At 33.1% G+C, this 72,089-nt stretch overlaps 2 protein-coding genes and 1 non-coding gene across 4 annotated transcripts; 2 read left to right on the top strand and 1 right to left on the bottom strand.

Annotated features, from left to right (window-relative positions):
* The first annotated feature begins 37,592 nt into the window (after positions 1-37,592).
* On the top strand, positions 37,593-39,141 carry LOC107922311 (putative clathrin assembly protein At1g25240). The gene has a single exon (XM_016852293.2). It carries the CDS (start codon positions 37,835-37,837, stop codon positions 39,005-39,007), a length of 1,173 nt encoding a protein of 390 aa, XP_016707782.1. The 5' UTR covers positions 37,593-37,834; the 3' UTR covers positions 39,008-39,141.
* Positions 39,142-39,252: 111 nt separating this feature from the next.
* On the bottom strand, positions 39,253-41,460 carry LOC107922313 (protein BASIC PENTACYSTEINE2). 2 transcript variants are annotated; one of them, XM_016852294.2, is made up of 2 exons: positions 41,230-41,460; positions 39,253-40,308 (listed from the first exon to the last, which is right to left on the bottom strand). In XM_016852294.2, exon 2 carries the CDS (start codon positions 40,302-40,304, stop codon positions 39,456-39,458), a length of 849 nt encoding a protein of 282 aa, XP_016707783.1. In that variant the 5' UTR covers positions 40,305-40,308; positions 41,230-41,460; the 3' UTR covers positions 39,253-39,455. The 2 variants fall into 2 exon arrangements, with proteins under 2 accessions (XP_016707783.1, XP_016707784.1); XM_016852295.2 differs by lacking the exon at positions 41,230-41,460 and adding an exon at positions 40,645-41,212.
* A 29,416-nt stretch (positions 41,461-70,876) lies between these two features.
* On the top strand, positions 70,877-70,983 carry LOC121214139 (small nucleolar RNA R71). The gene has a single exon (XR_005909725.1). It is a non-coding gene; the product is annotated as a small nucleolar RNA R71 (small nucleolar RNA).
* Positions 70,984-72,089: the final 1,106 nt, after the last annotated feature.

Consider the following 72,089-nt stretch of genomic DNA (forward strand, 5'->3'; position numbering starts at 1 on the left):
TGAATACATGATAAAACATGTCTATTGTTTTTACATGATACTATTACAAGCATATCATACATCACTGCATGGGGTGGGATGATTGTAAGGAGGAAGTATTGACAGCTTAATAATTTGGAACACTAGTGGTTCATCCACAAATTACTAACAGCTTTTTTCTGGAAATAAGTTGTGCATCCACAACAAGTGGCAATTTATTTACAAATATTTTTATTTGAAAATACTGGTGGTTCCTCCACAATTTTTTGTACTAATAGTTTATTTGCAAGTATTGGTGGTTCATCCACAAACTAGAGTGTATTGGTTGGAAGAGTTTTGAGAAACTCTTACTATGAAGTGTAGCGAAGTATGGGTAGGATTTTGCATTGACATTTACATGCATGCTCAAAATAACGGCCGGTTTATGCTTTGATATATGATTGTGATTGTTCTAAAAACTATTTGTTGTATGCTTGATTACTATTTTGCACTGGTTTACTTGTGATAGGACTCACACTGAGCTTCTTAATCTCAATCCCCCTTTATTTTCTATCTTTACAGATAACCCTCCAAGTTAAGACTTGGATTCGGCATCCTGAATGTCTCGGCTCGGTGTGTTATTTATTTATTTATTAAAGTATCTTAGATTTATTATTCGTTATTCAAAGATTGTGTTGTTTTATTTTTAACTGTTGCATGGAACATAGGTTTTTGGGATTTATATAACATGTATGGCATTTAATTTGAATTTAGGATATTAAAACATGAATTTAGAATTAATCATGCATAAAATAATTATGATTTTTCTTAATTGAAAATCACTTTTCCGCTACTAGATTATAAATAAAATTTGAGTAATAAATACATTGGAAATTAACTAAGTTTTCAAAAATAGTCATTATTACAAGGAAAATGATAAACTTAATCAGTTTTTGCTAACTCGTGAGTTTTTTTCTGGAAATAGAGTTAGTTTTCTTCTAAGTTAAACAAGCGTTTTAAAATTACAGTTTTATAAACGTTGTTAGCTTACTAGGCCATTTCGTTGGCCAATGCAATCTTCCGAATTTGGGCCTAACGTCTAGGCCGAGTTGGGGAAGTTACAAATGATATTTTATTTTTAATTTAATTGAATATTAATTTTAAATATTTTTTACTTAATTAAAAATGTCACATGTCATAATCAATACCATAAAATGGAATATTAAATTGATAAAAAAAACTAATAGAATCAAATAAAAAAATTATTTTAAAATCGTTAATTTGAATTGGATTTAAGTTTGTTTAAATATTTACCTTTGTTATTATCTATACTATTTTTAAGCTCTTAACTGAGTTGGTGTCACCCTCAACTGGGTCACCAACTCGGTCAGGAAATTATGAAAATGTCTTTTTGTAATTAAAAAAAAGGTTTCATTATTCAAGGGTATTTTAATCTTTTAAATTTAACAAAAATAAATTAAAATATGCATATAATGGGATTTGAATATGCATCAATTGGATTATTCAAACTTTATATTTACCAATTGACCAAAGCTTCATTTTATGTATTATAAACATTTTTGTTTTAATATACACAATTTATTATCTTCATCAGTTATGTTTATATATTAATAATGGTGTTTATTGAATTGGTGTCACAAGTCAGCTTGACATTAACTCATAATTGATGACAAAATCATAATAAATAACTGTAGTGCATTTAGCATTGTTTATCTCATATATTTACGTGTTTAAATTTTATTTTACTCATAATTTAATCTAATTTTTTTATTTTAATATCATACATATTTCATGCGTTATTTTGATTAATTAGTTTCAAACTATATGTTTCATTGTTTATTGTATGTTACTTTTAAAGAGGCACATGTTTTAAATATGTGTTTTCACATGCATATATACATGTGATAAGATTTCTAGTAATTTATAAAACGCGTTCTATTATTATTTACTAGTGTTGGGGATTGACCCGATTAAGCAACAAACAAGTAAAAAATAGAGAACAAATTGAGAAATTAAACACACAAATTTAACGTAGAAAAACCTCTCCAAAGAGGATAAAAAAACAATGAGTAAAGGTAATTTTACCATAATGGCAAAAGAATGAAGAGTACAAAGATGGAGATAAAAACTAAACCCTGAAACCCCGAAAAAACAAAGAACCCTCAAAATGTAAATACAAAATTCTCCAAATATGTTATGAATTCTAATCTCTAATAGGTGTTTTTTCTAAAATTGTAAAAAAAACCCTATTTATGGCTAAATTCATAGGTCAAATAATAATAAAATAATCTAGACTAATTAGAGTTTGATTGAAACAAATAAACAGAGTTTAATTGGAAGATTATTTCTCAAATTTGACTGAAATAGGAATCCTACTCAACAAATTTGCCAAAGCCTGCGACGGACTTATCTTGAACTATGCAACGAATTAACTGAGTCGAATATGTGTTTAGAAATTGGAAGACTTCTAGCCTTCAACTTGTACATTGCCAATCAAAACTAACCCAAGTCTAATTTTCACGAACACAATGCCCTAACTTTTCAAGACCTGTATCCAAAAGAGAACCTCTCTTCAGAAATGATCATACATTTTTCCCTCCTATGACTAAGTTGTCTTCGCTCCAAACGAGTTGACTTCGACTCCGTAACGGACGAGGGACGTTCGATTTCACCGGTCACTGTAGAACCTTCCAGAATATAAAGACTGTTGGTTCTTTTATCTTTTAACAAAACGAGAGCCCCATAAGACACTTTAATGTCGCTCGACTCGATGTTGATTCTGCAACCTTTCAAGTCTAAAATACTCAATGAGACAAGATTCTTTTGTAAATCAAGTATATACCTGACATCTAAAAGTGTCCTAATCGTCCTATCGTGTATCCTAATTTTAACAGTACCAATACCAATTACCTTACTGGATGAATCGTTTCTCATGCATACAACTCCACCTTTAACCAAATTGTATATGGAGAACCATTCTCTATTAGGACATATGTGGAAAGAACATCCCGAATCTAGGATCCACTTGGACGTAAGCTCGGAGCTTTTTCTCGTTGACACTAACAAGAAATCATCACCGTTTTCATCTGCCAAATTAGCACCAGTTACGTCTTCCCCGTTACTCTCAACATGTATTTTATTTTATAATTTATAACAATATGCTTTGATGTGACCTAACTTCTTATAATAGCGACACCTTTTGTCTCGCTTTTTTGATACTACCAAAATAGAAGCTTGCCTATCTGCCTTGTTATCCGAACCAAACTCATTGTCGAATTTGTCTTTACTCAACAAATAACCCTTCACATCCTTATATGAGAGTTTGTCTCTGCCATAAATTAGGGTCTCCTTAAAAGACTTGTATGAAAGGAGTAAAGAACACAATAATAGCATAGCCTGATCTTCATCGTCAATTTGAACCTCAACATTATTTAAATCATTTAAAAGTGTAATGAATTGACTGATGTAATCTCTAAGAAGCTCACATTCGTTCATGTGAAACGTAAATACATGGTGTTTAAACACTAAACGATTAGCCAGTGACTTAGTCACATAAAGAGTTTCTAACCTTTTTCACAATGCGGATGAGATCTTCTCCATCGATACCTTTTGCAATACCCTATTCACGAGACACAATTGGATTGCAGACAATGCCTTTTCATTAAGCTCTTCCCATTCTGACTGATCTAGATTCTCAAGATTTTTCCCAGTAACGACCTTTTTCAGGCCGGTCTCAACTAAAATTACCATCATCTGAACTTGCCACAGATTAAAATTTATGACACCTTCAAACTTCACAATGTCAAACATTGTACATTGTTGTTGTCATATCTGAACGGGCTGATCTACAAAAATTAAACTAGCTCTGACACCACTTGTTGGGGATCGACCCGGTTGATCAACGAACAAGTAAAAAATAGATGAAGAAATTGAGAAATTGAACACACAAATTTAACGTAGAAAAACCTCTCCAAAGAGGATGAAAAAATCACGGATAAAGATAATTTTACTATAATGGAAAAAAACGAAGAGTACAAAGATGGAAATAAAAACTAAACCTCGAAACCCGAAAAATAAAGAACCTTCAAAACGTAAACACAAATTTCTCCAAAAGTGTTATGAGTTCTAATCTCTAATGGGTGTTTTTTCTAAGGTTGTAAAAGAGCCTATTTATAGGCTAAATTCATAGGTCAAATAATAATAAAATAATCTAGACTAATCAGAATTTGATTAAAACAAATAAATAAAGTTTAACTGAAAGATTATTTCTCATATTTGACTGAAATACGAGTCATACTCAACAACTAATTTTCTTAATCGTGTGTATAAATTAAAATATATGAAATTACTTATTCAAAAATATTATGAAAAATGAAACATTTTACTTAGAATTTTATTTTTAATAAAATTCTTAATAATAAAAAATGTTTCATTTGTTATTTTGAATATATAATTTTTAATCAGATATATTATTAAAATGGTTATAAAAATTAAACATAAATTTGTGAATTCATAATAATGATAAAGAATTCAAATTTAGTATTGTAACATGAAATAACTAAAGAGTTAATAATGTAATCAACCAATGTGACGATATCATTATTCTATGAGTTGCATTTCTGAACTGTAATTTGTTACAATTTATATTATTATTTATAATGTTAAATATTAGTAAAAAAATGAAAATCAGTTGAGTCCTTATAAAAAAATACATTAAATTCAGCTTTTAATGACAAAACAAAATAATTGACCCTTTTTATTAATAGATATTATCAGTTGACATACTTGAAGGAAGACACTAAAAATTGCCACATGGCAATAAGTTATCATGGGTAAACAATAAAAATTTTTTTTAAATAATTAAAATGTGCATCTAAAATGAATCAAGATAACCATTTATTTAGAATCATTTTAACGATGCAAAATAAAGAAATATTAAAAGTTGTAATATATATGAAACTTAAAAGATTCATACTTTTGATCTGCAAATAAAGAAGGAAAAATTGTGGCATAATATGCACATTGCATTTAAGAGCACAGGGGTAATATAAACATCAATTTCATCCGCAACCTTTCTCTTCCCTTTATCATTAACCGGCAAAATAGAACATAACTTCAATATAAATAGTATAATCAATTCCATTTATGCTTAATGTGACAATTGCCCACTATAATTTAGGTTAAAGTTCAATTTGCCACTATACTTTATCTTCTTTTATATTTGTCATTATAATATATGTGTCAATTGCCCACTATAATTTAGGTTAAATTCAATTTACCACTATACTTTATCTTCCTTTATATTTGTCATTATAATTTTGAGTTGAAGATAAATTTACCATTATATTGTAACTTTATCTTGAATTTTACTATTTTACTTTTGTTTAATTGAATTGTCACTAAATTTCGATTTTAATTTTAAAATGTTTTGAAGAAATATAATAAAAATAATATTATAATTTATATTTAATACTTATAAATAATTAAAAAAATAAAGTTAATATATTTTTTATTTTTCAAGTTTTTTATTTTATTAAATAGTTTTTTATGTTAATTTATTATATTTTAATATTTTATAAATTAATATTAATATTTGAAATAATATACTATTGTTAATTTTTATTCTCAAAAAATCAAAATCAACATTAATAAGTAAATTTATTTAAAAATCAAGATTAATGGAAAATTTCAGTAAAATTCAATAAAAATTGTGTGATAAATTTAATCATATTTAATAGGCCTGCCCGAAATATGGGAGAGTTCGGGTAAAAATATAGGCTTGAAATATGGGTTTGGGTAAAAAACGAGGCCCGTTTAGAAAACGGGCCGGGCCTCGGGCACCATTTTTTGGCCTGGGCCCGGCCCGGCCTGAATATATAATAAATATATTTTTTAATTTTTTAATTTTAAAATACTTTTTTTTTACTTTTTTATTTGTAAAATAAATTTTTGGTGTTTATTAAAAAAATGGGTCGAGCTAGGCCGGGCTCGGGCTTAGGAATTTTTTCCCGAGCCGGGCCTAGACAAAATTTTAGGCCCATATTTCGGGCCAGGTTTGGGTCTAGAACGGGGGCCGAAATTTTTTTATGGGCCCGGCCTAGCCCATGATTACCTCTAGTAACATGTCATGTAATGAAAAAGATTGGTGGGTATAAGTAAATAAGTCAACGGCATCATTGATACAAAGACAGTTAAATTAGGAATCAAACCAATATTATATTTATCACTTCTTATTTCAATTTATTTCAGTTTTATCATATTTTTTATTATTTTAAATCTATTAAATTCTCAAATTTATTTATTTTAATACGTAAATAGACTTGTTCATGGGTCGGACTACCCGTACATGCTTGAAGGCTCGTCCAAAATTTGGGAGGGTTTGAACAAATATATTAAACCCAAAAAATGGGTTTGAGAAAAAATATATATTATGTAATTTAGAACACATTAAAAAAATAAACATATACTAAATATATAATACTATTTTAATAAGATTTTTTTACCTAAATAATTAAAAAAAATTAAATACTGAAATAGGTTGTCAGTTGGATTATATACGAAAATGATATTTTTTTTGGGTCATGCTTATCTGACAAGCACAACCACTTTTTTATATTAAGATATTATTTTTATTTTTTAATTATTATTTTATTGGTGGCGCCTTTCTCATAGGCGCCACTGCTTGTATTTTTTTTCCGGATCAGTATATGACCCGTGTAGAGATACAAAAATGGTATGAGGGTAGGTGGCGCCTATCTGGTAGGTGCGACTGGTGGAGCCTATCTAACAAGCGTAACTAGTAAAGTCTATCTGATAGGCGCGATGGGGGCTTAATTTTTCCCTTATATATACTTCCCCGAAAATCAAATGAGCAGAAGACACAAAATTTAGCAGAATAGAAGTAAGAAGATAGGGAGAAGAAAGAAAGAAAGGAAAACAAAAAGAATGATAAGGTATTTTAGTTTATTTCTTTTTAAATAGAATGTAGAGTTTTGTTAGTAATTTTATTATTTGAAAGTTATTTTGTTAGGTTATTAATTTTGTTAGCTTCTGAATGAAAATTTTTGCATTAAAAATTTTATGTAATTTTTTGTTATTCGAAACTGTTTTGAGAATTTTAAATTTTTTAACAGATTTAGTATTGAAGATGGAGAATCAGTTTTTCGTTTGTATTTATTTCGATGGATAAATTTTGACAACAACCGTGGGATGTATATTTGAATGTCGCAAACAAGTAGCAATGAGGTTTAATAGAAATATCTCGTTTAATGATATGAAGGAAAAAAATTAGTGAAAAAATTTATAGACGTTGTGGGAAAAGGATCTCGAAACTTTTCTACAAGTTTCCAGTTTCGACGGATCCCATAAAATTCACCAAAATAGAATTTGTAGATGATGAAGACGTGGAGACAATGGTCGCTCTTTATTGTGGGACTCAGAGCAACCAAAATGCACCGATTCAGTTATTTGCTAAGTTAGCTGGTGTGGAGCCAACTGAAGATCCCACTCCATTAGGTGAAGAAGATTGGAGCTCAAGAGCCGTGTATGATGGTTCTGATATCGTACGTTGATAGTCAATCAACTATATACGGGATCGACATTGATCTTAATGTTGCACTCGAGACTGATGTGGTTGGTGATGATGTATACCATAATAGTGATCCTTCTGATCACGAGGTCGATAGTGATAGTAATCCCGACGTGGACGAGGTCCCAAATGATATTGACGACGAAGGCATGAATGACGATGGAAACGTTAACGCATCTTCAGTCAGGAACCAGATTTTTCGTATTGTGATACACCATAATCTTATGCACATATGACTCGGATAGACCCCGATGCGACACACACGACCGAGTTTTCGGAGTATCCTAAAATACTACCTGCTCACTGGTTAGTCGTATATTCCGATCCTGAGAAGTTGTTCGTGGTCCAGAGATTCGAAAGTAAGGAAGAGTGCATATTTGCTATTAAGCGGTATAGCATGAATAGATTAGTGGAATACAAAGCCGCTGTGTCTATACCGACATTATATATTAGGGATGTTAGAGGTCGGCGAAAGGCTGCAATTGGCGGATACGAGCTGCATTTATCCAGAAATCGCAGATGTGGGAGATACGAAAATTTATTGGGCCTCACACATGCACTTCAACACGTATGATAGAAGATCATCGAAAACTTGATTCCAAAACTATCTGTACGTGCATCATGCCAATGGTGAAAGACATGCCGACCATTAAAGTTTCGGTACTGATTGTCGAAATGCAGGCACGATTCCAGCATCAAGTATCATACTAGAATGCATGGATAGCTAAACAAATGGAAATAGAGCAATTGTACAGAGATTTTGATGCATCGTACAATGAGTTATAGGGATGGATAGCTGCTATGCGAGAGTACGTGTCGGGGAATGTCATTGAGTTGCAGACACGACCTTATTACGACCCAGATGACCAACTACAACCAGGAAAAAGAATTTTTCAACGGATGTTCTGGACATTTGATCTATGCGTGCATACATTTCCTCACTGCAAGCCATTTATGCAAGTAGATGAGACATGACTATACGGTAAATATACATAGATCCTACTTCTTACGATTGCTCGAGATGGGAACAAAAATGTGCTCCCGATTGCATTTTCCATCGTAGATAAAGAGAACATGGAGTCATGGGAATTCTTCCTTACAAACTTGCGAAGGTATGTTATTAGTAATGAATTTGCATTATCTCCAATAGAGGGAAAGGATTAATTTCCGCCATTAGGCGTTCCGGTGTGCTATGAAGATCCATTTACTGCATCCAGTACATCGCGACTAACTTCCACCGAAGTTATAAAAATGCAGACTAGCGGAGACAAGTTGTGAGAATAGGTAAAGAATAACCTTATCCTTTCAATATATAACCTATTGTTTTAGGGCGATACTGTAACTTATATTTTTTTAATACATACGTAGCGAACGAGCTAGAGCCACACTTTTTTTGGTAAAGGATAACTCGACTTGAAAGTGACATGGAAGGTCGGACGAACACATCTTTCCGACAATGGTTGGATACCATGAAACCGTGGCAATGGGCTCACAGTTTTGACGAGGGCTTTTGTTATGGTCAAATGACCACAAACTTGGTGGAGGGGATCAACGCTGTATTGTTAAAAATACGACATCTTCCGATTTCATCTGTCTTATTGACTACATTTTATAGGTTGGCTACCTTGATGCCAAGAATGGGTCTGTAACAAGTCAACCAGATGAAGGTGGGACACGTGTTTGTCGAAGATGTCAGGGATACAATGGTTGCAAACTATCGGATGGCGAGGTCGATGAATGTAAAAGTATATTCACAATGTACTGAAACATTTCGAGTTACAGAGACCATCGGTTGTCGACCTGGTTTACCACCTAGGTCCTACGGAGTTGATCTCTGAAACAATGGTGTGATTGTAGAAGGTTCCAAACACTTCATTATCCCTGTGCACATGGGTGACAACTTGTGCTAAAGTCTTGCTTAATGTAGAATAATTTATAGATGAAGTGTACACCCTCGAGCGCACGTTGCGTGTATGGGAGAACGAGTTCCCCATGCTTCCTGACCTATCTACATGGGAGGTTCTTCCGATGACCTTCGGGCTTGTCCCAGACAAAAGGTTGCGTAGGAACCCGAAAGGTCGTCCGCAATTATCGAGAATCCATAACGAAATGGACATTAGGGAGAAATTCGACGGGAAACTGTGTGGCGTATGCAGATTGTAACACCCCTAACCCTTATCCTTCTGTCTCTCTACATTTTTCTGTTATATACCTCTTCCAATTTCTAAGCACGATCTGACAAAATGACAAATTCTTAGCTTTTTATGCCCCCAATTATCTTTTTTATTTCATCATTTAGTCCTTCCTCAAACCGAATACACATTTCTTCTTCGGTTGGTACAATTTCTCGAGCATATTTGCTGAGGTATACAAATTCTCTCTCGTATTCAGCTACTGACCGATTTCCTTGTCGCAAGTCAAGAAACTCCCTCTTCTTTTTATCCAAATATCTCTTGCCAACATATTTCTTTTTAAATTTACTCTGGAAGAATTCTCAAGTGATTTTTTATTTCGGCACCATTGTCGCTATAGTCATCCACCAATTATATGCTTCCTCTTTCAGTAAGGAAATAGCACATCTCAAATAATCATCTAAGGAACGAACCATTTCTTCAAAAACTCTTATTGTGTTCTGAAGCCAGTACTCAACTTTGATAGGATCATCATCTGACTTACCTCAGAATTCTTCAGTCCTACATTTTCTAAGTTTTTCGATCAGAGTACGTTTACTGGATTCAATCACCGGAGGAGTTGGAGATGCTACCGGAGGCACTTCGGACGGTGCAATAGGGGGATGAGGTTGTTGAGCCTGATTTCTTTATTGTATAAATTCATTAAACCATTGATTCTAAAACTCAAAGAATATATTTTAAGTTCTTGTTCTTGAACCAGAGAAATTTGGACATTAATACTTGTTTCGTGCTCAAATGTGTGTACTCTACTATTGACCTCATCATGTTCAGCATGTTCAGATCTATCTGACATCTTTACAATCTATAAGAAAAACAAGAGTTAAATTGGATCATACACATCACACTATCACAGATTTATATGGCATATATTTCTAGACACTTTACACATTACTTGTAACACCCCATAACCCTAAATTGTCGCCGGGATAGGGTTACGAGGCATTACCGAACATCTCAGACAATTTACAAATAATTCTTAAATAAATAACAAACATATATAATGTAATCATAAATTCATATAAATTCTTACTAATTGACTTCATTCATTTTTTTTCAAAAAGAAATTCAATATAACCCCTTTATAAATATTGAACCTTCCCTGCAAATTTCAAATCGCAACCAAATCAATTCCAGTAATTCAACCAATGCATTTATATACTCAAATATACTTAAATCATACTAGACATATTGACTTAACAACTTAATTAATAAAAACCCTATTATCATTTCTAATTAACTCATAAAACTATTCAAGCCCTTTCTATTCAATACCAATGCCATAAACAATTTATATCATTTTACTAATTTAATCATCAAAACACCAAATACCTTTCTTTACAACAAAATTATATAACATGCCAAAATAACCATTATAATCCCTATGTACATGTCATTTTCACTTAAAAGAATAAAACATCACCAAAATCTTTAAGCCGGATTCGGGATTGTTCTAGATGCTGAACTGAGACTCTGAACTCCTTTCAACCTGCGCACGGAAACAACCGTACGCTGAGTATTTTATACTCAATGGTTTTACCATAATTCAAATTATAATAGCAATAAAGAATTATAATTACCAAGCATGTAACTATCCAATTTCTGAAATATTAATTAATTCTTAAACTTTCATTAATTAACAATAACAATACAATTTTTAGCTATTCTTCAATTTCAATCACATATCACATGTAACAATTTCAATCACTACATGAACATTAAGTTTATGCCTTTCATTTTCAATCTCAATTTCAATTCACAATTTTAAATTTTCTCATATTCAATACTACAATTGATCAAATTCATTTGATTTTCTCATTTCAATTATTCACCCTATTAACAATCTGGACTTTGACGGATATATGGATTCCAACCCAAACACATCAGTATGGCACATTGTGCCTAAAACAATACATAGTACCTGATCAGTATACGACATCTAAGTGCTTGAAACGACACACGAGGTGTCTGATACGGCACACGAGGTGCCTAAAATACGACACATAAAGTGCCCGATATACGACACATAAAATGCCTGATCGGTAAAGCTGATAAATCCCGTACTCTTCCAAATCCTATGGTATGCCAACTATATCCGACTCAGCCCGACTAGTTAATAGGGTATTCCAATTCTCAATTAAAACTCAATTCAGTCATAATTTCTCACATTTTCAATTGAATCATTTTCCACTTTTCAATCAATTTTAAATTCACATATTCCTAATTCAATACACTTTCTCAATTCAATATGCATTTCAATTATTCACATATAATCACAATTCAATTTTCACTTTTATCTCAAGAATTCATTTTCGATATCAATTATACTTTTCCATTCACTAATCAAAACACAATTCAATACTAACACATACTTTTCTCATTCAATTTAATTTTCCAAATTCAATTCATTATCATAATTCAATTCCAAATTTATTTTTCCAGTTTCAAGTCGATATTCATTTCATTTCTCTTTATATATCCATTATTCAATTGAATTTCTTCCAACTTAAAAATAGTACTTACCTTATTATTTGCTTACCATACACATAATTTAAATTTAACATTAAATAATAAATAATTTGAATTATAGTAATACAAACTCGAATTTGCTCGATTATTCCTCAATAATCTTCTCATTTCCTTTGTGTGCTGATGCCTCGAGTTCCTTATTAGCTACAAAAATAATAATAATTTACACTATTAATTACAAAATTAATTTATAATAATAATAATAGAATTTCTATCTAATTTATACTTTAATTCCAAATTGGTCTTAATTAAATTTACTTACTTTTCTATCTCAATTCATACCTTATTTGTACTCAATTTCCTACCAAATTCAACTTAACTATCTAATGTTCATGAATAAACCCTAATTTCAAAATTCTTTCAATTTAATCTTTTTAACACAAAACTTATAGCTTACTTTACAATTTAACCCTTTTTATCAATTCTAACTAGAAATTCTATCAATCAAACCCCTAATTTAACAATTTGTTCAACATAAATCATATTAAAAAATCTAAGAACTTTTAAAATTTTAACTTAAATTCAACAAAACTTTGTTTTAAGACCTCTAAAACATCAAAATTAAAAGAAAAGGACTTGATTGACTTACCAAATTAAAGCTTAAAGCTTCAAACCCTAGTTTTTCCCTTTTCTTTTCTTTCCCCTTTCCTTTCTTTCTTTTTCGTCTGTTCTCTATTTCTTTTTACCTATTCTGTTTCTATTTCTCCTTTTCTATCTTTTCTATCTTTTATTTAATTAGTTTAATATAATAACAATAAAATAATAATATAATATTATTTACTTAAAGGATAAGTAAATATGTAATAATTACTAATATATGTATTTCATTTTTCCACATTTCATCATATGCACCATACATTTGTCAACTTTTTTTTGTTTATTTAAAATATAATAATATAATATAATATATTTTATAATAAAATAATATATTAATATATTTAAAACATAAAAATCTAATATTTTTTTTCATACTTCTGCTGCCTCATTTCATGTTAATGGCTTAATTGCCTTTTTGTCCCTTTTTATTTTCTATTAATCTATAATTCAACTTTTACCCCTAATTCAATTTAGTCATTTTTCCTTATTTCTTTCAATTAAACTAAATTCATCTAATTAAAACTTAATTAGACATATTACTAGACTCATAATTACTTTTAATAATTATTTACAGACTCGGTTTACTAAGACGGAGGCCCGATATTGCACTTTTTTAATGCCCGTGAATTTTCGGTCATTACATTACTATCATTCAGAGAATCGACTAAACTGAAGCTCTGATACCAATAAATGTAACACCCCTAACCCTTATCTTCACCGGAACAGGGTTATGGAGCATTACCGAACTTTACAAATTAAGTACGAACATTTCCCAACATTTGTTACACATATTAAGAATCAATCATATAACACTCATATTGTCCCTTAGATGGACCCTCGAGGCCCAATATTCACCTTAGAAGTGAATCGGGACTAAACCGGGTACTTAGGGAATTTTTTCCAAAATCTCAAAAATTTTCTTAGAAGCAGGGGACACACGACCGTGTGGCCGATTGTGTGGAGGAGACACGCCTGTGTCTTAGGTTGTGTGGGCATTGATATGAGGCACACGGCCATGTCCCAGCGCGTGCCCTTACCCGTGTAACCCTCTAAATTGGGTCACACGGCCAACCACACGCTCGTGTGCTAAGTCGTGTGTAAAAACCTCGGTATTTTGTTTTGAAATTCAAGGTGCAGAGGACACACGACTAGACTACACGCCTATATGCCAGGCTGTGTGTCACACACGGCTGAGATACACGCCCGTGTCTCTGCCCGTGTGGACGAAAATAGGTTATTTTAAGGCCACTTTTCTCACCCATTTTGACACTAACCTGCACTCAACATTCACATGCACCGATATATCCCAACCAAGTAATCAATACAAGCTAAAACATGTTCTCAACATGACATAACATCACAAATATTTCATTTACTTTACCTACCTATTTAACTCATTTTATTGATTTATCAAATTCTACTACTAATTACATATATACAAACATTTAAGATTCACAATCACGATTCAAATTATATCATTGCCAATTCAACCCTAGACATGCCATATAAACCAAAATGTACATTACAAAAACTACCGGATTAAACTAGATAGTGTAGCTTGATGTGTTGATTCGATCTTCCGACTGCACATTAATCTACAAGAACATTAAACAACACGAGTAAGCTTAATCAAGCTTAGTAAGCTCAATAGGTTAAACATTGATCTCACCGAACTTAATAAAATATAATAAATTAAATTGTAAATAAATCATAGATTTTTTCCTACCAAATACAATATAATCAATAAACACACTTCCTTCAGATCAATATCAATAATAATCTATAAATCTTTCAATTCAATCACATAAGTCTCTTACCATTTCTTACTGAATCGAAGAACAATTTATGGATATGAGTACATCGTTCTTTTTATGCCATAGTCCAACTATGGTCTTACACATGCATTGCCATGGCCCTGCCATGGTCTTCCATTTGTAGTGCCATAACCCAGTTATGGTCTTATCATCAGAATGCCATAGCCTAGATATGGTCTTACATTTGTAGTGCCATAACCCAGTTATGGTCTTATCATCAGAATGTCATAGCTCAGCTATGGTCTTACACATGTATTTATACTGCCATAGTCCAACCATAGTCTTGCGTTCAAGGTGCCATAACCCAGTTATGGTCTTTTCATTAAAATTTCATAGCCCAGCTATGATCTTACATTTAAACATTACCATGGTCCAACCATGGTCTTATCCGTCAATTCATTCTTTTTCACAGAACGATCGTACTCAATCCTGCGTTCTACTCGTTTTAAACATTCAGTTCAATTTTCATACTTTTACAACAATATTAATTTCAACAACAAAATATGAATAACTATATTATATCATTCCTAAATTAACAAATAATCATGAAATTTTAACCATATGAACTTACCTAGGTTGGATTGTAAAATTGGTAGTGGTTCAGAGACTACTCGGCTAATTTCTATTTTTCTTGTTGATCTACGAGCTCTTGATCTAGAATGTAAAATTTTTAATTCATTAGCATATATTTCAATTTCAGTCCACTTCACAATTTATACCCTTCAAATTTTGAAATTACACAATTACCCCAACTTTTACAATTTTTACAATTTAGTCCCTCACCAATTAAATCAACAAATGAGCTAATTTTTCTCAATTAAAACTTTATCTAAATATTATAAGCTATTACACAAAATTTAATAAATAGACTTTGATACCAAACCCTAAGGTTTAATCTTTTCACAATTTGGTCCTAAAATCAATTTCTATTGAAATTACTTGATAAAATCTTCATATAACAAAATTAAAACTTCAAATTCATGTTAATTCATCATAAACATCCAACAATCATCAATGTTAACTTTAAAAATTACCCATAGAATCAAAAACTAATGAATTAGATTGTTGGACTTAATTGTAAAAGTCTTAAAAACACAAAAATTACAAGAAAAGAGAAAGAATTGAACTCACATGATGCAAAAATATGAAAAACCAGCTTAAAGGACCTTCAATGGCATTTTTGGACTGAAAATTAGAAAAAGAATAGCCTAGAAAAGTTTAGAATTCAATTTCTTTAAGTTAATTTCACAAAATTTACAATTTTTCGCTTTAATCGCATGATTTTTGTTTTCTTTTTTGCTTATACCACCTCATGCCTTTATTTTAGGCATAATTTCTCCTTAAGTCCTCATTTGTTCATTAATTAAGCCATTTAATCACTATTTCTTTAATTAGAAAGTTTTACACCTTTTTCAATTTAGTTCTTTTTAGTTAATTAACTATCGAAACATTAAAATTTTCTAACGATACTTTAATACTACTTTAATGACACTCCGTAAATATTTATAAAAATATTTACAGCTTGTTTTATAAAATTGAGGTCTCGATACCTCGTTTTCAAAACCAATTAATCTAACAAATATTTCTAAAGCATAATTCAAAAATTCATAAGCCTTCTTAAATTCACAATCGACTCATAAATACTATATAATAAAATTTATGAGATCACTTTTCAGATTTAGTGGTCTTGAGCCACTGTTTTCGATACCACTGAAAATTAGGCTGTTACACAGATTAGCCGGTCATAATCGGAGTAAATTCCTACTCCGAAACTATCATATTGAACAATCGTCGCGATCGGGTAGAAATTGAGATGTTGTTCATTACATGTTGAGAGGATTGAATCTAAAATTTGTCTACAATTTGTTGCAGTTAATCTAATTTGAATTACAAAGTTAGTCTAAAGTTTATTTATTTAAATTGCAAAAAAAAAAACATAATATTGATTGTTGACACTATTTGTTTGGTTGAAAACGGGGTCGACTTGGATTTTGAAAATGAAAACGAAAAAAGGGTGTCAACAGCTTGGCGACTCCACTGGGGACCTAAAATAAGAGAGTCAAGCCACGTGTTGATTATTTCTTGTCTTTTTGTCGAAAGTTTAAAATTAATTTAAATTTACGATCCTCTCATTGCATTTTCTTTGTTGTGAGTTATATTTTTCATCATGTTCTGTATTTTATTTTTATATCTCCGCACATTGCATGGCATGACTGTTGGTCATACCCTTTTAGGTGGGAGTGAGAAACTACGCCTTTGTGAGGTTTTCACCTCCGCATGGGATAGTGAATCACTTCCGGGATACATCCGTACCTATGTCTTCGTGAGATTTTCATCTCCGCATGGCCATAGGGAAATGTATTCCCCTAAACTGAACTCAGTCCGTATGAGCCTATAATGGGTGAGGATCGAGATATCTACTGGTTCGGGTACCTTGACTTTAGAACCAAACCTTATATAGTGGACTTAGGAACTTAACCTAGGTAGAGCCACTCCAAATCCCTAGTGGTTACCCGACTAGGTACTTTTGTTTTCCTTGTTTATTTCTATTTTGTACTAACTCATCTTGTTTGGTTTTGATTATGATTACATTGCATTTGCATATTAGGAAAGAGATATTGATTCAAGTCCGATTACTAAATTAGAAAGCTTGTCATGGAATATGAATTCCTTAATAAAGTGAAAAATAATACGACTGTCTGAATATATTCTAAGAAACTCAAGAAGGATGATGAAAGAGTTCGTGACCTTTACTTCGTGGCCTAAGGATTCAAGACGATTGTCCAAGAGCCTTTGACATTCCAACTCCCTTAAAGAAGCTGACGACCTTATGAAGATGGACAGATGATGGATCGCGACCAATATCAAGAAAAGGAGCTAGTAGTGGCATCTTTTGGAAATTGGCGAGATTATCTCAAACTTGCGGATGAAGAAAAAGATCGATGTTGCCTCTTGAAATATAAGGGCGAGGCCGTACATGTATCTGCTTTATGTAAAGGAATTTGCTTTCTAGAAAATTTTCCTAAATGTAATTGAATTAGAATCAATGTCTCTTTAGGCATTTATTTCATGCATCTACATATCATCATATGCATTAAATTTTTAAAAAGGGAGTCTAATTAATTTGAAATTATGACAGAATTACCCTGGAAACTAACCAAAATTCACTAACCGTTTATCACTACGGTACCCGTCGCAAAACAAAAGCCATGGATCAAAGATTCGAGAGACTCGAACAACTCCAAAAGGAGATGCAAGAACAAATGCAAGAGCGGTTAGAGAAGATTCAACAAGATATGAGGAACAAAATGATAGAGTCCCAAAAAAGCATGATGGCTGAATTGACGCAGTTGTTGAAAGGGGGAAACAACAAAGGAAAAAACCCCGTGGTTAATGCAGAAGAAGAAAATAATGATAACCCTCTCTATCCCCCAAGTTTCACTCCTCCTCATACGCAAACCCAAGCTGAGGTGCAACCACGCAGATCATCTGTTACTATCAGGCCTCAGCAGTTTCAGATTGGCGCCTCAATGCCAGTAAATTTCCAAATTGGAATAGGTTCTCATCTCGGAGAAGCCCCTACCAATCCCATAGTACCTGATTTTGACGAAATGATGGGAAAAGAAAAACAAAAGAAGAACTGCCGAGCCGATTGGAGGAAAGATGTAAATGGCTCGAAGAGAAATTCAAAGCCATGGAAAGTAACGAGAATTATCATGGGATCGACGCAAAAGACTTGAGCTTAGTCCCGAATTTGGTACTTTCCTACAAATTTAAAATGTCGGAATTTGAGAAATACAATGGGACTAGTTGCCCAGAAACTCATATTACCATGTTCTGCAGACGTATGACTGGGCACATTAACAACGACCAATTGCTTATACATTGCTTCCAAGATAGCCTCATAGGGGCAGCATCTAGGTGGTACAATCAATTGAGTCGTGCCAAAATCGGATCATGGAGGGACTTAGCACAAACATTTATAAAGCAATACAGCCATGTAGCCGATATGGTCCCTGATAGAATTACCCTCCAAAATATGGAGAAGAAGCCTAATGAAAGTTTTAGGCAGTATGCACAGAGGTGGGGGGAGGTTGCAGTCCAGGTTCAGCCACCCTTCTCAGAGAAAGAGACGACAACGCTCTTCATCAATACGCTGAAGGCCCCGTTCATTACGCATATGTTAGGAAGCGCAACAACAAGCTTTTCTGACATAGTTATGAATGGTGAAATGATTGAGAATGCTATAAGAGCCGGAAAAATTGAGGCGGAAGAGGGTGATAAGAGGTCAACCCCAAGGAGAAGAGAAAATGAGGTGAACAACATAGGTTACTCAAGGTCAGTAAGTCATCCAGGTAAAGGGGTTGCTAGTCAACAAGGTTCATCAAGACAAGAATCTTATGTGAAACAAGGCACTGAGAACCTCCAGTTCACGCCAATTCCGATGTCGTATAAGGAGCTGTATCAAAGCTTATTCAACGCGCGCATTGCTGCCCCTCTCTATACAAAGCCTCCACAGCCTCCGTACCCCAGATGGCATGACGCAAATGCACAATGCGAATATCATGCAGGAAATACGGGGCATTCCATAGAAAACTGCATTGCCTTTAAAAAACTAATTGAAAGGCTGATCAGTATGGGCGTCGTTAAATTTGATGATTCTTCCAGTGCGGCGAATCCATTACCCAATCATAATTGATAAATGGAATGAATGCAATGCACAAGCAACTGAAGAAGGGACCTTGTTAAATATTCGCCCTTACAAACGTGGAAGCGTTCTAAGCAATTCGACTGCGGAAGAAAACCCTATAGTCTCTAGAGCTTTTTAAAGTAATGTTCAGAACATTTTTGGTGTTCTTAGCCTAGAAATGATAGAAATTCCTTTGTGAAATAGGCTTATGTCTGAACGTTATTATTTTAATGAAATACAGCTTTACGATTATTTTTGAGCCGATATTTTCATTCTTTACGAATAATTCTATATTCTTTCATTCTTTTGGATTTTCTTTCAAACCATAATTCATTCATAATCATATTGTAAATAATCATTCATAAATTTATACATTCTTTTGTATATTCCTCGGTGCTTATTATGGGTCCTCAGATATCAATGACGTGAATGACTGTGCTACAGACCCAGATTTTCCTTTTGAGCAAGGCATTTGTTCAGAGGGATCTCAGGACTTTGAAAATGACAAAGATTGTAGCTTACCTCCGGACTTATTGAGGATGGTTGAGCAGGAGGATAGACAGATCCTACCTCATAATGAATCATTAAGAATTCTGAGCTTGGTAAAGATTAGAATTGACTTGTCCTCAAAAATGAAGCAAGACCTTGTTCAAAGAGGTCTTTGTAGGATCATACTAGGATATGTCGGGTTAAGCACTGATAATGAAATCTGCACAACCGTACGATGTCAAAACTTGTATGAATGATACAATTCTTTATCAGGGCAATACCGTTCTCGTCGATTCAGCATAGCTTTGCCCGTTTGAAGTCGAGTTTCTATCCATTCAAGATGTTGTTGGATTTTATCCCGATGGAAGAGGAAGATCAAAAGTTTTCAGTTGTAGTTTCACCCCAAAAGGCTCTATAAAGGAGATCTGATATTAGAGAAGATCCTTTGAAAGGGATAACAAGGACTTGCCTAATCCCAAGAGTTCAGATCCGATTCGAAAAAAGGAAAAGGAAAAGAGAGAAAAAAATCAAAATCAAAATAAAAAAAAAAGAAAAAATAAAAAGAGAAATCAATCAAAGTCAAAATAAAAATATGAAAAGCAAAGAAAATAAAAGAAGAGGCCAAGGCGAAAACCCAAAAAGGGCGTTTTGTGACCAAATGTGGTTTTGAGTTGAAAACACGAAAAGGGCGACTCAAATTTTGAGCAAAATGGGGCATGGACATCACTATTATCGAAGACTTCTAATGGGCATTGCTTCACTATTGAGATCATTAATTACTTCATCAAATGGATAGAGGATACTGCACGCGTCAATGTCATCATATGCCGATATAGAATTCCAGAGAGGATGGTATTGGAAAATGCATTGAATTGGAATGACAACACGATAGCTGAGGGCTGTAATCAGTTCAAAATCAGGCACCACGGTTTGTCACTGTATTGCAAGACAATGAAGTTCAAAAAAAGGAGTGATGAAAAATGAAAATGAAAATGAAAAATGAAAAGTAAAATGGAGAGGCTAAGGGGAAAACCCACAAAGGGCGCCTTAGGCCAAAGGGGATTTGAGTTGAAAACCCGAAAAGGGAGGCTCAAATACTGATCAAAATGGGGCATGAGGTGATATAAGCTGCTCAAGTTTTGATCATATTGGGGCATGTGGTGATCTTGCTATGCCTGAATCAATAGGAAAGGATAGGAGACATCTTGGGGGCATCGACAGAACACTGTAGATCTCAACACATGTCCAACTCAAAAGGGCTTCAGAAAGTTTGTATAGAGAAGTTCAAGCTGCGATATCTGAGGCACCCAATTATCATATTATTTGTTGTTCTTGGAATATTTTTTCTTTCTTTCCAAGATATACATTCCCAATTCATTCCTTTGTCGTCCTTCTTTACTATTTTCGATAATTTGTTCTTTCGAGCTATGCTCAGAACCAACTTTATTCTTATCCATTTTTATGACCATTTTTGTAAGCATGTTGCATTGGAATAATGATTAATGGACTAATAAAACTTTCACAAAGAAAGTTTTATATGTTACTCTGAAAAGTTTCTAAATAATATAGGAGCCTGAAACAGGACTATTATTTAGAACACTCCAATTTTAAAGGTTGGAAATCTGAGAAGGAAAAGTCTGAATTTAGACTTTCTCTTTGAATTTCGTTGTCGAATGCATTGGTTGAACAAAATGATAAGATAACGAGTTAATGACAAAGCTTAAATGAACAAGCAAGCAATGATCATCAGGCAATAGGAAGAGGTTACCTCGGAGAAGAGAGCCTTCATTTGCACATAAGTCTTTGGTACGACACCTTGGGAATGGTGTAAGGAACTAGAACGACTCGGATCCTGTATCCTTGAATTGTGATAAGGAATAATTGAGGATAGACCACATATTTCTACGATTGGATTACAGTGGGAGAATGATGGTACAAATTTTGTGTCCTAGTGGATTTCACAGTGGGGGCAATCTGACTAAAGTGATTCTTTGAAGAAGTCGGTCAAGTGAGAAGACGTTGTAGCACGTCAGTCACAAGGCCTTAATAAACTTCGAGTAATGACAACCTCGGTGGGATCGTTCTCGAAAAAATAAAATTTTGCATTCATGCAAACACCATTCACACATGTCCAGTTAGGAGCATTTGATTCATTTTGATCATTCCATCGTAATCTTTAGGCATAATTAGGTTCATTATACATGTCATGTTTCCTAGAGAACAGATCAGTGAAGATCGAAAACAAAGCCTTGCCTCCATCGGTTGCAGTGGAGCTGGTTAAAGATAGCAGATCTTGCCTTCCTGCGTTAACAGCGAAGCAGACCAAAAACAAAGCATTGCCTCCATCGGTTGCAGTGGAGCTGGTTAAAGATAACAGATCTTGCCTTCCTGCGTTAACAGCGAAGTAGATCGAAAACAAAGCCTTGCCTCCATCGGTTGCAATGGAGCTGGTTAAAGATAGCAGATCTTGCCTTCCTACGTTAATAGTGAAGTAGACAAAAAAAAAAGCCTTACCTCCATCAGTTGCAGTGGAGCTGGTTAAAGATAACAGATCTTGCCTTCTTGCGTTAACACCAAAGTAGATCAAAAACAAAGCCTTGTCTCCATCGGTTGCAGTGGAGCTGGTTAAAGATAACAGATCTTGCCTTCCTGCGTTAACAGCGAAGCAGATCGAAAACAAAGCCTTGCCTCCATCGGTTGCAGTGGAGCTGGTTAAAGATAGCAGATCTTGCCTTCCTGCGTTAACAGCGAAGCAGATCGAAAACAAAGCCTTGCCTCCATCAGTTGCAGTGGAGCTGGTTAAAGATAGCAGATCTTGCCTTCCTAAGTACTAGCGGAGCAGATCGAAGACGGCGAATCTCGCTTCCCCGATATTGCAATTAAAAGAGTGAAGCCACAACGGTGAATCTTACTTCTCTGGAAGTGTAGTGAAATAGATTAAAGCTATGACGGCGAATCTTGTTTCCCTGACATTACAGTTAAATAAACGAAAGCTACTAATCCTATCTCCCTAAAGTTGCAGTAGAGCGGATTAAAAAAAACACACAGATCTTATCTCCCTAAGCAGTAGTGGAGCAGACAGAAGAAACCAATCCTATCTTCCTAAAGTTGCAGTGGAGCGGATTATAACCACAGATCTTATATCTCTAAAGTTACAGTAGAGCAGATCGCATTAAGTCTTATCTCCCTAAGTAGTAGTGGAGCAGACAAAAAAAAAACACAAACATTGTCCCCCTGAAGTTGCTGCGAAGAAGATTGAAGCTAGAAGTCAGATCTTTCTAAAGATCAGTGCAGTGGAGAGGATTGAAGCTACTTGAAGAGATGAAGCATCAAAACAAGTCAAGAATTGATGAGACCGGGCAAATTGGTCTTTTTTCGTCTTTGCTCTGTATCGTTACACGACAACGAGCAAAGAGGGGCAGCTGTACAGACCCATTTGCCCGGGCCCAACAAAATAAATAGAAGCCCAAACTCAAACAAAACAAAATAACAATTACAGCAAGCCCAATTACAGAAACAAAGCCCGGTGGCCCAAAACCTTAAAAAATTTTTTGGAATGGCCAGAACCCCTAGGGTTTCTGGCGCCCCTCGCGCTGAAGGCGCACACCACGCCCGAAGTCTGCCACCTCCAGCCGGCCTTTCACCAAAACGGCAAGTTGACCTTGCCATGTACCTGCAAACAGAATGAAAAAGAGAATAAAAGTGGAAGAGCAACAGGGATAATGGCAGAAACGAAAGTAAAAGAATAGGAGAAAAGTAGCAATGTAATCGGCTATAAGAGCCAAATCAAACAAATGTAAATGGGGGGATCTTTGTAACAAAAATAGATATTAGCAAAAAGAATAAAAAACAAGAAAATTTGAGAGGTGATTTTCTCTCATTTCTGTTTAGATTTTTAACTCTATTTTCGTTTTTCTTTTCTCTTCTTTTTGTATGTTTTACATAGTAAAAATAAAAGAAAAAGAAAAGCCTTACCTGCGTCGCGTCGGAGGAAGAGGAGACGAACGGTTCTCCTCGTTCTTCAGGTTTTAGGCTCGTTTTTCCTACGATTTGGCCTTAGGTTCACGTCCTAGAGACGTTCGGCTTCAAAACAGGACCAAAAAGATCCCATTTTGAGCCATCGACCGTCGCACGTGGCGGCACCACAGTGGGAACTCGCCGGAGATGTAGGCCGGAATCGGAGCTTGAGAGAGGGAAGAAGAGAGAGTTTTCTCTCTGTTTTTTAAACAAAAATGATGAAACTGCTTTTTCTTAGCCTTTTTTAATATTTATATTAAACACAAAATGGCGCCGTTTTAGTCCACCATGACCCGCGCGTGACTCGACCCGCTCCAGGAGGATCCGCGCGTTTCTGTAAAGTGGGATATTTGCGCCCTTAGTCCTTCCCCTTTCGCGAACTACTGCAATTCGGTTCTTTTCTGTTTTTTCCTTTTCTTTTAATTTGACCCCATATTTTGCACTTGTCTCAATCTGGTCCTTGCAAAATGATGTGAATAAGGAATGGGGATATTTCACGATAGGTCCCTCCTTCTTGACGCGCATTTCACCTTAGTCCTTTGTTATGATTTTTTATTTCATTTTAAAATCTGTAATTTAATTTTGTTTTAATTTCAGTTTGGTTCAGGGTCTGTTATATTATTATTATTATTATTGCTACTTATCATATTATTATATAATAGCTTAAATATACATACACGTATACCTTTTTCTTTATAATTTATTTAATATATAAATACTTTTTATCTATGTATATCTATATACTTTTTTCTTACTTTTTCTTACGAATATATGTATACATATTCATATTCATATATATATATATATTTTGTATATTGAAATATAGTTTCCTTTATATATTTTTTTTTATCTTATTTTAATTTTATATATCTCGTATGTACATATTTATCTACATATCTTTTTTAATATTTATATGTATTTATGCATCTTATTTATATGTTACGGTTTATTATTTCGCATGTTATCGATTTGTTCTTTTTATTTATTTTATTTTAGTTGTTATTGTCCGTATTATTTTTATACTTTCGTATTCGTTATGATATTGCCATGCATATCAACAATGTAATTAGTTTTCACATTCTTTACAATAACTTCGTGTTTTATTTTACTCGATATAACAAAATTTGTTTTAAAAATGGCATTTCGTGTTTAGATTCGAGAAGATCGTACCCTAACTTACTGGGTTTCGGTTTTCACAATATCTAAATACACAAATCTTTTCAAACTCAAAGTTTTAAACAATCTCGAGAATTAAGAAAAGATCGTGTCCTAACTTACTGGTCGTGATCCTTTTTTTTATCCAAGATAGTTAAATATCTTTTGAACAAGCATTTTCATTCGCGTATTGGGAATTCGAGACATTGTATCCTAACTTACTGGATACGATTCTCTTTCTCGAATAACGTGAAACATGCCATTTTCCTGAAAATTTTCAACGTTTTAATACAAGGATCGTATTTTTAAAATTCTCCAAAGTTCTCAATTTTCAACATTAAGACATTAAGTAATCAACCAGGTACCAATTTGAGCGTATCGATGGTGCTAATCCTTCCTCGTGCGTAACCGACTCCCGAACCCGTTTTTCTGAATTTCGTGGACCAAACTTGTTGTTTTAATAAAATCAAACCGTTCATTAAAAATAACCACTTTTTGAGGTGATCCAATCACACCTCATAAAAAAAGATTGGTGGCGACTCCCTTTTTTTTCGTTTTCATTTTCAAAATCCAAGTCGACCCCGTTTTCAACCAAAAAAATGGTGTCAACATTGATAATTAAAATGGTAAAAAAATTATTACATAAATACAAAGTTGACTATTTAAATTGCAAAAAAAAAAACTCATAAGATTGATAAATAAAATGACAAAAAATTCATTACATTAATACAAAGTTGACTATTTAAATTGCAAAAAAAACCATAAAATTGATAAATAAAATGGAAAAAAATTATTACATAAATACAAAGTTGACTATTAAAATTGCAAAAAAACCCATAAAATTGATAAATAAAATGGCAACAAATTCATTACATAAATATGAAGTTGACTATTTAAATTGCAAAAAAAAATCCATAAAATTGATAAATAAAATGGAAAAAAATCCATTACATAAATATGAAGTTATTTATATTAAACCTCCTAAAATTGATGATTTGATGGTGTGGTTCTAGGGATATATTTTTGTGGAGCTCGATATTCACGTTGCAGGCGATTGCGGCGATCAATGTTCTCTTCATTCGTATGTGAGGGTGTGCAAAACATAGATGAAAAATCATGTCTCAAACGCCATCAATGAACTTGAGCTGGGAGGAGTGGAGTACGACAATGGATACGGGCCAGGATGAGTGGAGTACAGCGGTGGATACGGGCCGGGAAGAGTGGAGTACGGTAGTAGATACGAGCCGAAAGGAGCGGAGTACTGAGGTGGATACGAGCCAGGATGACTGGAGTACTGAGGTGGTAGTGGGCTGAAGATATCAAACTCTGAATGATATCCATGGCCTGACGAGCCCGGGAAATAGTCATCGCCCCCAAGTCTGGATGATAAGAACTATCCCTAGAGTGTAGTTTCAGCTCTACCTCCAACTCTAGCTCCGGCTCTGGTGCATGATGCGAATCTAGAAGGGGTTGCCCAAGTCATGTCATATGCGGGGGGACTACCATCAAACGCCCACCAAATAAAAATGGTTTCCCTATCTCACAGTACAACTATATGTACTCTAACGAGGGTTGCAAATCCAAAGCACGATCTATCTGAGGTGCCCTCCCCAACCAATTGTTCCACATCGTAATATATTCTTCATGCACTTCTCCCCAATCATTTCTATGCTTCCCCCTCCTGTTAATCCCATGGATCTCCCCCAATCGTACTGCAGTGTCGGGATATACTATATGCAACCAAACTGTCGGAGTACTCGATCGCCATGATACCACTCCATTGTCTGAAAATTGATAATGGGTGTGCTAATGCACCGTAGGTTTGAGTGGACATGGGTAGACGAGGGAATAACTGCCATAATTTCTAGAACAGAATATGACATCCAAATGAACTGCACAGTTAATAACATTGTTATATTAAAGCGGGTCGAGTGAGATAAAATAATAAAATTAAGTTGATATTGGAAAAACTTACCCCTTCTCCAGCATGATTCTCGATCATTAGACAGTATATTGGAACCGTGTATGACCTCCTGATACCCGGATTAGTGCTCCATCTAAGAAAACAAATTGTTAGAACAATATAATCAGAGAAAAAGTCAACTAATTATTATAACGAGTAAAAATTCATCACCTATTAACGAGTAGAAATACATATGATTGGTGACTAATGGATGCCAAGAATGACATCCGGTAAAGTGCCCACGACTGTAGCAGTATGAGGCATCCGCCTATGTCCATCACAGATGGATCTGTCGTCTGGCAAAGTTCGCGATACAACATGGCTAACATTGCGGACTCCCAACTGTATGAACGGGTGTTATGCAAATTGGATAATAGGGGTAAGTACATCAAGTGGACCGTATTTCCGTTTGCATCCGGCATGAGTACACCCTCTATAAGGTACATAACGTAAGCTTGAATAACCTGCATCACCTCTCATTCATTGGCAATACACAACAAATACTCAAAATTGGTCTTTAACCATGAAAACCTTAAACTGGTAAATTTCCCCTCACTTGGCGAGTGTCCAAGTAAATCATAGCAAAGGGCAGCCGGCCTAGAGATTGAACTTACGCCCGTGACTGTATTCCCGTCAATGGGGAGCCCGAGTTGTAGTACAACATCCTCTAGAGTAATGGTGCACTCCCTGCATGGCAAATGAAATGTGTGGGTTCCCGGACGCCATCCCTCGATTAAAGCGAAAATCAAGTCGTATCGTATATCAAAAGTCTGGATCAATGCAGCTGATCTGAACCCGGCTAACTCCATGTATAGCATTAGGCGTTCATCTGGCAGAAACCTTACACTATTAACATAGCCTCTCAATACGCGGTACGGGCCTTAACATTATTAAATTAGTAAAATAATTAATACAATATAATTTAATTCCGCAAATAACATGAGTATCAAATAAAAATTTCATTGCCATCTCATTAATAGTACTAGATATGTGATTATTATTATTAATCAAAGAACCCATTTGTTGCAAATTTGCAATGAAAAAATGAATTCATTTAATTTGTTTCAAAAAATATAATATATTATTTCAAATTTCAAAAACAAAAAAGCACGGTAAATATCTCATAATTTCTCATAATTTACCTACAATAAACAAATTATGTTAGTTTTAATAATATAATTAAAATAAATATAAACTATCTAAACATAAAAAACATACGAATTTAACAAAAATAAAAATAGAAATAGAAACATACATGATTAGTTTCTTTCAAACAACCTATAAAATTATATAACAACAAATTTAATCAACATTTTAATAAATCAATAAAAATTGTCAAATAAATAAAAATAAAATAAAATTACATTATATAAAAATAACATTAAAAAATCACAAAACACTAAACTAAACACTAATAATTTATATAACCTAATCATAAATTACTAACAAAATAACTATAAAATTATTATTTTTAAAATACATTACTAAAAAATCACAAAAACATAACTAAACACTAAAAATTTATATAACTATAAATTTAATTTTTTTTAAAATTACATTACTAAAAAATCACAAAAACCCTATACTAAACACTAACAATTTGTAACCTAATCCCACAAATTACTAACAAAATAAATAACTATAACAAAACACAAAACACTAACAATTTGTAACCTAATCCCACAAATTACTAACAAAATAAATAACTATAACAAAACACAAAACACTAACAATTTGTAACCTAATCATAAACTACTAACAAAATAACTATAATTTTTTTTAAAAAAATTTACATTACTAAAAACTCACAAAACACAACAATTTATAATAAATTACGAACAAAATATTTAACAAAATAATTTTACATTACTAAAAACTCACCAAATACTAAACTAAACACAACAATTTATAACATAATCCTAAATGACTAATAAATTAATTTTAAAATAATTACAAACACAACAATTTATAACATAATCCTAAATTACTAACAAATTAATTTTAAAATAATTATAAAAAAAATTATATTCATACAAAATATTGACCCAAAACCATAAACACTAAACATAAACAATTTATAAATAATAATTAATAACAAAAAGATTTCACAACATCTCAATTAAACTCTTTAAATTATAAACAAAATTATTTACTAAAATAATACATTACTTTTTCTTTCTTTCTTTCTTCTTATTTTCTTCTTCTCCTCTCTCTCATTTCTTTGTCTCTTCTGGTGCACCTTCAACTTCGGGAACCATGCTTATAATGTCCCCCATTTAAAATTTTTTTTCCCATGAAGGGACTAAACACTATCAATGCAGTGTATCAGAGGGGCGCAGGCGCACAGAGGGGGACTGTGCGGGGGCAGAGGGGCACTGGGAGAGGCTGTCGCAGCTACCTGTCAGGCGCGACCAGTTACACCTATCTGACAAGCGCGACTTGTCTCGGGTATTTTTAACCCGTATTTTGACTCGTTGACTATATTTTGACCTGTATATATATTTAAATATTTTTAATAAAAATAAAATAATAATATTTTATTTAAAGTAAAAAAAATTAATATAAAAAAATGGTTGCGCCTGTGAGATAGGCGCGACCCAAAAAAAATATCATTTTCGTATATAATCCAGCTGACAACTTATTTCAGTATTTAATTTTTAAAAAAATTATTTAGGTAAAAAATCCACTTTCTTATAAGCATTAAAATAATATTAATATGCCTATATAAAAACTTTCGATAAATAAAAAAATAAAATTATTAAATATTACAATAATATAGTATAAATATTTTTTAAAAAAATTTAAAAAATAAAATGGGAGGGCCTAAAACGGGATTGGATTAGTCTTTTGTAAATATGGACGAGTTGAGCCCGGACCAGACTTAAGCAAGTATAAAGTATATTAATATCATGCTTAGGACTGACTTGAGTCCGGCCCAACCCGAACTATGAGCACCTCTATCTGTGAATTATCTTAATATTCCAAATTAATTTGTTTTGTTTTTTAAATATTGGATCATCACACGAAATTTTTGGGATAATTCTTTTTTTAATAAAATATATTTTAAATTAATTTATTTCATTTTTTTGAAAAAAATGTAGTAATTATAGGATAATTTGATACAAATTAATTTATATTAAAAACGTTGATAAAAATTGTTTTTAATTTTATATTTATAATAATTATTTTTTACAAAAAATTGATAAATTTTATTTATAATACTTATTATGAACGTAAATTAAAAATTGTATATAATAATTATTATAAATATACGTTCATAACAATTTGTATCAATTGTTCATAATTATTATAATAATTAATTTGCGTTGATAACAACTCGTATCTATGTTCATAAATAAATATATAATTATATTAAGATAAATTTAAAAAATAATTGTAATAATATGGTGATTTTGAATTAATTTTAATTTTAATTTAAAAAGAAAGTTAATTTAATCTTCAAAATAAGTTAAATTTTAAATAATTAAAAATAAAATATTATCTTATAATTTAATATTATTAAAAATAATAATAGTGAATATTTTATTAATTTATGTCTAAAATTAATTTTATTTTATTTAAAAAAACAAACTTAATGGATAATTAAAAATTAAAAAAAATTCCACCACTTGTCACAATATAGGCTTGTTTATGTTGTTATATTATATATATGATAGATTACATGTGCCTATTAATTTTATTTATTTATATGATATTTAAATATTTATTATTTTTTACAATTTTCTGAATTGTTTATTTTATAATAAATCCCCAGGAAGAGTCCAGGTTTAATTCAGGGGTTTTAGTTTGTGTTTTAATATCAGAAAACAATTTTGGGGCTCTCAAGGAAACTCTGTTACACGAGAATGGACCCATTCAGATAAACTGGCTTTCAAGACCCCTTGTTTACTGTTGAGGAATATAGATTCTAGTTTATATGAAATCAATATAATTCATAGGGTAAATTATAAGAATAGTAACTCAACTATTCAACACCTTTTATTTTGGTAACTTTTTTCGTTTTAGTCACTTAATTTTTAAAATTAAATATTTTAGTCATTTTTTCGTGAGGTGTATAACAAAAGTCTAACGTGAGACCTCAATGTTAAAAGTTTTTGTATTTATTTTTTTAAAATTTGTGATATTTTTAAAAATATATTTTATAATTTTTGTAATTAGGACTAAATTAGAATTTTTTTATAATTTTTTAAATGTATTTTAGAATGTGTAAATATTGAAAGGTTAAATTTGTTACTAAGCCAATAAAGCAAAGGCCACGTTAGACTTTCATTACTAAACTAGCGGTAAGGGTGACTAAAATATTTAATTTCGAAAAATTGAGTGACAAAATAAAAAATTAATAAATTTATTATCAAAATAGAATGAACGGAATAGTTGGATGACTATTCTTGTATTTTACCTTTAATTCATAATTGTTCAATTACAATTCGGCCCAAAATATAGACTTTCAAATTTGTTTAAGTATGCTTATATTTGTAAGTTACGAACCTAAATCTATTTAAATCCACACATTAATTTTTTATCTTTTAAAATAAAATTTATTTATTTTAATATTTTTATTAATATTTTTAGCAAAAACAAATTGGCATATTTTTTAATATCTACATATATGTGAAATAAATAACAATATTATAAATTTGAAAATAGATTGACTTGAGTTTGAGTATGGACAACCTAATTTATTATTTTTGAGGTTTTTTACATTAACGAATAACCCAAGCCAAGTCTAATCTGCAAACCCTTGCTGAACTTGCCAATGCCATGCAAACAAACAGTGAATTTGAAGACAAAATTAGCAATCTTATTCTGCAAACAAGAGAAATATCATTAAAAAAAAAACTCTATAACAGGCATATGAGATGAACTATTAGCTTGAGATGTTAGCAGATGATGTCCCTTTGAAGTAACATTTCTTGCGATTGTTCAACCATGTCTTGAATATTATCCTGCTAACACCAGTTCTTTCACAAAACCTGTTGATTTCCTCTTGTCGATCTTTGTTCCTCATGCTCCATCCAAGCCCCTCACCAAATTCTCTCATCGCTTCTCTTTGTCCCATACTGAACTTGGGATTTCCTCTGCTTCATGTTTACACCACCACAACTCTGTTGCTGCCGTGCCATCCTCTTTGCCATTAGGAGATTGTTCCAGGTCTCTGCAAAGGACTTTCCGATGGTAGTTTCTAGGGCAACCACAGGCTTTACAATGGGTTTTAGAGTTGTTAAAAGGAATGAACTGAGTGCAACCATCGATTGCATAGCCGCCAAGGCAGCATGCATGGTTTCTCTGGCAATCTCTGTATATCTCTTTCTCCATCGCTCTTTCGATTGAGAAAAGTAAGTAAAATGACAAACAATATATCATATTGAGGAGGTTACAATAGCAATAGAGATTTGTCTCTGTATGTTTGCAAAGTGGCACATTAAGGTCTAATGGGTTAAACCAAGTTGGCAAGCATTAAACTACTGATGATGGTCGGAGGGCATATTTAAAATTTTTTTGTCTAATTATGATGTCAATCCTTGTACTTTTCAACCTTTTGAAATTTAGTCCTTCAACTATGAATTTCATTGGTTTATTTTTTTTACGGTGTAAATTAAAAATTAAAATCTAATTGATAACACCTTTAGTAGACTAAGTTAAATGTGAGTCTTTGTTTTACCAATCAAATTTAATTTTTAAAGCTTTAATGCATAATTTTGATCCAAAATATATCGATTTTTTCACTTTGATCCTTAACATTTTATCTCAAATTAGGACCTAACATTATCAATCATTCCTAGTTCAATCCTTTGGATGTTAAAAAACGGATGAAGCTTCCAACCAATAGATTTCCGCCATGTGTTGGATGATGACATCGTCAACATTCAGAAATTTTAAAAATCAAATAAAAACAAAAAAAATATTTAAAAATACCAAAATTATAAAAATTGTAAAAACCATAATATATAATTATAAAAATTTTTAAGAATTATAAAAATTTATCAAAAAGTATTAAAATTTATAAATAAAAGAAAAAACTAAAAATTTTAAGAGTATGAATGAAATCTTACATAGAAACCTTCTTTCAAATGTTCAATCGTAGACTTTTATATTGAAATATTGTTCTTTAATTTCTTTTTCAATTTTGCTATGATTTTGGGGTGATATCAGTGCAAGTAAATTTAGGATTTGTTTGTACACAATCGAATAAATGCAAGAATATATAATTATTATCCTAATAATCATATTTTCTCATGTATTTGATTCGCATATTAAGAGTTTGTTTGATTGCCAGTAAAATATTTTCCGTAAAATGATTTCGGGAAAATGTTCTACTTTTCTGTAAAATGATTTACTAGAAAATATTTCCTGGTGTTTGATTGAATCTGTGTAAAATATTTTCGGTTGTTTGGCAGATTTCCTGGAAATATTTTTCGAAAAAATTGTTTTTACATATATTGATATATATTAATAAATTTTTATATTTTAAATTATTTTTACATATATTGCAATGATTTATTTATAATAATACTCAATTATTAAGCTACAATATTAATCGTTATAAATTGAAAAAAATTAATATCAAATAAATTATTTGTAATTGTGTTAAAAAAACAAGTATTGAATAATTAAAAAAACAAGTTACTGGAAAATCGATAAACAGAAGCAATTTTCTACCGAAAATGAAGGAAGGAATGAAGGAGGCGATAGAGAGGAGAGCACGGAAAATATCTTACGGAAATTGAAAGGGTAAGACATTTTCCCTAAAATGTAACTCATTTTCCCTTGTTTTGGAGTTCATTTTTCAAATGGAAAATATTTTCCGCCAATCAAACGCTGAAAAGTTGGAAATAATTTTCCGGAAAATCATATCTTAAATTTTTTTAAAATGTTTGAAAGTCATTTTAATTAATTATCCCTATAATCTTTCGTATTCTCAACTTTAAAGAATTGAAGCAAATATGAAATGTTTTAATTCAGTATGATGTATTAATTATAATACTTACCAAGATATGTCACACGTATAATTAAGAAATCAAAAAATACTTTCAATTTTTTTTAAAAAAATAAAAATATAGGAAAATATAAGAAATTCCTAGAAATTAAAAACCATTTACTTTTATTTTAGAAATACATAAAATAAAAATAAAGAAAAAAATACAAAAAATTTAAAAAATCAGAAAATATAGAAAAACACAAAATAAATGTAAAAAAGATTCCTTTATTATTATTATTTAGTTTCGTAGTAAAAATAAATAAAGTAAAAAATGGACATAAAATTATACTTGACAAATTAAAATTTTAATTCTATTAAACACCTTTGATAAAATTTTCCTGCGACTTCATTTTGTTTACAATCTTAATTCCATTATATAATGTCTTTATTTTAATAATTATTGAATAATCTCCCACACCACCTTCGTTTTGTTGGATGCCACTCCAGAATACTCTTAAAAAATATATTTTATATTTGATTAAGTGATTTAACTAATTATTTAAAAAATAAAATATTTATATATTTAAATACCAAATTATTAAAAATCAAATTCCGCAACGTGTCATCATATTCCTAATAATTTTAGGGTGACATTTTTAAGTACATGCTGAAACGATGAAAACAACTGATTTATTCTTAATGCAGAAAGATGACATTGTAATTGGCTAAACATAAAAGAAGTGGGCTAGGCTTCCTTCCTTGTCATATAAATTTTTTTTTTATATTTTTATACTTTCCTTTTTTTGTAATTTATTAAATAATTTTTTTCTTAATTTTGGTAATTTTCTAATTTTCTTTAACACCAAAAGAATTGATCCGAAATAATCGATAAAATTAAATCTTGATTTGAGACAAGAAATAAAAAAATGGATTAACAACTTTAAGTATTAAAATATAACATATTCCGTATCAATGTTATAAAATGAATGTTATACCCATTTTGCCGGCCCAGTTAACAAATAAAATAAATAAATTAAAGTCCAAAAAATGTCCAAATTACAATACAAACAAAAATAGCCCTAACTAAACCTAAACCCTAGCCCAACAAGACTGCCCAAAACATTTTCTGAAAAAGAAAACAGAAAGAAACCCTAAGCAAAAAAAACAGCAGCCGCCTTCAGCAGCCTCCAGCACGGCTCGGAACCAGCCCTCCTCCACGTTTGTACCTGTAAAAGGACTAGGAGAGTCCAATAGCAACACAAACAGTGTAAAAGTAGGGAAAATAAGAAATTTCGGGCTATAAAAAGGCCCCGAATTTATGTATTTAAAAACACACGAATGAATGAAAAGAAAATAGAGAGAAATCCATTCAAGTGCAGACCATTTTCAAAGATAGTAGTGCCGTTTTTATTTTTATTTTATTTTTATTTACATTTTTTTGAGATTTTTTTGTGAAAGGGAGAAAATGAATTTTTTTTTAAATTTTTGGTTTATATAGAAGATCAAAACGGCGCTGTTTTTGGCCTTAATCTCAGTGGCCAAAACGACGCCGTATAAGGAGTGACCCGCACGGTGACCCGACCCGAGGGGAGGATCCACGTGTTTTTGGTTAGTGGGTTATTTGCGCGCGTTGTCCTTCCGCATTTTTTGATTGTTTCAATTCAGTCCTATTTTCATTATTTTATTTTTTAAAATTAGCTTGCTTAATTTTTTGCGCATTACAATTTAATCCCTGGTACCCTGCGAAGAAGAAACGTTCCAGAGGATGGTTTATTTTTCCATTTGGTCCTCCCCTCTTTAGCACGTACTCAATCTAGTCCCTATTCGTTTTTTAGAATCCATTACGTTTTTTCCTCCAAAATTTGTTCTGTTTTCAATATGGTCCAATATTTAATTTAATTTGTTTTTTAATTATTATTTTATTACTCTTTAGGGTTTTAATGTTTAAGCTTAATATTATTTTAAATTCATCATTAACATGCTTATTTTAAATTTATCGTGTATTATTTTATATTTTTTATAAATTCAATATAATTTGTACACATTTTTTTTGTTTTTATTTTTAAAGTCATTTTTTTATATGTTTCTATATTTTAAAGATTTATATGAAGATATTTTTACAATATACTATTCTTATAGATACATATATAATTCATATTAAGTTATTTCTTATTCTATATATATATATATATATATTATTGGTACTCTAAAAGTTTTTATATATTGTTTACTCAAATAAATATATGTATATTATCTTGTGTACTACCTATTGTGATTTTCTTTTTATCCGATATTTATCTTAAAATTTATTTAGATATTATCATTTCACATAATATTTATTCTTTATCTTTATTTTAATTTATTTCAAGCTCGTATATATATTGTTTGTTTTAAAATATTATACATATAATTTATTGTTTGTATTAATGATTTTACATTTCCTTTTTGTATATTTTATTTTTATAACTTGTTGTACTTTATTTGTGTTAATTGGTTCAGTATTTCTTTCAAAATGGACTTTAAATTTATTAGTCTTTAATGTTAGTGTTTGCATAATGTATGCTTGAGGTTATTGTTGCTATGTTTGTTTGTATTTATCTATTGATTATTTTTGTTCACTAGTGTACATTTTAATTTCAAATTATCCTTTTGCATTATATGTTATCACTCAATCGCATTGTAGTTCTTTTAAAAGGTTGCATTTGGTTTAAATATTGAAATTGTTTTTATCCATAAGTTTTCAATATATTCGGTATCCCAAATTCTCGAGAAGATTGTGCCCTAACTCACTGGGCTTCAATTTTCTCCATTGAATTTAAATAACTGAGTATTTCTTCTTCAACAAGAGCATAAAAATTTCAAACCAAAGTTGATTCTCGGGATTTCAAAATGTTGTGTCCTAACTCGCTGAATATGACATTTTGTTACCTTGAGTTAAGGATTGCTAAAAATAAAGGCAGTATTCGGTATTTGAGAATTTTGAAAAATTGAACCTTGACTTATTGGGTTCTGATTTTTCATTTAACCTAAATAACCGAACATCCTTCTCAAACTTAAATGCATGAGTTTTAAAAGTCAAAACAAATTTAGTTTCGAGAATTAGAAATGCTGCACCCTAACTCACTGGGTGTAACATTTTATTTCTTCGAAATAAGAGGGTCTTATCGTCCGAGTTAATTTATTCAAATTTTCTTTTAAAAAGGATCGTATTTTCAAATCTTTTTCATTTGACCTTAAGACAATAAATAATTAATTTGGTACCAATTCTGAGCGTTACGAGGGTGCTAATCCTTCCTCGTACGTAACTGACTCCCAAACCCGTTTTTTCTAAAACTCGTAGACCAAAATTATTTTTTAGGTGATCCAATCACATTTCAATAAAAAATTGGTGACGACTCCAATTTTCATTTTTAAGTCGACAACTAATTTTTGTTTTCAAAAAGTGGTTTTGACAATGAATTTTAGACAAATTTCTACATAAAAATAAAAATAAAAATAAAAATGAATTGATTTGTGGGATTTTAAATGTTATAAAATTAGTGGCATAAAAGCATAGGAATTTCGCCATTATAAGAAAAGAAAAATGATGAATAAGGCAAACATGTAGCGACGCTAGAAACAAAGTTGAACGTAGTAATAACAAATGGCGAGGAGGCAATGGTGGCCAAATTACTACCACTAATTTCATTATCCGGCGATGCGGCTGCTTCTATCTCGTAACGGCAACCCATATAACTCCTAACCTCAATGGATGACGGTTGGTTTTCAATTCCGTTGAACCAATAACTCATTACACTAACAAAGCGTAGTTACAACCATCCTCCTAAGGCTATTATAGAGGGAAAGGGATTCGATACCATAGAGGAAAAGAACAAGAAAAATCAATGGCTATATGGAAGAGGGCCACCGGTGCTATCAAAGACAAGAACAGCCTAGTGCTCGCCAAATTTATCACAAGAGGTGCCTTTGGGGATCATGATCTTGAAGCTGCCATCATCAAGGCCACAAGTCATGACGAACACGACATTGATAAAAGGAATACTCGAATGCTTTTTTCCTGGATTCGAGCTTCACCGAATACCCTATGCCCTCTCGTTCGTGCCCTGTCTAGAAGGATGGAGAAGACGCGGAGTTGGGTGGTTGCCATCAAAGGCTTGATGCTCGTGCATGGTCTTATTCATTGTAAGGTCCCTGACGCTCGAAAGATGGGTCGTTTACCTTTTGATTTCTCCAGTTTCAGCGACAGACATTCCAGGTTAAGCAAAACATGGGGTTTCAATATTTTTATTCGTCAATACTTTGTATTTCTAGACGAAAGAGCTGTCGTTTGGTTACTGGACGAAAACAAAACTGCCGAGGATGTTCCCTTGATTGTTCGGCAGCTTTTGAAACTTCGGAAACGGCAATGTTTGCTTGATATGTTGCTTAAAATTAGGCCTCGAGCGGATAATATGAAGGTTCCTTTAATTCTAGAAGCCATGGATTGTGTCATCATCGAGATTTTCGATGTTTATAGCAGGATATGCAGTGAGATCGCCAAGGTTTTAATGCAAGTACATTCAGTTGGTAAACTTGAAGCAGCAATGGCCCTCGAGATTCTTCGGAAGGCAACGTCACAAGGCGCACAACTTTCTCAATATTTCGAGTTTTGCAAGGAATATGGTGTTTTAAAAGCTAACGAATTCCACAAGGTTACTGAGATTCCGGAGGAAGATGTCCAAGAACTGGAGAGAATAATCAATGGGGTTTCAGACAAGACATACAAGAACGACGACTTCAAGGAAAATGACCAAATGGCAACAGTTGTAAGAGAAGAAAACAATGCCATCGTCGAGCATAGCGAATTAATAAAAGGTGGCTTGAAGACAACAATAACAGACAAATGGGAGGTTTTTCATGATAATATAAACCTCAATGGAGAACATATCGATAGTTTCTTTAATGAAAGCAACGGTAGTGCCGATCAAGAAGCTACAGTTTCAGATCTACCTCTTATACCCATTGATCATATGGCTGTTCATTACCCTTTTGAAATCCCAGATTTAATTAGCTTCTAGAATTAGATGGGACCATCAACTTTGATGACAACAATTTTTCACATATCTATATTATACAAATATAATTAGTATAATATTCTTTTCTTGAATTCAATAAAAAATGCATTAAGAAAATGAAATGATATTATCAGTTCAAAACAAGCAGCAGCATTTAACTGCTCGGTCTAAAATAAACACTTGCCGAGTGGATGAAATGAGATTACCCAACAGAAGAAAACTCTCATCCACAATTTAAGTCAGTGACCTGAATAAAACAAAAGTTCTTTAAGCAGAAGCATGAATGAAAAATACTGAAAAGGTTGGCTAGAACCATGATGTTCAAGTGTTTAAAACATAATCATGACTGAGAAAATTCATGAAACTACACAGGCAACAAACATCTCCACAGGAGGCCAAGATATATATACATGCGATGCAGACCCGCTGTCGATACCATCCTTTTAGCTCTCTACCTGATAGTGACAAACTTGTTGGTACCATGTCTGGCCCAATGAGTCCTCAAATCAATTGGGTTATTGAAGTTATAGTTTTCGGCTGCGAGTTTCTCCAGGACCTTTTTGAATGCCCCTTGACTCATTTTCCGCCCAGCTATCCTCGCACCACGCCTCTTGGTGCTCATTGGCAAAGGATACATGGATACATTTGTGGTGCAACAAGCAGATTGCCAACCGCCACAGCCCCATCGATAGCATTGCTGAGGGGTTCCAGTGCATGAGCAAACCGGGATCGGAATGCCGGAAATATCCATGTCGTACCCATTGATTTTAATATCCATACTCTTCTTTGCTGGCTTCACACGTTGAACAGAAGAATTGGTATTATCCTTTGGCTTCCTAGGCTTTTTGGTCTTTGGTGTCTTCGGGGCAGACTCGCTCTGCCTTTTCTTCAACTCCACACTTTCCTTGGTAGCTGGTGGCTCTTCAACTCTGCCAACCACCCTCTCATCTCTTGTTGAAGAATTGGGTGATGGCTGCAAAATTGGCAGTGAATGAGCAGCTGAAGTTTCAGGCAGAATGCCGTAGTTAGGAGAAATGCCCGGTAACATGTTAAAAAACTTTTCTCTCTGGCTAATCCAACTATCCCTAACATAATTCATGGGGTTAGGAGCCTCCGAAACAATGCAGTCGCGTGGGTGAAAGGCAGCATTGGGAGTAACCATGAGATTCGGATTGCGCATTGGAATAAAAGACTTTGTGTCCCGCTCAGCCATGCTTGACATAAGCTGCAGACCAAGATGTCCTTTAAAGGATGGCTCATAGTAACCCCAATTACGCATGTTCAACGCATCGTCATCCATGAAGCTATACATAGCCACCACCAACAAGAACAAAATGATTAAACTTTTAACATGATTCACATTATTCCATCAATGCCATTCAAATCCTGCTTAACATTCCCATTAAAGAACCCACGAAGACCATGAAAAAAGCATAACAACACTAAAGACAGACATTCAAACAAAAAACAATGTTTCAAATAAGCAATCTAACGCATTTACATGAATGAAGCAAGATTCAGCCACATCAAATACACATGAAAGCAAATAAAAGATCAGACAAGAACCAGCATTCAAAATTCAAAGAATGACTAACAATCCGTTTGATTCCCAAGAAAACAAAAAGGGGCAAATATGTTACATTTTCTAACTCTCAATTGGGAGGAAATTGAAAAAAGCCCCCAATGAGCGGCCTTCACGGTATCGCAGATCCATGATATGGAAACGAAAGATCTAAATCCACAGTAAATATGTACATAGCAGATATGGAAAAATCTAAGATCCCCAAAGCAGCAGAAATAGAAATTTAAAGATACCAAACAGAAAGATGGAAAATTTGAGATTCAAAATAATTTCCAGTTCCCCACATTTCCCCAAAGTCCAATCTTTGCACGCATCGTAACCCATAATCAGATCTACTACTATAGACCAAAAACAAAATCTTGAAAAAGGAAAAAAAATAAAGTTTGGGTTTTTTTTTATGGCAGTTTCAGGGCTTTCAAAATGGAAACTTTATAACATCCTTTAGATCTCCTTTCACAAATTTCACCTCCAGAGCTCGAACAAACAAACAGACAAACAAATAAATAAATGAAAATACATATGAAAAGTTTAATAGTACAAAGAATAAGTAAGGAAGGACCCATATATTCAAAAACTGTTAGAAAGAGAAAGCAAGGAAAGAGAAAAGGGGGGAAAGGAAAGTGAGAGGAGAGAGAAAACTTACTTAGAGGGGGTGTAAACGACTCTTTAGGGTTTGCCCTTTATGGAGAGAGAAAGAGAGAGGAGAGAGAAACCTGCGAAGGCAAAAAATAAACTACGAAAGAGAAAGAGAAAGAGAAAGAGAGAGAGAGAGAGAGAGAGAGAGAGAGAGAGGAGAGAGAAAAGAAAGCCCAAAAAAAATCAAGAGAGAGAGTGGGAAAGACCTAAAAATGTGTATCTATCAAAGGGGATTTATATATCGGGAGTTTCACTTTAAAAAAAAAAAAATATATATATATATATATAAAAACATCAAAAGAAAATTATAAATAAAATCATTTTAATTAAAGATAAATATAATCTAAAAAAGTAATTGGATGGGTGTAGGCCATATGCCTTCGAACAAACAAACAAAAAGGAAAACTTGTTATATCTCTTTTCTACATTTTGTATGTGGACAAATATGTGATTTTATAACCATGGAAAACAAGATAGTCAATAGATTTCTTTCAATATCTGCTTTCCCTCCTCTTTTTCCTTTTATCTATACAATTTATAATCCCCATCAAATGTCATCAATCAAGTTGTAAAATTTATTCATTTTATAAACTAATAAATATTCTTTTAAAACTATTTATATCTTTTTAAATTTTGATAAATCTAAAAATAATCTATACACATTTGAACTAAAAACATAACTTTTAAAATCTTAATTTTACTATTTCAATCAAGAAACATTTAGTATTATATCGGTTTTTTTATAAATTTATTAAATAAAATTTTTCGCTAATATTTTGAGTGCATTGGAGCATTTTGATCAAAGATTAAAATGGTGAAATTCAATGACATTTTTAGTTGGTTAACATTTCAAATCTTTTTAAATAGTTAAATAATATTAATTTATTTGATAGAATAAACATTACTCATTTCCAGCTTAAGCCAACTGCCTACTACATCATGAGAAAGAAAAGGCCAACATCCTAGCTAAAGGTCATCTAAAAACCTAAGGTATGATACATGCATCGATGGGTGAAATTTGTAATATCTCTTACTCGGTCCGATCATCGAACCTGAGTAATAAGATGTTTCAAGCAAATACAAAAAATTATATGCAATTTATATAAATTCCATTCACATATTATGCAATGTAATAATTTAAAGTTTGCAAGGACTTAATTGTGTAATTCAAACATGAAATAGGATTGAATTGTAAAATTTTAAAATTTTAAACTTTTAAAGTTGATATTGATATGTAATTATTGGGTATTGGTACCATATTAAATGTCGATACCAAATCACTATTTTGTTTGTTATGCTAAATAAGGGTATCGACATTTATTTTCCGGTATTGATATTTTATGAAAAAATACTGATATCATTCTGGCATTCTGTTTGTTTTAAAATTGTTTATATGATCAAGTATCGATACCAAATGCCAAAATATCGATACTCAAGTTCAAAAATGGTAAAGACCAATCTTTAAAATGTCCATTTCATGCCCAAAACACCTAAAACTCAAATGGTAACCATAGATATAATTATAGACCTGAAAAACATCAACCAAGGGCATAACCCAAATATCTCTTATAACAATCATCCTAAGTGTCTAACCAATATGCCACAATTGACACCTCAATCAACAATTCAAATTCAAACATAACATTATATTCAAAACGATCCAATATGCCCTTCAAGGCACCTCAAAAAAATTAACCTTATAATAATGATTCAATATCAACCATTCAAGCATGCACAATACCTTACCAAATTCATTCAAACCTATCATATATACACCATTCATTTACTAAGCATATTTCAAACATTTTACCTTATCACCACATAAGCATTATAGCATACATACCTAAACAATCAACAAAGGTAACCAAATACCAAGATCATTACCAAACTTATAGTTATATACATATTCACGTAACACTTAAAATGCTAAATTCATTCAAAGCATAACATATACAACCACATAACTCTCCTAGGTACATGCCAAATATTATATGCCTTTCTTTCAAACCAAATAATTCATATCATGACATCATACTACCTATATAATTGCATACTCAAAATGTCATTTCAAATACCAAATACACAATTCAACCATTTACTACTACATATGTTTTCAACAAGCATATTCTTTTTCATAATCACACCAACAAGGATTTCAAGCCATACCACTATATAAGTAAACCAAAACAACTCTTAAGTACATGTCACACATAACCAAGCCTTAATATGGTCAAAAGACTACATAATCAATACCGGGATAGTGTGAGCTTCTCAAGCCTGACACATTCCGCAAGTTGAAACTACAGGGAAAAAGAAAAAAAGAGAGTAAGGATTACAATTGCTTAGTAAGTTCACAGGTATTAAAACCAAATAACTTACCTTTGGTTATAATTATACACTACATGCTACTTAGCTTGGTAACATTTGCCAATCATGGCAAATCACATATAAAAAAGATGAGTTCAACATTTATCATACCATATATAACTCAATCATATATTATTTCAATTCACTTAATTCAACATTTCATTATCATTCATAAAACTAACAATCATTTAATCAATTCACTATCTTAATCATATCATACAATCTACTCGTAGTACATCTCATTTCAAATTAATGTCAAACATTAATTTTCATTTAATAGTTTGAATTCTCAATCAAATTCATATTAAATCATATAAACTTCATTCTCATTTCATATAAATTCATCTTTATACAATATATATCAATTCCCAATTTAATGTCAATTACTACTTCTTTTCATAATACGAATTACGAACCACATTTCATCCCAATTTCCAAACTCATGGATTCATTGAACATAATCAACCAATGTTCTCAACTAATTCCACAATTTCATATTCCATTTCACATTTCACATCCATTTCACATCATTTGCCATTTCAAATATTTGATATTTCGTTTTAACCATTTATTTCCCTATTAACACAACTCAGACTCAAACAGATTCACAGATCCAACCAACACACCAGTTTGGCACCTAGTGCCTCATCGCATAAATTTGAAGCAAATAGTTGCACCCAGCGCTTTTAATAAGGTTGACACCTAGTGTCTCATCGGTATAACCGAAGCAAATTGGCACCTAGTGCCTTATCGACTCTTAGTTGAAGTAACCCTGAACTTTTCCATCCTATGGCATGCCAACTATATCTGACTCTGCCCGAACAGTTAATAGGGTACTCTTTTCATATTTCATTATCAACCAATACCTCCATTCATATTTAATTTCATCATGAGTAAATTTATCCAACATATGCTAGCAATAACTCATCTCAATATATGCTCAATTTCACATTATAACATTATATTATACTTTCACATATATTTAATTTAGTCCTTATCACTATCAACCAGTTTAAATCAAATCATTTCATCACATCATCACATAACATATTTTATTTCAGTTCAATTTAAGGTCAATTCCATAGTTATTTTAATTTGTAATTCATCGTATTCAATTTAATCCTCACTCACTTTTTTGTACTGAATTGTAAACAATTAAAATTTTAATTAAATATAATTACAATTATAATTCTGACTGCATAAAAATTTAACAAAAACATACCATATGAACTTACCTAGTCAAGACAACAAACAAACAACTCTCTAAGGACTAGTTAGCAATTTTTATCATTTCCTCGATTTTCTTCAATTTGGTCCAATTTTCGATCTATTCAATAATTCAATTCAATTTATCAATTCTAAACATCTTATATCATCCTATTATAAGTATATATCAGTTTAATTTTTTTATTATAATGCCACTAAACTTTTACATTTTATTCAATTTAGTCTCTAAAACCAAAACTATTATAACTTTCACAATTGAATTTTTTTGCATTCTGATTTCAATTATGTCTTTCTACAGCCCTCTAAAACCTAAATTTATAAAACTTTCATGCTAAATTCAAAATTATTACATTTTAGTCTCTAAGTTTGAAACTAACAAATATTTTTACAATTTAGCCCCCATTTTTATGAGTTCCTTATGGATCTTGAAGTTGTTCTTGGTATGAAAAAAGCTATCACACTATGGGTCCATTTGTTTCACATAAAAGCAATTACAAAAAAACATTTATCGTGTTTTCCCATATTTGTTTAGCATAAAACATCTTTGGTCAATACAAGTGATTTTCCTAGCCAAAGTAAAATGACCCTTTTTCTTTGTAAAATGTATTATTGTTTGTTATCTCGTATGATATTTTTGAAACCCTTACTCTTAAGACTTTTGGTAGCCGAGGTCTCTCACTAAAGCTTTCGACCAAGCCTCAAGAGCCATTCCCGACATCGACGCTCTCTCTCTTTGACAATGAGAATCAAGTGAGTTGTATCTTCTCCCTTTTTCATTCTTTTAACAATTTTTTTGTAAAAATTTAGGGATTTTTTTTCTTATGAAAACCTAGAAAAACAATTCATAATTTTTCACGCTCCAAAACTGAGCTTGCTTGGTTTGCAACATGAAAAGTTATTCCAAATCTGAGTTTTCATATTTTGTTTCTAAAATCAGGTATGTTTTTCATAAATTTGATTCCTTTTCTTCTTCTATTTATAATTTTTTTCATTTCCGCATCCTGGTATGAAACTTTTAGATGTTTCTTATTATTTCGCTGTCGTTTTTTTTTTAGTTGTTTGTTTCATCTTGATTTTTCTTTTGGCTTTCGGAATAGGTTTTTGGGAAGCCAAATATTTTATTTTTTCTTCCTAGTATGAAAGCTAATGTAAAGAGTTTTTTCATGGGTTTATTTGTTTTGGGTTTAATGGGAAAAATCTTTTGAGTGATTTAGGTGTAATGTCTTTTTTTTTTTCCTTTCATGTTTTTATTGATCACTCTTGGTCTTTCGATAAAACATAATCTTTAGCATATTAGAAAAAAAAACATCTTTTATGATTGCCCTTCTTCTGGTTTTGTTTATTGCTTTATATGCCTTTCATCAACTTGTTTAAAGACTTTTTAATCATATTCTTATTACCATTATTATTTCCAATTCAGCTTATGGGGCTTAGTAAAATTTTCTGGAAATGATGATTATGTGTAGAAGGATCTAAATTTAGTAAGAGATAATAATAAAAATAAGGTTTTGGGAAGGTATATTAGCTTAAATACCAAAGCATTTAAATGATAGAACTCCTACAATTTCATTAAAGAGCTCTTGTAAAATAACAATAAAAATCATCTTCGCAAAAGAATGAATGTAATAGAAACATAAAAGGGATGTTGCAAACTTAGTAAACATTTTTAATTATTGTAGAACTTCATATTTATTGTTTAACGATTTTCACAAAGCTTGCCTTATCTCATAAATTAGTTGATCATCTTCATTCACTGGCAATAACTTCATTAACATGACTAGGCTTTAAACCAATAACAAATACATGAGAAAATAGTTTTGTCGCTAATTCGAAATGTTTGGCTTCAATCAAGACATCGAGTAGGATATTATAGTGAAAAATGTAAGGTTCTGATTCACTATTTTGCATTGCATGAAATAGTTCTAATGCCACATCAATTTCATTATTTTAATCAAGCCATCGAATAGGATATTTTGTTTGAAAATGAGTAACCAACAATTATTAATTTTGATTACCATAATATTGTCTTAAAATATACTCATTCAAACACCCCCAACAATACAATTATCATAGTTATTACTACTCAACCAGTAAGCCACATCTTCCATGTTTTGTTAAATGAGGCAATTATATAGATTTTTATTTATTATAAAATGCCATAAGAAAATTATTTTTTGTAATGATCAAATATTTGTGTCACATTATTTTTTGTAGATGGACAGTAATAAAGATCATAATGCAATTGTTAGGACTGTGGCTTCAGTTTTAGCTTTTGGGGCTCTTTGGATTAAAATATTTAAAATTAAGAAGCAATTTGCTTGTCACCCTCATGTGAACCGATATTATGAAAGATAAAATTATATTAATAGTATTTTATATAGATGTGACCACCATTGTATTGATGTGATAAGGATGATATCGATTTTGCTTCTTCTTTTTTTAATTTCAGTGACATTTTTACTAAGGACAATTTGTTACAATCAACTAGATCGGTGAACGTTAGGGAGCAAGTGGTTATGTTTTTACATATAATTAGTCATAATGTAAGGTTTCGAGTGATTGGATCAAGATATTATAGATCAATTGAGACAATTCACCATTACTATAGGGTTGTATTGAGAGTTATTTTGAAATTGTATAAACTAGTCATTAGATTACCTGATGAGTCAACTCCTAGTAAAATTAGAAACAATCCAAGGTTTTATCCTTATTTTAAATATTGCAATGGAGCATTAGATGGAACTCATCTTCATGCATCCGTTCCACTTAGCATTCAATGAAGATTTCGTGGTTGTAAAGGGGGGATGAGACAAAATGTAATGGTTGCCATTACATTTGATTTGAAGTTTTCCCATTTTCTAGTTGGTTAGGAAGATAGTGCACATGATTCTCATATTTTAAGTGATGCACTTGCATGCCTAAGAGGATTTAGAAATCTGGAAGGTAACAATTAACATTAATTATACAAAATAGTTCAATTAAGCTCGTAATTTTTTAGTAATAATTGTGTTTTGTAAAATTGTAGGTAAATATTATCTTTTTGATGCTGGATATGGAATTCGAAATGGAAATATTTCTCCATATCGTGGTGTCTGATATCATTGAAAAGAGTTCAGTGATTAACAGCCAGAAAATGCAAAGAAACTCTTTAATCTTCTTCATTCATCATTGTGAATCATTATTGAGTGTGTTTTTGGGATTTTGAAGAAATAGTTTCATGCGTTAGGTGCTGAACCATTTTAGAATTTCCAAACCCAAGTAGATATAGTGTTGCTTGTTGTATCATTCATAATCATATAATGGGAGTAGGTTCTAATAATTTACTTAATTAAGGATTATATGAAAAGCTTGGTTCTGATTTGATAATACCAACTTTTACAGAGTGAGAAGAAAGAGAAGAAGCAAGAGAATGGTCTACTAAGAGAGAGGAAATTGCACAAACTATGTGGATTGATTATATGACTAGAAACATTAGATAGGTTTAGGCTTAGGGTTAATGTTTCTATGTTATGTATGTTTTAATATTGGTTGGATATTGATATTGAAATTAACTTGTTTCAAGCTTATTGGATATTGAAATTATTGATAATGTAAATTATTAATATAGATTGGGTAAGGACAACAAAGAAGGGACAATAAAGCAATTCAAGTGAACAAAACCAATGGAACATCATTTTCTCGAAATCCTTGTAGAGGTGGCCTAAAAAGGAAATAAGCCTTCTAACACTTTCAAAGTGATTTTTATTAATCGAGTTTTTGCTACTACTTCTGAAAGATTCCAAGTTTAATGTGATGCTATGCATGTGGAAAATCATCTGATGACTGTAAAAAACACATGGCAAATTATATGCACAATTCGGGCTGAAAATGGTTTTGGATGGTATGATAACTTGAAAATGATTTCATGTGATAGAAACTCCTTTCGTCAAGACATTATGTTCATCTCCTCCTTTCGTCATCGCAATCGGTGCCTTCGTACACTGCCTCTAATACCAACTATCACAAAGCTAAATTTTTAGTCTGGCAAACTGCACAACCTTAGGTGATTTATTGGGTTCATAAGTTGACCTCTATAAGACATTTTGTGCAGACTGGTCACTGGCTTTGATATGCGACCCGTGACATTAAGTTGTCATCAGGATTTAAGGTACTTACATTGTACTAATGAGATTTTCAAATAAAAGTATTTTAATGACTACTCAAAAAAAATTAAAAAACATGTATTGATTTAGAACAAATGTAAAGAGAAAAAGAAATCATAGATTTTAATTAAATCACAATCAAATAAAAAAAAGTTTATTTTTATACCCATTGCAAAATATTAATAAGTGTTAACTATTGAGTGCAATGATAAAATGTATTGCATTTTCAATGAAAAAATATGGATTGTATCTTAGAGGCAACATTATTCAAAGGACAATCCCAACATATAAATATGAACGATAAAATAAATATAAAGGATAAAAAATACATTATAAAATTTTAAAATAGTGATTATTTAATGAATTGATAGCTAATTTTAATTTTATGAACAATGAATGAGTAAGAAATATTTAATCTACGCATGAAATTGAATTATTGGCCGTCTTTAATGAAGAAGTTAAATAAATGTTTTTTATTATGCTATTACTCAAGTTTAGTAACTTGAACCCAATCGCATTAGTTTAATAAATGTTTTTTAAGTAAGCAACACAATATTTTGGGTAAGTTTTGAGTTATAGTATCATCGGTTGATACTTAAATAATAATGTAATTGGTGTTACTTTCATTAAATTACAATTACTTATAAAACTCCAATTAGAATAAAACTGATAAAAATAGCAGTTTCACAAATCTTTGGTTAAAACTTGTTGATTTTAGAATCATTAGTACCAATATTGTTATTGCTAAGCTACAAGTTCTTATTTTAGTTATTTGTTTTTTGGATGCTTAAATTATTTCCTTTCTAATTACTGGGGAATTGCATGAGTGCTATCATTCAAAATAATAATAATAATTAGCCAACGTCATTTTTTACTACCTTCTATTAAGTCGATTCAATTTTTAATTATATTTATTCATTCAAATAATTAAATTTCTTATGTTAATTGATTTCTAATGGATTTGTTACGACATAGTGAAAGATGTTGAGATTGGTTATACAAATAATTAATTTGTTTGGTTTTTTTTAAGGAACTTCTATTTTTTTTCTTTTTCTTTTGATTTTTTTTCTAAATTTATTAAAGCTTTTGTGAATGTTTCTAATATGGTTATGATAGTTATTTTTTTTATCTTTTATTGTTTTAAAAATATTTACATTTTATAACTTTTAATTTCCATGTATATCAACTCGTGGGGGAGATTTTTTTTTTTTGAGTAAAACTCGTGGGGGAGACTTATCAGAGTAAAAAGGGTCAAATTTGATTTTTTAAAATTATTTTATTTTAATTGAATGTGTTATAAATATTAATTATATTTATAGTTTTATTGCCTTTGAATGTTTTTTTCAACTTTTTGAAAGTTACGTTTTATATTTTTTAACAAATTAATTGTTTTTTAAATATCATTTGTTGTTATTAGAAATATTTCTGTTGACAATATATTATTATTATTATTATTATTATTATTTGAATAAAACAGACTGAAATAAATTAATTACAATACATTAATCTGAGCGAAATTGTCACCTGTTCTATCAAAGGAAGAGAATCTAACACCTCTTTTGGGATCTCTTCAAACACTTGCAAGCTTTTTCTTGTACCAAAAGCCATTTCGGCAAGGCAATCAACAATTTTATTATCCTTTCTGGGAACGTGATTAAGTGACCATCGTCCTATCTTAACCAAGAGCTGATGGATTCACCTGATTAAAGCAAAAGTCTGAACCATCAAGGAAGTGTCTTGTAAAGCCTTGACAGCATCTAATTTGTCCGCTTGAATCATCACTCCTTCATATTCCAACCTGTCAAGAATGCCCCACAACTCAACAACAAATACTGAACATTCTCCCAAATATTTGTTGTACCCCACTATCCATTCCCCATTTCCATGTCTCACCACTCCTCCAAATGTAGAATTCCCAAGTCCACCTTCACCTCACCATCATTGCAAAGCCATATCCATTTGTCTGGTAGAGAAAGGCGCAGCCTCGCATGCCGCTGCTTAGGCAAACCTTTTTTCTGGTAAGAGGCATGTTGTTTTTCCCAAATAAAAGAGACACTAATTGTTTCATCTGCACTCCAAGGAATCCCCTGAAAAATAAATAAGTTCATGTTCTTCCATATTTTCTAGGCAATCAACCCAAACAAACCTGCCCAATCCACCTCACCAAGAGAAATATTTCAAAATTTATGCTAGTTAGAAACTAACCAGTCATGTAGATTCCTAGAAAAAAAACCACTTGCACTTATCTGCTGGAATGACCTGTAACCAAACGGTTGCTACATTACAATCCCTAATGACTTGTAAGACATTTTCAGATGGATATCCATACAAACCACAAGACTTTCATGACTCATACCCCGCTTCACTCGCTCAACATTGGTGAGAAAATGTTGTTTTAAGGCAAGCCATAAGAAAAACCTTACTCTCTAAGGTCTTTGAACTTTATATGGAAGAACCCAATTCACCTCCCTCAAATTCCATGTCCTCTCTCGCAACTTCCAATATGCACTTTTAAGTGAAAAATACCCATTAAAGTTCGGGCCCAAATTAATGGTTCTATCCATACTCGCTGACGGATGTGGCAGAGGGATGCCCACGATACACTTAATTAACTAATCCGGAAGCCATAGTAAAAAAAGATTAAGGCTCCAAGAATCCTCCTTGGTAACCATCTCACTAAGCAAACAATCCATCTTAAGATTTGCGTGAGATGGGAAATGGTGAACCAAGGGTCCCACATTCAGAATCCACAGATCCATCCAACATCTAATGTTGCTCCCATTTTCAATAGACCAAAACAAATTCTCCCGAAATAAAGGCTAAACCTTGGAAAGGGCCTTCCAAAAGAAGGAACATCTTCATCGTGAAATACTTTCTGGCAGAGCTTCTTTCGTAGCATACTTGGAGCAAAGAACATAAACCCATAAAGCATCAGAATTCAATACAATGTTGTACTCAAGTTTATCATAAAGGAAATATTTTGATCCAACTAACCAAAGCCATCTTTTTACAATAATTAGATGACCCCCAAGATAAATTGTTCAACCATCCACTCAATCTCTTCACATAGCCCTTTTGGGATCAACATGGACTGTATAAACTAATTGGGTATAAATAACAAGATGGTTTATGCTAATGTAGCTTTACCAGCCGTAGATAATTTTCTAGCATCCCAATTGAAGAGTTTGCTACGAACTTTATCCAAAACAAAATGTAAAGTGTTATTTAATACCTTTTCGTGGAAAAGAAGCACCACCAAGTAAGTACCAAGGTTTTGCACCTTTTAGAAGTTGGGGACATCACTCAATTGCCTTCAAACACCATCATCCACCCCTTTAGAAAAGAAAATATTAGTATTTTGAAGAGTGATTCGGTGATCAGAATATACGCAAAACTTTTTCAACAATTCTTGGAGGAGAACGACTTGTTGTATGTCTGTCTGACCAAAGATGGCTAAATCATTAGCAAAGAAAATTTGAGAGAGGGTCAGCCTAGACCGAGATAGACGAATAGATCGCCATCGACCACTATCAATGGAAGAATAAATGCTATGTCCAAGCCATTTCATACAAAGTACTAAAAGGAATGGTGATAACAGGCACCTTTGTCGAATACCTTTAGCAAGTCTAAATTTTTGGATAGGCACAACACCTACATAGAAGAGTTGGTGATAGCAAACATAATAAAATTTCTGAGCATATTAGGAATACCTGCAGCACAAAGAGAGGCATCAATGAACTCCAATCGTTCTCTGTCATAAGCCTTTTTCAGGTCGATTTTGATAGCCATCCAATGTCTATTATTGTGTTTGTTTTTCATGGAGTGGATAACTTCCTGTGCAATGAGGATGTTATCTGTAACGTTTTGTTCTGCAATAAAATCAGTCGATTCTTGTCCAATGATCTTTGGAAAGAATGATCTAAAATGGTTTGCAATTACCTTCATAACAAACTTATACAAAATAGAGCACAAACTTATAGGACGAAATTGGGTAAAGCCTTCAGGGCTAGGAACTTTAGGGATTAAAATAATTAAAGTGTTATTCAGCTCTAGCTCAATAGCTTTCCCATCGAAAACTAATTTAACCCACTTATAGATAGTAGCTTTGACTAGATCCTAATGTTTCTGAAAAGTAGTGCATGAAAGCCATCACTATCCCGTGCCTTTAAAGGAGCCATGTCGAAAAGTGCAACCTTGGTTCATCATCTAACACTTTCTTTTCTACTGATCAAAACGTGGAAACGAACTATAGGGAAGACTCCCCATAGGCTCTGATTGCTCACTGTACAACTTTTGGAAGAAATTAACTACCTCGAGCTATAAGACCTTTGCATCATAAATCCAATCGCGTCTATTAAATTTCAAAGTGGTGATGCAATTATGTTTCCTTCTTTGTAACGCGTAGCTATGAAAGAGCTTTGTATTCTAGTATCCTAAAGATAGCTAGTCTAGTAGCTTGTTCATTTTGCATAATTTGTGTAAATAGGTGAGGTGGTATATTTGAAAAAACACCTTGAATACATTAGAAATTGATTGGATTTAATGCAATTATCCACTTTCTACCTTTTGTTTAAAACACCTGTAGCTTATTCTTTTTCATTCTACCAATTTTCATTTCAATAGCTTTTAATTTCTTTATTGGCTTAATTATTTTCCAAGTCCCCTCAATTTTCCATCAATCTTCACTACCATTTAGTCCTTCGCCATCAACCAACAATAGCATGATTAATTTTATACTTCACTAAAATTCTAACGTAGTTTTTTGCCAATATTATTTCCGGTCAAGAGTCGTGAGAAATGTATCTGCACTAAAGAATCCTTCAAATTGATATTCACCATCTCTCCGGAATATCGAGATTGAAAAATTCATCCCTTAAAGTTAACTCAATTTTAATTCAAATAGTGCACATTAGGTTGGAGTGGTTTTAGTGTGTAGTTGAGAAGATGAGTCGGCCATGCTGTATTCGAATTTTCGCGAACAAGTTAGGGAGATTGTGATCGAATTTAAATGTCTCGTATGGTTGAGGCCGTTAATCTGAGTTGGGTTCTTCATAACACAAGGTTTTTGGGGTCTTGAATTGCGAACGTATGTATCACGGTTAGACAATCGGGAAGGGTTGGTTTGCAGGGTGACCGAGATCAACTACGAGATGAAGAATTGGCAGTTAGGACATTTTTAATCACTGTAACCAACTTATTATTTGGAGGAGAAAACTAATTTTCAAGGATCGATTTAAAAACTGAAATCCACCGAGTTTAGGGCTAAGGCTTCCTAATTCTGTTTGCAAAAATCCAACCAAATTCATTTTCTAATTTAATTTTACTTTCGATTGCTTTAGTTGCTTATTTATATTGTCTTAGTTATTTAATTTTTAGACATTGTCAACTTCCCTAATTTATTTAATTTATTTCTAGCACGTCTGTTTGAAGTCGTGGGCACGACTTTTGCCACGATTATCGGCTCGATCGAAATTCTGTTCATAAGAAAAACACAAAAGTTAATCATAATATCCAATCCTTGTGGACTCGACCCTACTACTCTTACTACTATTTAGAGTTATTTTATTATAGGAATTATTTTTTATGGTTTCAATGCCCATCAAATTTTGGCGCTGTTGTCGGATTAGAGATTTTTTTTTCTAATTTTCTTCTTTACCTTATAACCAAATCAAAATCAAGGTCTCTAAAGTTTGAACCAGAAATAGAGAAGTTGGCTCAAAAACTGCGAAGAGAAGCCATTCGATGCAATTAACGACCAAATCTTGGATTCGAAACCATATCTTACACCAAGGACATTTTCTTGTTCGACGAACCAGACGAGATGGCCGAGTAAACTATATGCTAACTCGCTACAGTACCGGATGAATAATAGCCCCTATGTCTAACTTATTCGGTGGGAGGAATCTCGTTCGAGTTGAAGTCAAGTTTGATTCATTTAGTACCCACCTTCTGTGGATTACATAACTAAAATCCGTACACCCATCTAAAAGAATTTCATATGGTGTGCACAAGCATGAAGCATCAGAGAGTAACCGAAGACTAAATTAAACTTCGTGATTTTCCTTTTTGATTAGTTGATTCTGCTAGAGAATGATTATTTTATTTACTTCCAGGATCTGTCAATACATGGTCTGACATGTCTCGTTTATTTCTTGATAGATTCTTTCCAGCAGCTTGAGTAACCGAACTAAGGAGGGATATTATAGGAATCCGTCAAAAGGAGACTGAATCGCTTTATGATTACTAGGAGTGATATAAAAAATTGTGTGCAAGTTGCCCACAACATGGACTACTAAACAGTCACTTTTGCATTATTTCTATGAAGGGTTGCTCCCAATGGAGATTAAAAAATGTAGATGCTACAAGTGGGGGGCACTTGTTAATATGACGCCTCAGAGGGCGAGAGAGTTGATTTTAACCATGGCTACTAACTCTCAACAATTTTGACCAACCACAGAACCCACGAAACTGGTTCACGGGTTAAGTTCTCTATCTTTAGAAGACAAAATTGATAAAATAACTAACGTTGTTCAAAGTTTACTTAAAGATAAAACGAGCCTACCACGATTGTGCGAAATTTGCGCTAAGCTAGACCACCCGATGGACTCATGTATAATTTTATATGAGGATTCGACAGAACAAGCAAATGTTGTCAGAAACTTTGCAGGACCTCCCCAAAGGCAATATGACCCTTACTCGAACTCATATAATGTGGGGTGAAAAGATCACCCAAACCTAAGTTATGGATCCTCGGTTCAATCAACCTTACCAACAAAGGCCGCATCCGAATAAACAATTACCACCTCTAAAGTCATCATTGGAAGCCATAGTGGAAAGGTTAGCCAATAGTACTGATAAGTTACAGCAAAAAATTGAAATGTATTTGTAAGAGTTAGATAAACAAGTGAGCAAACTTACAATCACAGTTAGTTGTTTGGAGTCCCAAGGTAAGCTGCCGTCCCAAACTGAGCCGAATCCTCAACACAATGTAAGTGCTATGACATTGAGGAGTGGAAAGGTTTTGGAACCTGTACCTGGCACTAGTCGTGCCCACGACACTGGTTGAGATGAGAAGAAACTTGACATAGAGGCTCCAGTGGAGTCAACACTATAAAAATCATTTGCAGTACCACCTCCGTTTCCTGAAAGACTTGTCCAATGCAAGAAGCGAGCAAAGAAGGAGACACTCAACACCTTTCGAAAGGTAAAAATCAACATACCTCTTCTTGATGAGATTAAGTGGATTCCACGATATGCAAATTTCTTAAAAGAATTATGCACAAGTAAGAGGAAGCTCCTGGGCAATGAAAATGTGAGTGTCGGAGAAAATGTTTCCGCTATTTTACGAAGGAAAATATCACCTAAATGTAAGGACCATGGTATGTTTTCCATATATTGCAAAATAGATAGTGCCTGTATTAAAAAAACTATGTGTGACTTAGGCACATCAATTAATGTTATGCCTTAGTCAATTTATAAACTATTTAACGAGAGTCCTTTAAAGGAAACAAGTGTAATTATTCAGCTTGTATATAGATCCGTAGTGCATCCGCATGGAGTGCTGGAAGATGTTCTTATTAAGGTAATTGAACTAATATTTCTTGTAGACTTCTACATTATTGACATGGAAGATGACAACTCGGCTAATTCTGCTGACATACTTCTTGGGAGACCATTTTTTAGTATCGTACAAATGAAGATTGATGTGTGAAGTGGGATACTCACTATGGAGTTGGAAATTTAACGTTTATGAGGCCATGAATCGCCCTAGCATGATTTCTAATTTTTTAATATTGATCTAATTGAGCCCTTAATTGAATTACATTTGGAATATCATGGCGAATATGAATTACGAACTATTCTTTGCAGAAGTCTAAACTTTGATGCCATGGAAGAACTAGAGGAGTGTATAACAATTGAAGAGTCTGTTCGCAAAATAATGACTTACATAGAGGCACCACAATTACGAAAAAATTCAGGTAAAATTTTTGAATTATCCTCTTGACAAACTAATTTTTTTTACCATCTGGGCTGTAGACTCTAGAGTTGGAACTGAAACCACTTTCGAACCATTTGAAGTACGCTTTTTTCGGAGAAGGAAATACCTTACCTATAATAATCTCGAGTAAACTCTCGAAAGTAGAAGAGGAAAATTTGGTACGAGTTCTTAGATATTATAAAGAGGTGATTGGATGGAAGATAGTTGACATTAAGGATTTGAATCCCTTGACTTACGTGCATAAAATTTCAGTTGTAGAGAATACAGTTCCCAAAAGAGAGAGTTAAAGGCGTTTCAATCTGCCTATGATGTAAGTGGTAAGGAAAGAAATGAAAAAGTTACTTGACGTTGATCTATCCCATTTTTTACAGTAATTGGGTAAGCCCAGTCCATGTAGTGCCGAAAAAATTAGCGTGACCGTAATTGAAAATTTGGCAGGTGAAATGGTTCCCACTCGAGTCCAAAACAGGTGGAGAGTCTGCACTGATTACAGGAAGTTGAATTCTTTAACTCGAAAATATCATTTTCCACTTCCTTTTATTGACCAGATGTGAGAATGTTTAGTTGGAAAATCTCATTATTGTTGTCTTGATGGATACTCAGGTTCTTTCCAGATTCTTGTGGCACTAGAGGATCAAGAGAAGATGACGTTTACGTGTCCATTTGGCATGTTCACTTATAGACGGATATTGTTTGGACTTTGCAACACACCAACCACATTTCAAAGGTGTATGGTAAGTTATATTTTCAAACTACGCTTAGAAAATAATTTAGGTATTCATGGACGACTTTATTGTGTATGATGAGTCATTTGAGGTGTGTTTGTCAAACATTGCAAAAAAATTGGAAGAGTGCCTAGAATTTAACCTTGTTTTAAACTATGAGAAATGTGATTTTATGGTTGATGAAGGATTAGTTTTAGGTCATATCATTTCTGTTGAAGAAATTTTTGTTGATAAAACAAAAATCGATATTATTAACTCACTCTTATACCCTAGAACTATGAGGGAGATTCGTTCTTTCCTTGGTCATGCAAGTTTCTACAAATAGTTCATTAAAGACTTTTCAAAAATTACAGAACTTCTTTGTAATCTCTTATAGAAGGACAAGGAGTTCGAATTTGACTAATCATGTAGGGATGTATTTGACACGCTCAAACATAAACATATTTCAGCACCCATCATTTAGCCTCCAAATTGGAACTATCCTTTCGAAATAATGTGCAACGCAAGTGACCATAGCATAGGAGCAATCATTAGGCAAATAATCGAGAAAGAACCACAGATTATCTCCTATGCATCTAAGACCTTAGATGCCACCAGAACAATTACTCGACCACTGAAAAAGAGTTTCTAGCCATAGTATTTGCTTTGGAAAAATTTCGTTCATATTTATTAGGGATTAATATTGTTGTTTTCTCTGACCATACAACACTTGAATATCTGATCGGGAAAAAGGAAGCAAAATCGAGGCTTATTAGATGGATATTACTTTTGCAAGAGTTTGATTTTAAAATAAAGGATAAGAAAGGACGCAAAAATCTGGTAGGTGATTATCTGAGCCGAATACCTCCATCGAAATATGTCACACCTTTTAAAGACGATATTTCAGATGAAAGTCTGATTTCTTCTCAAAAAAAATTTCCTTGGTACGTAGATATGTGAATTACCTTGCTATAGGTATAGTTTCTTCCAATTTATCATGATCTGAAAAAGATAAGATCGAATGTGAATTGGAATACTATGTTTGGGACGACCTCTACCGTTGGAAATATTGTTCCGATCAGGCAATTTGATGTTATGTTACAGAAACTAAGGTAAAATCAATTCAATCTTATTGTCATTCTTACAGATGTGGTGGACATTTTGGCCCTAAACAAACTGCGCATACAGTACTTGAATGTGGACTATATTGGCCACATATTTTTCGTGATGCATATTTATTCTATAAAACATGCGAAAAGTGTTAAAGGGTAAGAAACTTAAGCTGGAAAAAAAAATGCCTCTAACACCTATAAATGTATGTGAAATTTTTTATATATGGGCCATCGATTTTATGCGACCTTTTGTCTCTTCATACAGTAACATTTATATTTTACTTGTAGTTGATTATATGTGAAAGTGGGTGGAAGCTAAAGCCACTCATCATGCTGATGCCAAAACGGTAGTGGATTTTCTAAAGAGGTATATTTTTCCAGATTTGGCACATCGCAAGCATTGATCAAAGATCGGGGAACGCATTTTTGTAATAAGGTAATCGACACACTTTTGAAAAAATACGAGGTAGTGCAACGAGTCGCTACATTTTATCACCCTTAATCAAACAGTTAAGCTGAAGTATCGAATCGAGAAATCAAGTTGATTTTGGAGAAAACTGTTAAACTAGATAAGAAAGATTGGAGTTTGCGACTAAATGATGTACTGTGGGCGTATCGTACAGCTTATAAATGACCAATAAGTATGTCTCCTTATTGACTATTTTTTTATAAACCGTGTCATCTTCTTATAGAACTAGAACATAAAACATTTTGGGTTAAGTAATGCAACATGGAGCTAGAAGCTGCAGGTAAGTATCGTAAGTTACATATTCAAGAACTTGAGGAAATTCAACGAGAAGCGTATAAAAGTTCCCAAATTTATAAGGATAAGATCAAGACATACCATGATCAAAAGGTAACCCGTAAACAAATTGTGGTAGGGCAGAAAGTATTACTATATGACCCTACACTAAGAATTTTACAGGTAAGCTCCGAACTAAGTGGTTGGGGCCTTTTGTTATTACTTATGCATTTTTGCATGGTGCAGTCGAAGTCAAAAGTGAAGAATCCGGAACAGTTTTCAAGGTCAATGGAATTAGTCCACATGGTTGAGGAATTAGTCCTCAAAGAACCGGTTGAATAAATTTCTAGGTCATCGAGCTAGCGACGTTAAACAAAAGGGCTTATTGGGAGACAACCAAATTTATTTTAATTTATTTAATTTTGAGTTTTAGTAAGATTTAGGATGAAAATAAAATAAATAAGTTTTTATTTAATCCAGTTAATATGTTATTTTCAGGAATGTAATGGAGGTTGTTAATTTTACAAAAGTCGAATACTGATGGTAGCGTGGGCACGATGTGCTAAATGCTGACAATAATTTACCTACAAACAAAAGCCAACATCCTTAACCCTAATAAAAACTCCATGTTCAATACCAACCTAACATCCAAATAAAAACCATTTACCCAAAACCTAAAAATATACCCAAATACCCAAATACCCAAATCCCCAATAAGTCCAATGAAACCCAAAAGAAAAAAAGGGGAAGCGAGAAGAATTGGGCCAAACGGCCAATCAGGCCCAGGTAGAAAAAAAGGGAAGAAAAACAAAAGAAGGCTCAACCGACCAAGAAAAAAAAGAGAAAACCCCCAAACGCCTCTACCCTTTCCCTTTATACTTCATCTTCTCCACACACAAAAAAAGAAAACCTTAACCCCTATTCACACCATCACACCGTCGCCGAATGAAGTTGCCACACAGATCAGTCACGGTTGCACCCATCTACAGTAACGTCGATGGTACACAAGCTCCACCGTCGTTCCTCTTTTCTCCTCCCCCGCTGTTCATCTCTCATTTTCCCCTGCATCGCTGTTCACCGCTTTTTTCCTCTACCACCATTCACCTCTCATTTTCTCCACCATGAACCACTATTCGACAACCCCTTCTCTCACCCATGTACCACAACACTCCCTTAGCACTTAACCACCACTGTTCCACGAACTTTAAAACCCATAACACCTCTGATATTTTAAACACCAACTCCCACTCCAACCACCTTAACAGACGTCATATCTAAAACACTGACCGGTATCCTTCGAGACCCATATAATCATTGACACTGACAGTCACAGCTGCCATTTATCGCTGTATGTCGCCGTTTGCCACTACCATGAACCACCACCCTGAGCAACCAAAGCCTTTTGTTCCTAAAGCCTATATAGAAACCATGGCTCGAACTAGGAACCAAATGGTTGACAATATTTTGACTTCGATCAATCATTGACGAAATAGATTTTCAGCACCTCTTGTCGTTGGTTTAGACAATAACGAATCATCTCCACCCCTACAAGATGAATGGCCGCGCCAATGAGAACTCATCAGCGACAAAAGCCCAACTCCAATCGAGATAGAATGATCGAACAACAGCCTCGCTACTTCTGAAAGGTTGACTCCTAACCTACAACCTGTTTTACTTTTACTAACGTATTATCCAGGTTAGTCGGACCATGGCGAAGGTCTTTTAACTGGAAACGAGCATGTTTCTGAGCATTGAACATGGTTGTCTACCTCTCGATCCCATCGACCATCGATTCATGAGCTAGCACGCTGCTAGAAATATTAATGCGTTACAAACTATTGAAACGCAAGACGTTGTCTGTTTTCAGTTACTTGGTAAAGACTTTAGGAAGTCTATTTTTGATTTTAACAATGCAATGGGTTTCATTGACCCTTACAACATACAAATCGATTCCTAACAGATTGCTTTGTTAGATATACCAAGTAACTTTGATGCTCAAGTTGTTTATTGTGCATGAACCCGCTTTGAGATATATTAATTGGTTTTTAGCCTTTAGTTTTTCAGGTCGAAATGATTCGTTATCTGTTTTAACTAAAATTGATTTTTTTTTGGTGTATGCATTCTTGATTTAAAGTTAATTTAGGATATTGGTTTGCACGGAACTTTCATGCTGTAATCGACCACTAATACTTGGTCATTATGTTACAAACTTAACCTCTCCACTTTTTCCCTTTGAAGTCAATTTCTCGTCCTTAACATATTCATATACTACGGATATCCTTGATGAATATTGTTTGGATTCTATGGGTTTACTTGTCGGCACCCTTACTGCATATTATTTTGTTTCTCTAGGTATGCCAATTGCTCGCGGTAATAAGGTCCTTCGCCAACGTCCAAATTTCACTACTAAAGAGCAAGAGGAGCAGCCTCCTTCATCTATAGAGGCACGTTTAAGCCGGATCGAGGCTCAAATTGAAACAGTGGAAACCCAAGTTTCCACAATCCTCGACATCCTACAAAGTCATTACTCCCAACCAACATCGTTAGAAACACATGGGGAGTATTCTTAACCTTTCTCTTTTTTTGTTGTTTGAGTTACTAAGCCTCGAGAGATGAGTCACTGTTCTATTAGGGAAAGCACTCAGCCATGCATCATTGCCAATGACTCTATCTAATCTCCAAAAAATTTTGCCCCTGCACTAATTACAAGAAGGGCTTCTAAATCCCTTGTCTTGTAACTCAACCGATTCCGTGAAATTACCAAACAAGGAATATCTCCTCCCACTCAAACATCCCCTTTCTTTTCACTGGCAGAGAGAATGACATTAAAGTCGCCAATAGCAAGTTAAGGGACTTCTCCCACAAGAATAGAAGATTTTAAGCCCTCGCATAGAATTTTTTTGCCTGTCAAGACTACTGTAGACAAAAGAAATATAGATCGACTGATTGTGCTTGGAGTAAAAAGCTGGATTAGAATAACTTGTGGATGATTACGAACCATCTCAACCCGAATTGTCTCATTCCAACCAATCTAGATACCTCTAAAAAACCCATTGCTTCAACACAGTGAGAAAACTGAAATCCTATCTTGGTAATAATATTATCCGCTTTTGCCCCACTTACTCTCGTTTTAAGTAGACTAACTATATCCGATTTATATTTCATATTATACTCGCAAAAAACGCAAAGAAACTTAATATTGGCACAAGCTTGGCATTTCCAAGAGAATATGGATAAATCTATAAGAAAATAAAAAACAGAGAGGACTAACCCTTATTGTCTGGGGGTATTCGAACTTGCTAGTCCTTTCCTAGTGCTCGATGAGCCACCTTTATCAACCTTTAAACCCAACTGATAAGTTCAACCATGGAATTCCTTTTATTTGTAAGAGGAACGCGTGAATTCCCTGTAATCTTGAACTTGTCTCCATGCCCTCGTAAACTCTTATTGAAGATCATTCCATTTCGGGCCGAATCGACTTTCCCACCGGAATTGCGTCATTTAACAATCAGAACACCTTTCTCAATTTCTATGAAACTGCTACCCATCATGGTTCTATGTCCAACTGGATACAAATTTTCTTAAAAAAAATTGTTAAGTTGATGATCACTAAACTAACTATAAATATGTGAAAGGCAAGCACACCTATCGAACAATAGTATAGCTATGGTGAGTAGGGAATATCGTATCCACGAGAACTAAAAGTACTAGTAATTACCATTTTTCTAATATTTAGTCAACAAATTAGAGTGATAAATCAAGAAAATAATTGAATAATAACTAATGAGATAGATAATACCCAGGAAAGAATCCATCTATACTACACATATTATTATGAATCTGAATTAAACGATTTATTCACTTGTGTCTTGATCCGTAGAAATCCCTAAATTATGTTAATAACTCTTTCGAGAGTAAGAAGAACTGACTCTAGGTTGGTTAATTGAAATCTCTTTCTAATTAAAACCTCTATTGTCACATTAACTTGATCTATGAATCCCCTTATTAGATTTGACTCTAATTCGGTAGATTTTTGTCATCTTATTTCTAGAATTTCATGCAACTCCACTCAATTATGCTAGATTTACTCTTAAAGAAGGACTTTTGCTCCACTGAAATAATAACATTAAACATGAATTAATATCCCGAAATATTAAAACAAGGAATAAGCATCCATAATTGAAAACAAGAATCAATTATTTATCATGTAAATTATAAATCAAATAATAAGATTCATCATAAGTTTCATCCTCCCTAGATATCTAGGGAATTTAGTTCATAATCTTGAATAGAAACATCTCAAAGTTAGGATAACCACAAGACATAAAGAAACTCAATAAAACTTTGAAAGAAATTAAACGAAGATCTTCGATCTTGAGGGAGATCTACTTATAAGTTGATTCTGATGGCATTCTTCGAGTGTTTTTTTCGATATTCTCTGATTGCCCCATTTGATCTTCTTCTAATTGGTATTTATAGACTTTAGAATGTTCGAAAAGCCTAAAAATTAGGTTCTTTCGCGTATTTGGGAAGCAGGGTGCGAAATCAACACGGGCTTGCACATGGGTGTGTGGCCAGCCCATGTGGAATTGCCCAGGTCGTGTGGATCCTGATCATAAATCTATTTATCTGATTTTGGCTTGTTTTTCGCTTATTTCGCTCTCAAATGCTCTCTTAAGTATAGAAACATGAATTTAAAGGATTTTGAGCATCAAATTCACTAATTTTTATATTTAATCATCCAAAAACGCATTAAGAATGAGATTAAAATATGTTACTTTTATAGCTTATCAAATATCCCCACACTTAAGCATTTGCTTGTCCTCAAGCAAAAGCCCCAACTCACAGTAAAATTAATATTTCTCAACTTGTAATTCCCATCAATAATATCTCAAAATAATTTACAAATAATCATGCATTGACAATTCAACTAAAAGAGCACTAAAGTCTCAAACAATCCAAACTGACATTTTTAAACGCGAAAACATAGGTGTCTCCCCTTATTTAAGTGGTTACCTTTAATTCAAAATTAACAAGAATTGACATCTTGACTAAAGATTCACTCAAGCACTCAAAGTGTTTAAATTTTAGGAATAAACACTCAATAGTCAAACAAGAAACGTTATTACCATAGGCTTGCATGAAAATCAAATCTCCACCATTATAAAATGAGATGATATATAAATCAAAAGGTCTTTAAGAGGTTGTAATGGGGCTTAGGTTAAGGGTGTGGAGAAAGGCCGAAAAAGATGGTTAAAATCTAGATCGAATTGATAAATTACCAAACTAGAAAAATAAACAAATGCTAAATTAAAAACAAATGCATAAATCAAGAACTATTCAAGAATAAGAAAATGAGCTTCTTCTCAAATTATGAATTTAACTGTTCAAGCTCAATCATAAAACTAAATCATAATCAATATATATATTTTTTTATTTTGATGTTTTTAACAATAAGAAATAATTCAGTAAATCAAACAAAAGAGCATAGTTAGGCAACTAACCAAATCAAACCTCAACAGAAACCGGGAAAATTCTCAATGAACAAAAAATGAGTTATGGGTTTACATTAATGAGTAAATTAAGAAATGGTGTGTTAGGCTCAACGGAGTTCACTAAGGGTTAATTAAAAAGGTAGGCTTTTTATGGGATAAGTAGGTTAAAACCTAAGTGCCTTTAACATCTCAGTGAATCAAATCAAATGTGTGGTCTCGACATGCATAATCAAAGCAAGTTGTAGAATAAGAAATCAGGTTGACACACTCATAACCAATAATACAATGAGCAAGAAAAATGTAAGCTCTAAAGGTTCAAAATCTCAAAAAATTATGGTTTTTGATGTTAAACTTATAAATCTCAAACTTCAAAATAATACTTCAATTTAGGGAAGCAACCTAAAAATTTTAAATTTCTAAAAAATAATTTATCATGCTTGATTCTCTCATGTCTTAAGGTTTAAATCAACCAATACACAATTATCGACAAATTAATCTAAAACACATCAACAAAAATTCCAAATCGACAAAAAATCATTCTATTGGAAGTATGAGAAAATTACTTAAATACAAGACATAATTTAGGGATTTTCTAATAATCATATAAATAACATTCCCACACTTAAGATGTGTATTGTCCTCAATGTATAAACATATATAATCACAGTATAAACAGAATATCATAAGAGAGGGAGAAAACTGAAACTGCCCTAAATATTGGATGAAATTGCCAGAATGGTGAAAAGTGAAATTGTAGATAAATCTAGATGTAGTGCATAATTCCGAGCAAACTAATAAGAAAATAAACACAAATAGTGAAAAAGATTAAAAGGTTACTAACTTGATTAGAAACAATCATAAAAATAAAAATATAGTTCAAAAGCTAAGAAACAAAATAAGGCTAAGAAAATAATAAAAAGAATTAAAAATAAAAATAAAAATAAACGTAAAATAAATAAAAAATAAAAAAAATAAACTTAATGGTCCTTATCATCAGAAACGTCGGTGTCGTGAGTCGTCGGCGCTAAAGAAGATATATGGAGATGCTAATAGATCTGCTGTAATGTCGCGTCAATACTATCGAACCTCTAAAAGCAGTGCTGCTCGAAGTGAGTGAACTGTTCAGAGAGGTACTCTAATGTAGTAGCAAAGGAAACAGGATGGTGACTCGAAGGTGGAAGACCAGGTGGATCCTCGGGATGGAAGGAAACATCATTAATGAAGTCTTCGGGCTCATCCTGAGGGTCAGAATAAGATAATTGGTACTAGGGAGGATCCACTCCACGAAGTCGCTCAATCATCCTCATATGGGTCATGCTCGATATTTCCTGTGAGGAGATCTGGCCGGCAAGTATAAGGGAGGAGGACTGCTCTGATGTATTGAGGAGACTGAAATGTGGAGCGGGTCGAGTCACATAAGGGCCTAAACAGATAGGACCCTTGCTGTTGCGACTTGTCTGATGGCGGAATGTGAAGGCGATCAAGTTGGCTAAATAAAAAATATGCCCTGTCGCCATACTCCATAAAAAATATGCATCGGTGGTACTGACGAATCCGGTGTTCTCTCTCCTACCGGTCAAAGTGTGAGCCAAGAGAGCATGAATATACTATAAAGCCGGAGGGAGAGAAGTCGTCTTCGAGCGACTCGTGTCATAAGGTGTCATACTCATTGTAAGGTCATCCAACAAAGAGATGGTGAGTAGTGGATGTACCAATGTACGCGGAGAAAGTTCTCGACACTTATAAACTTGTTAGTGTATAGTCCCAAAGTAGCGTCGAACTCAGGGACACTCATATGGTGCACCAGGCCACCGAATCTAAAAGTGATGGTGTCCGGTTTGTCATGAGTCGTCATCACATGCTGTAGAGTAAATGTAAAGCAGAATTCTAAAGTCAGCTCCATGTATGTGGGCTCAATGATGGAGAAAAACTGGTCCCACGAGGCTGTAGAGGAAGGCGCGAACATGATAAGCTAATTGGACCTGATTTAAAGAGGCCCAATCAATACATCGGCCTAAGCCTAGTGGTCATAGTAAAAGTAGCTGAAATAAGTCCTCTTGGAGGCCCGCTGAAAATTTGATATAAGGGTGGCGGGCCTCGACGAAAGCGCTCGAGGAGGAGGTTACACCAAGGGTCTTCCACTTTTTCGAAGCGGGGATGACGATCTTGGACTTGCTTTATGTGTTCGTCGTGGTATGCCTGAAAAATAAAATAATTCAGCATTAGAAAAATAACATAAGTAGTATCAAATAAAGAAATAGAGAAGCCGACAGAACAATCGTGTGATGGAAGCTATGAAACTAAGAATCATCCTATGACGCGCAGTGAAAATCTAAACAGCCTAAATAGAAAATAGACTCCTAAAATAATATTTACGAATATCAATCATGCATAAATTAGGTACTAATTCGACTAAACATGCAAACTAAGAAATAATAATGAAGAAAAATAATAATAAGAAATAAAGTGAAAAATGAAAAACAATAAAAATAATGAACTACTAGTAAAAATAAAATAAAAAATAATAAAAAATTAGAAAGAGAAGAATAAAAAATATAAAAACACAAGGCATATACTAAGAACAATAAAAATAAAAATAGTAAACAAATAATTAAAATCAACTAATGAGAATAAAAGTAAGAATAATAAGAAAAATAAAATAATAATAATGACAGTAAGGATAAAAAACAACTAGAACTAGAAAAATAAAACAATATAACTAAAAATAATGATATTAAGTAATAAATAAATAAGTAATAAAATAGGACAAACAATGGGTGGTAATCGGAGCTACTAATGGTCAGCGCGGTGATGGACGGGGTTGTGCAGCGGTTCGACGCGAAAAAAAGAGATTGGGGAGAGGAACGAACGGTGGGGTGGTTTGTAGTGGAGGGGGAATAGGAGAAGAGGAGAAAGGGAAGGGGCGTGGATGGGTGCGGAACTGAGGGTGGAGGGCGAGAGAGGCTCAGTTGGGTCTGATTAGTGAGAGTGTGGGATTGAGGGTTGGGGAAGAAAGGAAGAAGAGGGAGAGGGTGTAGTTGAGTGGGAGGGGTGATGAGGGTATAGGGTCGAGCTTAGGTGAGGAAAAGGTGAGGGCGAATCGGGTAGGAGATGAGAGAGTGGGGGCGACGACAGTGGCCGAATTGTGGAGGGTAGGAGAGTGGTGGCAGTTAGGATTGGTTGGGAAGTTGGGGAATGAGACAAAACAAAGGAAAAGAAAATGAGGCTAGGGTTTTTTAAGGGTGACACGGTTGTGTAAGGGCCCGTGTGGTTCTTTACCAACCTGTGTGTAATTAAACATACCAGCCTAGCCTTTACACTGCCTTGGACACGCCCGTGTGTCTAGGCCATATGTGATTTCCTTTGTTTCTCCTATACCCGTGTGTACTTTCACATGCCCGTGTGGCCCGGCCGTGTCTTGTACATGGCCGTGTACCTTGCCCGTGTAACTCTCTGACTTGATTTAAAAATAAAAAAATTAGCTCCAAGTTTCACACGACCTAGGACACGCCAGTGTTTCCAGGCGCACAGCCGTGTAGGCTATTTCAGGCCTTGTAACTGTCAATTTTTTAAAAAATTAAGTCCTAAGATCTACACGGCCAAAGACACCCCGTGTGTTTAGGCCACTTAGGTTACATGGCCATGTCGCCAGGCCTTGTAACTCACCATCGAACCCCTTATAGTGCAGACGGCCTGGGACACACCTGTGTGCCTAGCCTGTGTAGGTCAAAAATATTTTTTTAATTTTGAAAATTAGTTTTAAAAATAACATGAATTAAAATTAAGAGAATTAGCAGTTTTAACACTCGAGTTTCCTCCTGAGATGAGCTTATTTAAAGTCTAAGGTTGACTTACCTCGTATTTGCATGGTTACGACAGTTTGCAGAGCCGAAGCTCCTCTTTCTCATTATCAATTATATTATCAAAATAAGGTTTAAGTCGAGTACTATTTACCTTAAATGTGCCAAATTCAAAATGAGTTACCTTCACTGTACCGTATGGGAAGGCATTCAGTATCGTAAAAGGGATTTGATCCATTTGCATTAAGCTCCGAAGTGGCAATTCGAGGATCCATTTTATCTAGCAGTACCTTGTCCCCAATCTTAAATTGGTTCGTTCCATCCACATGCTCATCATGGTGTCGCTTTGGCTCTTCATCGTGTTTTTTCGGTTTCTCCTTGCCATGTGTCCACCATTCATCCAGTTCATCAATTTGTAACATTCGTTCTTCATGAGTCATTCTGTTTCTGTCACATGGACTGGAACGTGGCTCTATTACGTTTTTCCAAGGGGTTTCCTGAAAAGAAGGTTGAGCCACATGGTTACTTATATTAACAAAACTTGTAAAATCATCTCAATCACTAGATGTCTTAATAGAATCACGAGCTTGGAGAGTACTCATTTCGTCACCTACATGAAGTACTAATTCACCTGTACCAACATCAATTATAGTTCTAACAATTGCTAAAAAGGGTCTTCCTAAAATTAAAGGTACTTCATTACCCTCATCCATGTCTAAAAGAACAAAATCAACTAAGAAAATGAATTTATCAATTTTTACAAGAACATCTTCAATAGTACCACTAGGAAATCTAATGGTTCTATCTGCTAATTGAATACTCATCCTAATTTGTTTGGGTTTCCCAAGATATAGTTGCTTAAACATTTTATAGGGCATGACATTAATACTAGCCCCTAAATCAGCCAAAGCATTATTAATATTCAAACTACCAATTAAACAAGGAATAGTAAAACTCCCTGAATCATTCAACTTGTTGGGTAGTTTATTTTGTAATATGGCCAAACAAACTGTATTTAGCTTTACAGTCGATGAATCATCTAACTTCCTTTTGTTTTCCAAAAGCTCATTTAAAAATTTAACGGAATTGGGCATCTGCGAAAGAGCTTTAACAAATGGTAAGTTAATATGTAATTTTTTCAGAAGTTTAAGAAACTTACCAAATTGTTCGTTCATGTGGTCTCTCTTCGTCGTGTTAGGATATGACGCTCGAGGTTTATAATTTACAACAACCAACTTTTGTTCATTCTGGCTTGCCTTAACCTTACCGTTACTTACCATAATCTCTTACCTCGGTTCCTGTTTAGATCCAACTAACCCTCTTCATCTCGAACAATAATTGCACGAAGTTGTTCCATTGCGTTAGTTTCGGTATTGCTAGGCAAACTCCCTTGTGGTTGTTCTGAAATTAACTTAGTAAGTTGGACGATTTGGTTCTCGAGCCCTTGAATAGATTCTTGCTGATTTTTAAGTGCTACTTCAGTGTTTTGAAAGTGGGTTTCTGACACCGAGATAAAATTCATCAACATCTCTTCAAGGTTCAACCTCTTCTCTACTGGTAAGGTTGTTGTTGGAAGGGGGTGTGCTATTTGATTTCCTAGACCACCCCAAGAGGAATTGGGATGGTTCCTCCAACTTGCATTATAGGTAATACTATAAGGGTTATTTTGAGGCCTAGAATTATTACCCATATAATTGATTTGTTCATTTTCTGTGGGAGGACCGTAGGGTAAACATTCTGGATTGTTCATTCCTCCTCCATTCGTATCGCATTGCATCACCGGATGTACCCTCGTAGAAACATATAAACCATCAATTTTCTTATTTAATTGGTCTACCTGATTTGATAATATGGTGACTGTATCTAATTTGAAAACACCGGTTGCTTTCATCGGCTTTGTCCTCATGGCTTGCTACTGATAATTATTCAGTGCCATCTCCTCTATAAATTCATAAGTCACTTCAAGTGTTTTATTATTTAGGTTTCCACCGACTGCTGCATTGATCAACTGCCTAGTTGAGGGATTCAAACTGTTGTAGAAGGTTTTAACTTGTAACCATAAAGGTAACCCATGGTGAGGGCACCGTCTCCATAAGTCCTTATACCTTTCCCACGCATCATATAAGGTCTCTAAATCAATCTAAATGAAGGAAGAGATATCATTCCTCAACTTAGTTGTCTTAGCCAGTGGAAAGTACTTCAGTAGGAATTTCTTGGTCATTTAGTCCCACGTGGTAATAGAACCTCATGGTAAAGAATTCAACCACTGTTTAGCTTTGTTCCTCAACAAGAAAGGGAATAATCGTAAACAAATGGCGTCGTCAGAAATGCCATTTATCTTGAAAGTATCACAGACTTCCAGAAAATTAACCAAATGAGTATTTGGATCTTCGTCTTGCAAACCTTCGAACTGAACAAATTGTTGAATCATTTGAATAGTGTTCGACTTCAGTTCAAAATTATTCGCAGCAATGATGGGTCTCACAATACTCGATTCAGCCCCAGTTAGAGTGGGCTTGGCATAATCGTACATAGTATGAGGAAGAGGATCTGGATTTGAAAGATTTGCAACAACTGCAAAGGTAGCTAATTATTCTAATTATTACCCATCTCCTTAGTAATAATAATGTCATCTTGCTCGTCTACTATATTCTGTCAACTTTGCCTTGCTTCTCTATGGTTTCTGTGAGTAGTACTTTCAATTTCACTATCAAATAATAAAGTCCCGACAGGTTTCTTCTAGTCATAAGCTAAAGAACTTACCAGAAGCAAATAAAAGAAAAATTAGAATGTAAAAATTAAACTAAAAACAAAAATGGCTAAATTAATAAAAATAAAGTGTTCCTAATATTTTAGTCCCCGACAACGACACCAAACACTTGATGGTCACTAAACTAACTATAAAAACGACAAAGGCAAGCGCACCTATCAAACAATAGTATAGCTACGGTAAGTAGGGAATATCGTATCCACGATGACTAAAAGTACTAGTAATTACTATTTTTCTATTATTTAGCCGATAAATTGGAGTGATTGTGTTTAATCTAAAATAACTAAACTAATTTATCTAAGAACGCAACAGATAATAAATCAAGGAAATAATCGAATAATAACCAATGAGATAGACAATACCCAGGAAAGAATCCACCTAGACTTCACCTATTATTATGAATCTGAATTAAACGATTTATTCATTTGTGTCTTAATCCGTAGAAATCCCTAAATTATGTTAATATCTCTTTCGAGAGTAAGAACAACTGACTCTACGTTGATTAATTG

This window comes from Gossypium hirsutum, chromosome D01 (assembly GCF_007990345.1).
Source record: "Gossypium hirsutum isolate 1008001.06 chromosome D01, Gossypium_hirsutum_v2.1, whole genome shotgun sequence".
Taxonomy (NCBI): Eukaryota; Viridiplantae; Streptophyta; class Magnoliopsida; order Malvales; family Malvaceae; genus Gossypium; species Gossypium hirsutum.

Excerpts from the sequence above, each read along its gene's own strand:
- LOC107922311 (XM_016852293.2), top strand. The coding sequence starts at position 37,835 with ATGGCTATATGGAAGAGGGCCACCGGTGCTATCAAAGACAAGAACAGC.
- LOC107922313 (XM_016852294.2), bottom strand. The coding sequence starts at position 40,304 with ATGGATGACGATGCGTTGAACATGCGTAATTGGGGTTACTATGAGCCA.